The sequence below is a fragment of the Urtica dioica genome, chromosome 8 (assembly GCF_054948205.1).
Source record: "Urtica dioica subsp. dioica isolate 48M chromosome 8, U.dioica_male_clone48M_v1_H2, whole genome shotgun sequence".
Taxonomy (NCBI): Eukaryota; Viridiplantae; Streptophyta; class Magnoliopsida; order Rosales; family Urticaceae; genus Urtica; species Urtica dioica.
In genome coordinates, this window is record NC_142763.1 from 15,557,022 (window position 1) to 15,629,110 (window position 72,089).

The 72,089-nt window shown below is 38.1% G+C and overlaps 2 protein-coding genes and 1 pseudogene across 2 annotated transcripts; 2 read left to right on the forward strand and 1 right to left on the reverse strand.

Moving 5' to 3' along the window:
- Positions 1-7,099: 7,099 nt before the first annotated feature.
- On the forward strand, positions 7,100-9,836 carry LOC149388421 (protein DETOXIFICATION 14-like; annotated as a pseudogene).
- Positions 9,837-54,425: 44,589 nt separating this feature from the next.
- On the forward strand, positions 54,426-58,964 carry LOC149388422 (laccase-11-like). The gene is made up of 5 exons (XM_089624619.1): positions 54,426-54,496; positions 54,837-54,951; positions 57,300-57,434; positions 58,094-58,460; positions 58,873-58,964. The coding sequence occupies exons 1-5, from the start codon at positions 54,426-54,428 to the stop codon at positions 58,962-58,964; spliced, it is 780 nt and encodes a 259-aa protein (XP_089480745.1).
- Positions 58,965-65,699: 6,735 nt separating this feature from the next.
- LOC149388423 (putative ubiquitin-like-specific protease 2B) lies at positions 65,700-69,551 on the reverse strand. The gene is made up of 11 exons (XM_089621709.1): positions 69,496-69,551; positions 69,227-69,376; positions 69,055-69,141; positions 68,631-68,968; positions 68,107-68,307; positions 67,979-68,034; positions 67,803-67,896; positions 67,560-67,650; positions 67,186-67,305; positions 66,508-66,908; positions 65,700-65,960 (listed from the first exon to the last, which is right to left on the reverse strand). The coding sequence occupies exons 2-10, from the start codon at positions 69,356-69,358 to the stop codon at positions 66,696-66,698; spliced, it is 1,332 nt and encodes a 443-aa protein (XP_089477835.1). The 5' UTR covers positions 69,359-69,376; positions 69,496-69,551; the 3' UTR covers positions 65,700-65,960; positions 66,508-66,695.
- Between the last annotated feature and the right edge of the window lie 2,538 nt (positions 69,552-72,089).

Below are 72,089 nucleotides of genomic sequence, written 5' to 3' on the forward strand. Positions count from 1 at the left end.
ATCAACAAAAAATTGGCTACGTAAGCCACCTAAACTATAGGAATTGTAAATTAGCAAACCTTTGGTAAATAATTTGTAAATAGCCAACTTGCATACGTGGCAGCCAATTAACTACCTAAAATATATGTTTGGTTGTGTTAAATAAGGCTTCTATTAATTTGTTAATAAGTTTACTTGGCTATTTACAAGAAATTAACCAAAGGTGGGCTATATCTCAATCCACTATATCCGTGTGGCTATATAACTTAATAACCCATAAATCATAAATATCATTTACATTTACATGCATAAATTTGGCATTACAAATATTTGGAAGAGATAAATTACTTACAATTTGTTTATGACACTACAAGTTTTTTTTTTTTTTTTTTTTGAAGGAGACCCTACAAGCAAAGTTAATATAGTGAACCCATTGAACCTGCAGGCAAGGGAAAAACACACACCAAAATCACACAAAATCATAAACACCTGAGACATAAGAAAAAGCCACACCATGTACTAACACCCTGAGACATGGTTTAGCTTTGAACTTAACACTAATTAGAACTAACACTAATATTTCACACACACATGATCAAATCAGACTTACCTAACATAACACACAAAGAGACGTACCTAAACAAAAATACACACACACACACACACACACACACACACACACACACACACACACACACACACACACATCTCATAATTTAATCGTTTTGAATCTGACCACAACCATCTGAATGGTTACTAGCGTTGTCAATATCAATATCTTGAAATCAATATTAATATCTTGTCATAATTGTTAAGCCGTTTTTTGGATTTAACATTTGAGGACACGTGGCGTGCCGGGAATAGTCACGTGCCTAGTATTGGATCGGCCCAAAGCGTCCGGGAGCTTCAGAGGATCTTAGAATCGTAAAGAGGGAAACAATGCTTTGCCTTCTTCTTCTTCGGGAATGCGTTCTTCGTCTTTGATTCCTGACCTGGAGGTCGAGCTCGCCTGGAGGGTCGAGCTCGTCTGGAGGCTGAGCTCGCCTAGGGGGTCGAGCGCTCCTGGAGATCGCCCCTGCCTGGAGGGTGAGCTCGCCTGGGGGTTCGAGCTTGCCTGGAGATCGCCCCTGCCTGGATGTCGAGCTTGTCTGGGGGATCGAGCTCGCCTGGAGATCGCCCTGCCTGGAGGTCGAGCTCGCCTGGAGGTCGCCCTGCCTGTAGGTCGAGCTCGCCTGGAGGTCGCACTGCCTGGAGGGAGCTCGCCTGGGGGGTCGATCTCGCCTGGAGGTCGCCCCTACCTGGAGGTTGAGCTCGCCTGGAAGGTTGAGCTCGTCTGGAGGTTGAGCTCGCCTGGGGGGTCGAGCTCGGTTTGGAGGTCGACCCGGGCTGGAGGTCGAGCTCGCCTAGAGGATCGAGCTCGGTTTGGAGGTCGCCCCTGGCCGGAGGTCGAGCTCGCCTAGGGGGGTCGAGCTCGCCTGGGGTCGAGTTCGACTGGGGGGTCGAGCTCGGTTTGGAGGTCGACCCTGGCTGGAGGTCGAGCTCGCCTAAGGGGTCGAGCTCGCATGGGGGTCGAGCTCGGTTTGGAGGTCGACCCTGGCTGGAGGTCGAGCTCGCCTAGGGGGTCGAGTTCGCCTGGAGGTTGAGCTCGCCTGGGGGTCGAGCTCGGCTTGGAGGTTGAGCTCGCCTGGGGGGGTCGAGCGCTCCTGGAGATTGCCCCTGCCTGGAGGGTGAGCTCGCCTGGAGATCGCCCTGCCTGGAGGTCGAGCTCGCCTGGGGGGGCGTGACCGTTCTCTTCGTGAGCTGCCTACGTACCCGCTTTGCGAGATCAGGTCATGACGTAGTTCAGGGCCAGATGTGTTTGCTATTTGAGTGGATTCTTGGATTTTTGTTTTTCTTCCTCCCGCCGAGAGATGGTTCTCGATCTTTGTCTATGATCCGGGATAATTTTGAAGTTGGGAGAGTATCTGGCTGAGAGAATTCTGGGGTTGAGAGTCTCTGGGGTTGAGAGAATTTTTTGTTCAGAGTCCGTTCTCTTTTTTCTCTTTTTTTGATTTGTGTGAGTGAGCTATTTATAGGGAAAACATGTCGCTTGGCTTGTTGAAAATTCGCTTGTCGCTTGGCTTGTTGAAAATTCGCTTGTTGAAAATTCGCTTGTCGCTTGGCTTGTTGAAAATTCGCTTGTTTTTAGTCATGCATATTTTTGGCATTTGACTAAATTGTCCTTTTATATTGTAACGTCGTTTTTGCAATTGAGGCGTCGTTTTTGCAATTGAGGCGTCGTTTTTACCATAAGAAAAAGACGGCATAACAATAATAACATCAATTGCCTTATTCTAAAAAATGGTACAAGATGGGGTGCCTTTACTTCTTTTGCTTAATTTGCTGATTCATTATAATCTGATAAAAAAATAAAACTAAGAATCCAAATGAATAACCGTTATTAGACTTAACACAACAAACTCGTTCACACTTGTATTCTGACTACTATCAAATATTCTAACTTTTTTTATTACAAGATAACTTGCTTCTATAGTCTAACAAGTAATGAGTGTTGATGAATGCATAGAAACAGATCTGATAACCACATGGATGAATATTAGCAAGAAATTATTTGCTTTACTTCAACAATATCACTAAGCTCAAATAATCAGATCAACACCCTATATTTTCCCTAAAAAGTATGCAAGTCTAACTTCTACAACTTACCCGCTATGCTATGCTTTGGTCTACCGTTTCCATCTCTTTCCTGACCTGTTCAAAGAAAGAAAGAAAAGAATCAAGAGCAGAAAAATAGTTCAAAACACTACCAAGCTTGACTAAGCTCATTTGGACTTGTGATTTAAAGGAATGGGTTAAATATTTATTTTTTGTAATGAAACTGAAACAATCAGACCTAATATGAAATAATATTGGCAGTGGATATATCATACAAAGATTCTGAAAAATTCAACGATCATCACAAATCAAGCATCAATTCAGCACCAATAATCAAGAACCCTTTACCCACAAAAACCCCAAATTCATGAAACCTAACTCAAGAGAATCACAATCAAACCAAACAAAGGCACGCGAGAAACAAGAACGATGTGAATCATAAACATCGCCATCAAATTTATCCTCAAACCATTCAATTTCCGAAATCAAGCGGAATCAAAAGGAAGCCCTAATTCACGAATAGAAGAGGAGAAAATTACCTCAGAAACTCGTGAATAACTGGCGAGAATCCACTTACAGCTCATTTGCCGTACATCTTCTTATGAGATAAACAAACTTCTATGACTCTCTTCTAATTGTGATCCTGTTCTTTCTCTTTCTCTCAGTCTCTCTCCCTCTTTTCTTTCTCAACGTGTTTCAATCTCATGCCCAATCTCTGTCTCGCTGATTCTCTCTCGATCACGCTCAGCTCTCTCTCGATTATGTAGTTTTTTTCTTTTCTTTTCTTTACTTGTGTTAAGGGTCGATCAAAAGAGATGGAATTGTCAAGGAATTTCCTAAAGAAATCCTTTCATTCTCCAGCCTCCTAATTTTCACAACAATTTTTATTTTTTTATTTTTTAGAGAATAAACACTTTTAATAAAGAGAAGATATTGATGTACATCTAGCCAGACAGAAAACTTCCATAAAGATTTAAAAAAAAAAAAAACTATCATCAATATGATCGCCTAAATAAATAACCCCTTTGTCCTTTGGTAAACACTGGAAACAATAATGAAAAAGAAAAGCCAACTTAAAAAAAAAAACAAAAACCTCAGAAAGGTGTACCAATTTCACTCCTGGTCTCGGTAGGGCTATACAAAGCAGACCTGTTTCTGGGCCTATTCTCCTCCAACTGCTTGACCACCTCGTCCATGGCCGGCCTCACCGCCGGCACCGGAGCACAACAACCCATCGCGAGCTTCAGCGCCTGAATCAGCCCTTCCTCCATCGGGCTCCGAATCCCTTTGATCACCTCCGCGTCGAAAACCTCCATCGTCGTCTCCTCCAGAACCGCCACCTTCACCATCGCCGGAAGATCGATAAACTCTCCTCCTCCGCCGCCGCTCTTCCCGGGCTCAAAATTTATTACTTTAAATAATGTAAACCCAAGGGACTCGGATATCACAGGGGGAGATTTAACAATCCTGTTATGAGGATTTAAAGGTTCATAAACGAGATGAGATCAGAATGCGAATCGATACCTTGGGAACGGCTCCTGGGTGAATCTTGTTGATGGTATTGCAGAGAATGATTCCATTTCTTAAGCAAGAAAGGAATTTTCTCTTCAAAGGCTCGTTCGACAATCCCAACGTACCCACTAAGCTCTTGAGCCATTGCACCGCTTGAAATCGCCTCCAAGCTTAACATATTTGGTTATTTTCGTATTACGATCAAGAAAACAAAAAATAGGAATCGAATAATGTAAAAAAAATTGTGAAAGAAGAAATAAAGTCGAAAAATACAAACCTTGCTTCTTCAACTTTTCTTGAAGCCATTGTGAAATCATTTAGACCCTACATCTCAACTCACAAAAAATCACAATCAGACCCACTAAATTAGACAAGATAAATTCAAATCAACTGAGATGAATCAAACCACGTTCAATCAATTTCAGAAACCCAAAATCAGAGTTCAAAATCGAAACTCTAAATCCATGAAATTACCTGCAATTAACGTTCGCCGAAACCCAAACATTAACATGCGATGGAGCAGAATCGTACGGCGACGGAGAGGGGCGGAAAATATTGAATGGCCACAGAGAGGGACGGTGAAGAATCGTCCAGGAACACGGCGAACCGGGTCTGCGAGTTAGAGACAGAGTTAGGAAGAGTGAGAAAGAGAGATTCTATCAACCCAAACATCTCAGATTAAACCCTAGGTACCCTAGAACCAATTTTCTGGTAGTGGAAGAAGCAAACCGAGCCAGGAAAAGAGGTTCAAACCCTATTATCCTTTGAGAAATTTGAAGAAGAAGAAGAGGGAAATACTGAGTAGAGAGATGACTGAGATTTGGAGAGAGGGATTTACCAGTGAGCATGATCGGGGTGAGATATTTGTGATAGTGGCGGTGTTTTTCGCAGCGGTGGTTATCGCGGTGTCTCTCTCTTCGGTTCTCTTTTTTCTTTTTCTTTTTTCTTATTTTTCGTTGAATCTGATATGTTTAACATGAGTGATATAATGTTTCTAATACTTAGTCAATTTGGCTAAATAAAATAGTGGAGGGAAATTTCCAAAAGATAGTGGAGGGAAATTTCCCACCTTGTAAAAATTTTGGTAATTTTTTATGTATTGAGTATTACAACTCCTTCTCTACCTTTGATTGTAGTGTAAATGTGTCAAAATTTTGTGGAAAATTTCCCTCCATTTAAAAATGGTGAAATTTTGATCATTTTTAATTTTTTGAGTATTACCACTACTTTTTTATATTAGCTGTAGAGAAAAATAGATCATTATCTACAGCTTTATATTCGACTGGAGTCTAATATAGACCTAAAAAAAGGTGACCGTAGTCTGTATTCAAAGACTCCATTAAAAGGCTAAACTGGAGTTAAAAAAAAAACTGTAGTTGTATCCCATATTTCTGGTAGTCTTCTCTAATTATAATATTTTATATGTTTGATATAGTAGAAACTATAAAGAAATTAAAAGGAAGAAAAAATATACTAGTAGGTTTGAGATACCGTTAATGTGCCGGGACTCAGATTTTATTGAATAAAAATCTTATTGTATTCAAATTTTCTTGGACTTAAAAAATTTCTCTTTTTATTGTCATGATAACCAGTGGCGTGGAAAAACGCAGTTGTTGCACATTAACGTGATAAAATTCTACTAAACGGATTACAGTGTAGATGGATACAATATTGAATATTCCACTATTTTACTTCCAGTATAACGAATTTGAAAATAAAAATTGATACCTCTCATAAAGTCACTATTCCAAATTCATGATGTTGATGTTCTGACTCTAGAAAAAAAAAAGTAAATAAATAAATAAATTTTCAATTTGAAGCCAAGTCCTCAATAGTCGTGGCAAAAGAGTAGATCGGTACTAGAGAAGTCAGGAAGAATAAAAAAAGAAAATACCAAATTACAATAAAATAAGGTATTAAAGCTAAATTACAAAAAAAAAATAATAAATAGGGCTTTTTGGACTTTTTTGCCTTTGATATAATATATTAAAATACCAAAGAAATGAAAAAAATAAAAAAAATAAAAAAAGAGCACATAATGAATTTTTTTTTTTAAGTTGGGGTGACATGGGCCACCCCCATGACCCCATGTGGGTCTGCCCTTGCTAATATGCGTATATAATGAAAAAACGGTATCAAATAGTTAAATTTTAATGTAGTTTAATAATTAATTTGTGCTATAGCGACGTATATATGCCATCAGTTTTAAAATCCGATAATCAATTTGAACATGTTCAATTAGTTATGAAACAGAATAACCCGTTTTTAAAACATATTAACTGATTTTTTTTTTTAATTCTAATTTGAAACAAAGTTATATGAAAATGACTTTGTTTTGAACTGACACCGGTTATGAAACCGGATAATCAATTTTTGAATAACCAGTTTTAGACCTTCATAACCTCTTTTTAAATCAATTTTCAAACTGGATATCGATAATTAAAATTCGGTTAACCAAAAATTTGTATAACTTTGATTTGGATCAAGGGTCAAGCGGCTATATAGCCAAATAGAACTTAAGCTTTTGCAAAATAACCATAGTTTGTCAACTATAAGCAAACTAGCCAAAGTAAGATTAATCTAGGCTGGATTAAATTTAATCCTAACGAACTATAAAGACAGAATGTAAGCTTTATGAAAGATGGATTAAAATTAATCGAGGCAGGATTAAAAGTCGTAGTACTCTCAATTGGCTATTTTGCTATACCTAATGAAACTATGGCTATTTTGCAAAAGTCATAGTTTGAATTGGCTATTTCATACCATTTTTCCTTGGATCAATTGGATCCAGTTATTGGTCCAAAAATTTGAAAGCCGAAAAATTCAATTTCGATTTCTAAAACGGGCCTAAACCAAATTGAACCAAACCGGTTTTAGCCCTAAACAAAATCCTTCATTTAAGTGAAAAAAAAAAACTAAATTTTTGAAGATTATTTGACTTGGCAAGTATGGAATGGCTGGCGCGTTGGAGACTCTCTCCGGCCAAGCCTACGGTGCTAAGCAATCCAAAAAGGTCGGAGCCCAAACAAACACAGCGATCGTAGCCCTTGCGTTTACGTGCCTCCCTCTCTCTCATTTGGATTTCTATGGGAAAGATATTAGTTTTGATGGGACAAAATCCGTTGATATCCAAAGAAGCCGGGAGATTCGCTCTCTTTCTTGTCCCCGCGCTCTTTGCCTATGCAGCCCTTCAGCCCCTCGCGCGATACTTCCAATCGCAGAGCCTTATCGCTCCTTTGTTGGCGAGCTCGCTCGCCTCTATGTTGTGCCACGTGGCACTCTGTTGGACCCTCGTGTTTCGGTTCGGGCTAGGGCATCTTGGGGCGGCTGTGTCCATCGGTGTCTCTTATTGGCTCAACGTGATTTTGTTGTCTCTTTACATGCGATTCTCACCCTCGTGCGAGGCCACGCGGGCCCCACTTTCTTCCAAGGTGTTCTGTGGTTTCCGAGAGTTCTTGCGCTTCGCTGTTCCTTCCGCGGTGATGGCGTGGTAACATACATTTTACCTTTTAAGTTAAATTAGCTCGTATTAAGTTCACTATGCATTTATTTTCTTTTCTGATTTATATTTTGCAAGCCTTGAGTGGTGGTCATTTGAGCTTCTCATTTTACTCTCCGGCTTTCTTCCTAATCCCGAGCTTGAGTCTTCAGTCATGTCGATATGGTATGCCATCGATCTATATATTTATACGTACTACTACAATTTTGGGTTTGGACAACGGTTACAAACACGTGCATAAATAATTCTTTTTCCCAAGGCTATTTCAATTTTGCATGTTAAAGACCTATATATGTATGTATTTTAGGATGGAATACTCTGAGCATTAATGTAATTATTATGTTTGCATGCTTATATGGTTTGAATACGTTTCTCTGAGAGTATGTACGCCGTTGAAATTCTGATTGTATTCTCCATCCTAATATTTATTCTCCGTACACTTTTATTGGTCATTTTGGGAGTCACGAGTTTAATATCCTGTCAATAAGTAAACTATTATTAATTTCTTGATGAATAATTGATATCTTATATTCGTCTTTCAATTTTTTGAAAACAGTTTATCAACCATCACTACCCTTTACACAATACCCGAAGGGCTTAGCGCGGCTGCAAGGTAATAACGGTTAATTATTTGCGGCACACTCATCTTTATTCATTCTATCATGCAGCTCAATAAAAATTAAAAAAAAAAAAAAAAACTATAAGATATAAATTACCTTATATGTTTTGTTGGGTCTTTTATCTATTCGACGTGGGACGTCCTTAACAATTGTTGCTATAGCATGGAGAATTAAACACGTGACCTTGTAAAGTTTGTTGAGTTAATTGTTATTTCTGGTTCTAAGTGCAAGGTTTGGACACCAGTGATAGTAAATAAGGGTTAATTCTACATTATTTTTTTCTTCTTCAAATTAGACAGATCTAAGAGTGTTTAGTTACAAACATGTAACTAATAGTGACAAAATTGACACTTTTACTTGTTTGTTTGTAACTAAACACTCATAAATCTGTCTAATTTGAAGAAAAAAAGTAGTAATATAGAATAATCAACTTATTTACACTTATATGTGTATAATTTTAGGAGCGGTGATTATTAATATGATGCTGTCTCTTTGAGCTCACTTACTATGAGTCAAATTCAACAATTTACTTGTTTGTAACTAAACACTCATAAATCTGTCTAATTTGAAGAAAAAAAGTAGTAATATAGAATAATCAACTTATTTACACTTATATGTGTATAATTTTAGGAGCGGTGATTATTAATATGATGCTGTCTCTTTGAGCTCACTTACTATGAGTCAAATTCAACAATATATTAGACACCTCAAAAATCAATTGAAAATGAAAAGAGTAACTTGTGACCTTATAAATCTTGTTTGGCCTCTTCATATTTTTCTGACATGAGATTCTTAAAATGTTGAAACACTAGAGATTTATTTTACATATTGTTTATTTTGTTTTAAGAATAGAACGAGAGTGGCAAATGAATTAGGAGGCGGTAATCCCCGAGCAGCTCGGCTCGTCGTGCAGTCAGTCATGTCACTTGCGGTCTCAGAGGCTCTCCTCATGAGCTCGACTCTCTTTGTCGGCTGTAGCGTTTTGGGTCACCTTTTTAGTAATAACGCGGAAGTCGTGAAATACGTGACCTCAATGGCCGCTCTAATTTGCATTGGGGTCGTATTCGATAGCTTACATTGTGTCCTCTCGGGGATCGCCAGAGGATGTGGATGGCAAGATTTGGGAGCCTTTGTCAACCTTGGAGCCTACTATTTCGCCGGAATTCCCATTTCGGTCACACTCGGATTTTGGTTCGACTTCAGAGGAACGGGACTTTGGGTTGGGATTGTGCTTGGTTCATTTCTACAATCACTTCTTCTTTCTCTAGTCATAATTTTCACAAATTGGGAAAATAAGGTTAGTCTTTCGTGGCGTTTAAGATATAATCTATATTTCTTAAATGATTTATATCGTATAGACCGGTTGATCGTAATTGGAACATTCATGGACATTGGGTTGAACTTAGTATTTTAACATTCCATTCCAAAGTTTTATTATTAATAACTGTGGACTTTGATACGTGTAAGATATTGTAATGTTGCAGGCAACGATGGCGAGGAGGAGAATATTTCAAGGAAGATCTTTAGATGAAGATAACAGAGTGACCGATCACGTGGCTTTACTAACTTAAATTGAACAAGTACGAAAATATAGACCGAACAATTTGACGTTGTACGTTGAAACAATTTTGTTTTAAGTTTATGTACTACTTTTTTTTTTCCTTAATTATGCTCATCAAGTTAAAAAAGTTATTATCTAATTAAACAAATACCGTCTAAATCAATTTAATTCAAAGAATACTGCTTTCATATTGTTCAAACTTCGAAGATGGTTTATGGTTGGGAAACCATCGAGTGGTCTAATTTTACTAAAAACCGATAGTTTTTATATTTTCAGCGCTAGATGGTATACTTGGGTTTCTAAATTTAAAAACAATATTAGTCATTTTCCTATTTTAGTCGGTCATAATAAAATTAAAGATTAGAAAATAGAACAATTTAATGCCAGGGTTTATTATTTCCAATTGCATGCTTTAAAAGAGAAATTTCTATACACCGTTTTTATTTTATTTTTTTCCTGCACATAAATCACCCTAACCTAAGTTTCGATTGTAAAAATGAACCTCCTTATTTTGGTAGTCATTAAGTTCCAGAGTTTACTGCACGATTCATTAAAAACTACGGTAAACCTGTATCTCGCAAAGACAAAACAAAGAGTGGTGCTTTTATAATTTTAATAATAAGAATAAAGTGTATTGTTGCATCTCTATTACGAAGAATTCAGGAAAACTTTTCAACACAAATAAAGAAAATTTGGGAGCTAAATTGTTGGCCTACCTAGAAAAAGACAACATAGAGGTCAAACCTTTTTGTCAAAATGATCTGGTGTTATTCATGCCCTGCCTGGCTTTATTATTTAATTATTATTATCATCAATTTAATAACTTATGTATGATTTGGATTTTTCTTTCAAGTGGTCGATTTCTATTAGAAAAAGTTTATCCGTGAGTTGAATTTGAATGCATAACTTCACGAATATTCTATCAAGTTTTAGTTTTCGTTATGGAAGTACGACATTGCTTCTAAAGCTGTTTTTCTTTCACCGATATTATTAAGAATATTATTTTCACTGTATTACGAGTTTAATAAAGATCTAATAAGTTTGGTTTTTGCGAGATGACCTGATTGACGAGAAAACACGAGTGATGTCAGAGAAGAGATGTACCACCAGGTTTTGAGGAGAGTAGCAGAGGTTTTCCGGTGGTCCAAGGATGGGAGGTGAATGGACGTAGCTAGCTTATGTAGCCTATAGGGTTAAAGCATTAGGGTTAAAGCATTATAATAGTAGCAGAGCGTTGAGTGTGTCAGTGTGTATGCTCTTTATTTTGGAGAGTGTTACTCTCTCTCTATCTTTCGCTCCTCTTCTTAACTCGGTGAAAATGAAAAAAGAAATCAATAATCTCTCTCTATCTTTCGCTCCTCTTCTTAACTCGGTGAAAAAGAAAAAAGAAATCAATAATCTCTCTCTCTCTCTCTCTGATGGCTAACAAACCCCCGGAGGAATCAGCTTCTCCGGAGCCTCTGAAATACCAGGTAATAATATAATAATAAACGTAATATATACGTCGCTTAATATATTCATATTGATCGTAGATCGTCACCCATATATTTGCAGGTACGATCGACTATCAGCAGAGGTGACATAGTCGTGATGGTAAGGGAGGTGACAGAAGAGAGTAAGCACACAAAGTGTTTTCAAGCATAATAGTCTATGCTCGAAGCTTTGCGTGTTACAACAATAAACTCAAAATAGCAAGTCAGTTTTAACCACTCGTTTGAAGAGGCAAATGGTTATGGATTATTGATGTATAACCTATCAAATTGAAGCCCCGGAAGTTTAGTTTGCAATGGAGAGAGAATCAGATTGTTTGGACGTGTTTATAATAAGTTATGGCTATTTTAATAACCAGTGGTCACCATTAAACGTTGCAGTTTTTTGGTTGTTAATTATGTACTATTTTTATAAGTTTGTTACCATGTAAAAGTCTATAAATTGTGTTGTATTTGCTGAGAATAAAGCAAGAAACAAGAATACAAAGGAAAATATTTGTTTAAGATTTTTCTAGAGAGTTTCTTTAAAGTTTCCCAATCATTTACCTCTAAAAACACTCTTCTTATTTTCAAATTGGTATAGAGCCAATATGAGTTCCGGCAGTACATCGTTAGGACAAATGCCATTGCCACGATTAAACAAATTGAACTACGACAACTGGAGTATTCAAATGCGGGCTTTGCTAGGTGCTCAAGACGCATGGGAGATAGTCAAAGATGGCTATGAAGACTCGGATCCAACAAACTTGACGGCAAATCAGTTGAAGACGCTAAAAGAGACGCGCATGAAAGATAAAACCGCTCTATATCTATTGTTTCAGGCAGTAGATGAGTCGGGTTTTGAGAAAATTGCCGGTGCGACGACTTCAAAGGAAGCGTGGGACAAGTTGGAGACAGTTTTCAAAGGCGCAGACCGGGTTAAGCAAGTACGGCTTCAAACTCTTCGAGGCGAGCTGGAAGCAATGAAAATGAAAGAGTCGGAAGGAGTATCCGACTACATCACGCGTGTTCAAACCGTGGTGAACCAGCTTAAACGCAACGGTGAAACCCTCACAGATGGAAGGGTTGTTGAAAAGATTCTACGGTCATTGACCGAGAACTTTGAAAATGTAGTTTGTGCTATTGAAGAATCGAAGAATTTGGAAGAGCTAACAATCGATGAGCTAGCTGGATCTCTTGAAGCACATGAACAACGTAAGAAGAAGAAGAAAGAAGAGCAAATTGATGAGGCATTGCAAGCGAAAGCAACTATCAGGGAGGACAAGGCGATGTACGCGCAACATCAACGAGGAAGAGGACGCGGCCGTGGAGGTCGTGGTTTCAGTCGCGGCGGAGGTCGCGGGCATGGAAACAACTTTGAAGAAAAGGGCCAGTCTTTCCAACAAAATTGGCGCGGCCGAGGACGTGGTCGTGGTAGAGGTGGCTGGTCAAACCGTTCAAATGTCAAGTGCTACAACTGCGGAAAGCATGGGCACTATGCTAAAGACTGCTATTCCGAGAAAGTAGTGGAAGAAAATGCTAATCTACTCGCAGAAGAGAAGACGAAAGATGATGGTGTTCTATTGATGGCGTACAAAGACACCACTTCCAATAACGAAACAATGTGGTATCTCGATACAGGCGCTAGCAATCACATGTGTGGGAACAAACAATTTTTTGTTCACATTCAAAATATAGAGGATGGCCACGTGAAATTTGGAGACGACTCAAAGGTTCTTGTAAAGGGTCGAGGAAAAATATGCTTTTCTCAAGATGACGGAAAAGAAGGTTCAATTGAAGACGTCTATTATGTACCTGACCTGAAGAGCAACATTATCAGTATGGGCCAGCTCTTGGAGAAGGGTTATTCAATATTCATGAAAGACCGAATGCTGAATTTGAAGGATGAGAAGGGAAGACAGCTTGCACAAGTAGAGATGGCCAAGAATCGAATGTTCAAACTCAATTTGAGAAATGTTCGAGAGCGCTGTTTGCAGATCAATATGGAGGATAAAGTTTCATTATGGCACTTGCGGTTCGGACACTTGCATTACGGCGGCCTACAAGAGCTAGCAAAGAAGGACATGGTACACGATCTACCAGAAATGGACTACACAAACAAATTTTGTGAAGGGTGCGTACTCGGCAAACAAGCAAGGAGCTCTTTTCCAAAGAAGGCGGAATATCGCGCAAAGAATTCTCTTGAGTTGATACACACCGACATATGCGGCCCAATCACACCAAAGTCATTTAGTGAGAAAAGGTACTTTATCACTTTCATTGATGACTTCACAAGGAAGACATGGGTTTATTTTTTGAAAGAAAAATCGGAGGCATTTGAGGTGTTCAAGAAATTTAAGGCGCTAGTCGAGAAGATGACAGGCCTTTATATCAAGACCTTGCGGTCAGATAGAGGAGGAGAATACACTTCAACCGCATTCACAAGCTATTGCGAAGAAAGAGGGATCAAGAGATTCTTAACTGCTCCTTACTCTCCTCAACAAAACGGTGTAGCCGAAAGGAAAAATCGAACTATCCTCGACATGGTTCGATCGATGTTGAAGAGCAAAGAAATGCCAAAGGAGTTTTGGGCAGAAGCAGTACAATGTGCTGTTTATATTCAAAATCGATGTCCACATGCAAGATTGGACAATCAAACACCACAAGAGGCTTGGAGTGGACAAAGCCAACAATATCGCACTTAAGAGTATTTGGTAGTGTGGCCTACGCGCATATACCAAATCAGAGAAGAACTAAACTTGATGACAAGAGCAAGAAATACGTATTCATTGGGTATGACGAGAAGACGAAGGCTTTCAAGCTATTCGACCCAATTATGAAGAAGGTGATTGTAAGCCGAGATGTGCGGGTAAATGAAGAAAGTGCATGGGATTGGAGTGAGCAAAAGGAAGAGTCTCAAGATGAAGAAAAAGAAGATACATCTGCCGCTAAACCAATCTTTACTCCAACAACCACTACAGCATCTGATGATGAAGAAGAGCCGAGACAACCGAAGATGCGAAGTTTGCAAGATCTGTACGACTCGACGAGTGAAGCACACTTAGTGTGTCTTTTGGCGGATGCCGAGAATATAGTTTTCGAGGAGGCTGTGAGAGATAAAAAATGGAAGGCTGCTATGGATGAAGAGATAAGGGCAATAGAAAGAAATGAAACCTGGGAGTTAGCAGAGTTGCCAGAAGGATATCGACCCATAGGCGTAAAATGGGTGTACAAGAAAAAGATGAATGCCCAAGGCAAGATAGAAAAGTACAAAGCATGCTTAGTCGCTAAGGGGTATAGGCAAAAGGCGGGGATTGACTATGATGAAGTTTTTGCCCCGGTTGCAAGAATGGAGACAATTCGGCTTCTTATATCCCAAGCAGCCCAATTCAAGTGGCCGATATACCAAATGGATGTAAAATCAGCATTTTTAAATGGTGTTCTTGAAGAGGAAGTATATGTGGAGCAACCATCCGGATACATGAAAGTAGGGAATGAGAGCAAAGTGTTGAAGCTGAAAAAGGCGTTATATGGGCTGAAGCAAGCACCTCGAGCTTGGAATACACGGATCGACGCTTACTTCAAGAAGAATGGATTCAATCAATGTCCCTATGAGCACGCATTATATTCCAAGAAGGAAAATTGTAACTTATTGTTCGTAGCCCTCTATGTTGATGATCTTATTTTTATGGGGAACAATGACGAGTTGATAAGAGATTTCAAAGAAACTATGACTCGAGAATTTGAAATGACGGATTTGGGGCTGATGAAGTACTTTCTTGGTCTTGAGGTAAGACAAGGAAAGTCTGGAATTTTTGTTTCACAAGAAGCATATGCAAAAGCCATTCTGAAGAAGAATAAGATGGAGGAGTGCAATCCAGTAGCAACACCGATGGAACTCGGTGCAAAACTCTCTAAGTTTGAGGGAGGAGATCGTGTTGATGCAAGTGAATATCGAAGTACCGTTGGGAGTCTACGGTATCTCACATGCACAAGACCAGACATTGCATATAGTGTCGGTATTGTGAGCCGATTTATGGAGGAGCCAACATACTTGCATCTAAAGGCTATTAAGAGAATTCTCCGATATCTCCAAGGAACAACATCACTTGGGCTATTCTACTCAGAGACAAATGAATATAAGTTGGTGGGTTACTCTGATAGTGATTGGTGTGGAGATGTTGATGATCGGAAAAGCACATCAGGATATGTGTTTTATATGGGAGAAACAGCTTTCACATGGCTCTCGAAGAAACAGCCAATAGTGACCTTGTCAACTTGTGAGGCGGAGTATGTTGCAGCATCTTGGTGTGTATGCCATGCTATATGGCTGCGAAATCTATTGAGCAAGCTACAAGTCCAACAACAGGAAGCAACTGAAATAAGAGTCGACAACAAATCGGCAATTGAGTGGGCGAAGAATCCGGTTCACCATGAGAGGAGCAAGCATATCGATGTTCGTTTCCATTTTATTCGGGAACATGTGAAGGAAGGAAATGTGCAACTGAGACATGTTGCAAGTCGTGATCAAATTGCGGATATATTTACAAAGCCATTGCCAACAATGTTGTTCGAAAATTTGAAGACGATGCTTGGAATAAAGGATGGAAAAGATTTGAGTTTAAGGGAGGAATTTGTTACAACAATAAACTCAAAATAGCAAGTCAGTTTTAACCACTCGTTTGAAGAGGCAAATGGTTATGGATTATTGATGTATAACCTATCAAATTGAAGCCCCGGAAGTTTAGTTTGCAATGGAGAGAGAATCAGATTGTTTGGACGTGTTTATAATAAGTTATGGCTATTTTAATAACCAGTGGTCACCATTAAACGTTGCAGTTTTTTGGTTGTTAATTATGTACTATTTTTATAAGTTTGTTACCATGTAAAAGTCTATAAATTGTGTTGTATTTGCTGAGAATAAAGCAAGAAACAAGAATACAAAGGAAAATATTTGTTTAAGATTTTTCTAGAGAGTTTCTTTAAAGTTTCCCAATCATTTACCTCTAAAAACACTCTTCTTATTTTCATTGCGTGCTCACTCTCTATCTGTCACCCCTCCTCAGAAGCATCAGTTCCGTAGACTCATCGGAGGTATGCATTGGCTGCTCTTCCTGACCTTTTTAGTTCTACTTAGCATGGTACACTCGTTTGGTAAATTAGTACATTAGTTATTGAGTTTCATGCTATTTATTTATTTAATTATGTTTTAGTATAAATAAGTGTTCGGAGTGGGTAGGCTTATGAAAAGAGTTGTTTAATCTATTATTTTAGACTATTAGTTTTCTATTAGCTGGATAGTGGAGTCTAATCGGAGGGATTGGTTCACTTCTTGAATTGTGAACAGAGTTTATTTTCTAGTAGGTTTCGGTGTATTGGGCTCGGAATTGTGTATGGTTTTTCATATTGATTGATGATTCTATGAATTCATTCTTGAGTTTTGGGGTTTTTTTTTTATTATTATTTTTTTTTATCACGTATGATTAATAATTGGTAATAACAGTTACTACAATTATCAATTATGTGTTTCTGATTTTTTCTTTCTAAATCTCGTATAGTTAATAATTAATATTTATTTTTTAATTGAGCTGTATTTCAGCCTGAATCCAGGAAAGAGAGCATTCAAGGACTTTTACGTTTCAATTTTTTGTTATGTAGTATCATAAATTGCACGTGTTTGATTATTCTTTGTATAATACATGCATGTATGATTTCAATTATTTATGGGTAAGCTTTCATTTCTGAATATTTTAAATAAAAAAGTGTGTTATAAACTACTATAGCGTAAAAAAAAAACAAGTAATTCTAAAACCCATTTGTTAAACTACCATTAATCAATTTAAACAAACAAAAAACAAAACTATGATAAACTGTCATTAACACTTATCAACAATTATATGGAGAAAGAAAATTAATTAAATATTAATTAAGTTAAAAAACTGCCATGTAAATAATTTATTATTTTATTTATTTTTTAATTTAAAACCGGTCAAAAGGTATTTTTGACCCTTTCGATTAGTTCATAAGTTGAGTAACGAATTTTCAATTATCAATCGAACGTTGGCTGTTAAAATAAAATTTCAACGATTGAAGAAGGCTATTTAACTGCAGTGCTCAATAAAATTATTACAAAATTATACAATACAGATTGCAATTATGTTGGTAGTCCTAATTCATGATTTCATCATCATAATTTGAGTTTTTACCTACGTGCGTCAAAATTGGCCAAGCGCAAACGCACCTGCAAAATGAACGCTCTTATTAATTTTATCATCAAAATTAACATTTTTGAAGTAGTATTTGTGTCGTTCGCTCATTTTAAGTTTCCTCATTCAATTATTTTGTATACTCTTATCATTGTTATCACTTTAATTTTTTTTATACAGTACCATGTAATTGTATAATAAAATATGTAGACTGAAATTGTATAATTGTGTGATATATATACTAAAGAGTGTATATTGAATGTATTAACATCCTAAATATTTCAAAATAAAAAGAAAAACATTATAATGTTTTGAAAGAAGCCTATAAGCGTTAGTATTGTAATTTTTCCAACTTTTACACATTCTTGTTGAAAATGGGCCTTGTTGCTGGGTATTTTGGGCCGACTGCGTGTAACCTTATGCGGCCCATTGTGTTCGAGGAACTTTCCGTCATTTTCCCTTTTTTTTTTAATCGGACTCTCCGCGATGAGTCTATAAACATCGATTCTATAGCTTGCGAATAAAGATAGATATAGAGAGAGGGAGAGAGAGGAGACATAATGGATCTCAGTTCAGGAAACAACGCAGGTATTGGTTCTAATTTCGTATTTGATTTCCATGTTCTTCGTATGTAATTCGTGATGTTTGCTTACGAACAATCTTTGTATGTTGAAACTTGGATTGAAGGCAATAAAAGTTTGCGAATTGATTTATTGACTAAACGCGAACGATCAGCTACACGAAAGTTATTTTGTTTCGAACTATCTACTTTGTTCATATTTTCTTAGTATGTTAATGCATTGTCAATCACGATCCTTGACGGTTTTTTTTTTTTTTTTTTTTTTTTTTTTTTTTTTTTTGCAGCAGTTTTAAGAACCAAAAGAAGTATCCCATCAAGTCACTATTCGCTGCGGATTAAGTCGTACAGCCTTGTATCAAAGATGGAGAAATATGTCAGCAATATCTTTGAAGCTTCTGGCTATAAATGGTAGGTTTTTATTTTCAAACTTGGATGCACTTTGAAAAAAAAAAAAAAAAGGTTTTATCGTAGCATGTTATTATTTATTACTATTATTTTCTTCTTCAATTTGCCTGCTGGAATTTCTTATTTCATGGTTCGTCTTAGTTGTAGATTTCGATATATAACTAATTAGCAAAAGAAAAAAGAAAGTCCTAAACATAGTAACTTGGAAGTCAAGCAATAAAAAACTGAAATTAATATGTGATCTTCTCTCAAGTTGGTTCCTTGTAAAGGCTACATTTCACAGTTAGGCGAGTGCGTATTCGGGGTTGAAATCTTTGTTATCGAGTACAGAGGCAAAGTAGAGAGCGTTTCGATGCTCACGGGCAGAGAAATTGTTGGTTCCAAATATAAGATCGTTACCAAAGTAATGATAAAGAGTTAAAATGGGAATAAGGAGAACACTATATTGGGAGAAAAGTTCTTTCTCTTTGCTTAGAAGATAATATGTCAAATACAAGTTTTTTTTTTTAGTTTTAAATGAAATGCATACAACTATGGCTATTTATAGGAAATGAAATACTACATCAAAATCCTTGCTCATCAAGTATCCTTGCTCATCAAGTTTACTTGCTCATCAAGTTTGCTTGCTCTCCAAGTTTGTAAAGGCTTGCTCACCAAGTTGAGCTTATTAATCTCACATTCTCCCCCTTAAGCTTGACTTGGTTCGAGGTTCTTCACCCCGAGCAGCTCTCTCATCTCCGCAAACTTGACTCTCGCCAGAGCCTTAGTGAGTATGTCCGCACGTTGCTCTCTGGTGCTGACAAATTCCACGATGATCTCTCGCTTCTCCACACACTCGCGAATAAAGTGAAAGCGGGTGTCGATGTGCTTACTGCGTCCATGAAACACCGGGTTTTTCATTAGTGCGATTGCGGACTTGTTATCCACGTAGAGAGTCAATGGTTTTTGCTCGGCTCCAGTCACTTCACTCAATAAACTTCTCAGCCACAACGCTTGACACGCTGCTGCGGTCGCTTCCATGAACTCAGCCTCACACGAAGATAGAGCCACAGTTCGCCGCTTCTGAGATTGCCACTTGATCAGATTCCCGTTGAGATAGTATGCCATCCCTCCGGTACTTTTTCTGCCATCGACATCACCGGCTAGATCACTGTCAGTAAAACCGACCAGTTCTTCAGCTTCACTTCCTCTTCCATATTGGATCCCGTAGCTCGTCGTTCCCTTCACGTAACGAAGGATGTGCTTCACTGCCTGCTGGTGTAGACTAGTAGGTTTCTCCATGTGACGACTCATCATGCCCACTGCATATGAGATGTCAGGTCGGGTGTGGGTTAGGTACCTGAGGCACCCGATGACACGCCTATACTCTGTGGGATCCACTGGTGTTCCTTTTTCATCCTTCCCGAGCTGTAACTTTGCTTCCATCGGGTACTTGCTCGGGTTGCAATCCGCCATCTCGAACTGCTTCAAGATCTTCTTCGCATAGGCCGTCTGTCTCAACGTGATGCATTCCTTCTTTTGATCTACTTCGATGCCAAGGTAGTATGAAAGTAGTCCGAGGTCGATCATCTCGAACTCTTTCATCATTTGCTCCTTGAATCCGTTTATGCCTTCTGCACTGGATCCAGTCACGATCAGGTCGTCGACGTACACACCGATGATGAGGGCCTCCTCTCCGTTATTCCTCGTGTAGACTGCTTGCTCCTGAGAGCACTTCTTGAACCCAAGACTCTTCATACTCCTGTCGAGTCGAGTATTCCATGCACGTGGTGCTTGTTTCAATCCATACAGGGATTTTGACAACTTGTACACCTTGTGCTCTGCAGTCTGATCTACAAAGCCTTCTGGCTGATCAACGTAGACTTCTTCTTCCAATTCACCATTTAGAAATGCCGATTTGACGTCCAGGTGATGGATTTTCCAGCCTCGATGAGCTGCGAGGGCTAGGATCAGCCTGATTGTGTCAAGTCTGGCTACTGGAGCAAAAACTTCCTCGAAGTCAACTCCCTTCTTCTGCACGTATCCTTTTGCGACCAATCTGGCTTTGTGCTTGAGGACCTTGCCTTCTGAATCCTTCTTGAGCTTGTAGACCCACTTCAGACCAATGGACTTGTGACCTTTTGGAAGGTCGACTAGCTCTCATGTCTGATTCTTCTCAATGGACTCTAGCTCTCTCTCCATTGCTTCCTGCCATTCCTTCTCAGTGGCTGCTTCGCGATAGCTAGCTGGTTCCTCTTCACTAAGCAACGAGAGCTCATCAGGGCTCAACTCAAGCTCTCTTGCATCTCCATAGACATCGGATAGGGGACGGAACCCTCTTGGTCCATCCTTGATTGACGAGTCTCCCGAGATGGTTCTTCCTGAGCTAGAACTCTCTGGTATCGGGGTGCTCATCCTTGATCCTGGGTTGGGCGAGCCTGGTGGTGAGCTGGTTCCAAGGGAACTAGTTTCCGTTGAGCTGGACATTGTTGGTCCTTGGCTGGGACTTTCCCCCTCTTCCTGCTCGACCGCTTCTGCCTCTTCGAGGATGAACTCCACTGAGTTTTGTTTGGGCTCTCCCTTCTCGTCATGCCAGTCCCATTTCTTCTCCTCTTCGAACACGGCGTCTCTGCTCACATGCGCTTTGCCGCGTCGGGGGTCGTAAAACCTGTGTGCCTTGCTCCCTTCTTCGGCGCCAAGGTACACCATCGGAAGACTCCGATCATCGAGCTTCTTGAGGTGTGGTCCCACAGTCTTCACATGTGCGGTGCACCCAAACACCTTCAAATGCTCCAGATGAGGTTTCTTCCCTTTCCATGCTTGGTAAGGGGTACGCTCGCCTAGTGCCTTCGTCGGCAAGCGGTTGAGCAGATAGACCACGTGTCTAACTGCTTCTCCCCAGAACCTTGCCGGGACTTTCATGCTTTTCAGCAAACTCCTTGCTGTGTCCATCACAATGCGGTTTCTTCTCTCCACCACACCGTTCTGCTGAGGCGTGTACGGTGCAGTAAGGTGGCGTTCGACTCCCTCTTCATTACAGAATTCTCCGAACTGCTGGGACGTAAACTCTCCACCTCGATCGGTTCTCAAGGTCTTCAACCTGTGTCCTAACCTATTCTCCTCGAGTCTCTTGAACTTTTTAAAGACTTCAAAGGCTCCACTCTTCTCCTTGAGCGCATATACCCACATCCAACGGCTGTAATCATCAACAAGCAAAAAGAAGTACTTGTTGCCGGCTAGGGTGGCCGGGGTAATTAGACCACACAGGTCAGCGTGCACCAGTTGGAGGGGTTGCTCTGCTCGGAACTTGGCCTTGATCGAAAATGGCACTCTTGCCTGCTTCGCGACTATGCAGCATTCACACAGCTGGTTGGGGTGTTCGATCTTCGGTACCCCAAAGGCCATCTCCTTTTCTCCCATCATCTTGAGCGCGTAGAAGTTTACGTGTCCAAGTCGTGCGTGCCACAACCAAGCCGGGTCTGCTAGGGACGCCATTAAGCAGACAGGTTGGCCTGTCTCCAGGAGTATCTTGTACAACCTGTTTGGCGTTCTCTTCACCTTCATCAACAGGGCACCACTACTGTTCCACATCTTTAAGTACGAGCCGGCTAGCACCACTGTGTTTCCGGCCGACCTCCGTCATCTGACCAAGGCTGATGATGTTACTCTTCAGCTTCGGGATGTAGTACACCTGGGTCAGTAGGCGTTGGTCCCCGTTTTTTCCCTGAAACAAGATGGATCCTCTGCCTCTGATTTCGACGATTGATTCATCGCCAAACTTCACGTTCCCTGTGATCTTCTCATCGAGCTCTTTAAACTTAGCTCGGTCTCCCGTCATGTGGTTGCTCGCACCATTGTCTAAATACCAAACGTCGGTATAGACTTTCTCTTCTCCGTCTCTGAGGAGGTTCGCAATAACCTTGTCCTCGACAAGCATCACCGTCTCGGTGGCCGTCTTCTCTAGGCTGGGCCTCTTCTCGGCCATCATCAGCTCGGGTTCCAGGCTCGACTCTGCATCGGCTGGCTCCTCCAGGTCGGTCTTTTCTCTGACCGGTTCTCGCCCGAGCTTGGCGTCTCTCTTGCCTACGATGCTCGTCTCCTGTTCGTCCCTGCGCACTTCCAAGTTCACTATCTGCTCGGTGAACATGAGTGCGGGTTGCTCGTCTTCATGGAATCTCATCAGATTCGCTTCCTCGCCGTGGTTCCTGTTACGGCACTCTGATGCGTAGTGCCCGAGCTTCTGACAATTGTAGCACTTCATCGTGCTCTTGTCTCTTCGAGTCGTGGTGCCTTCCTGACGGGGTACGTACGCTGCTTCCGCGACCTCGCATGTCTCGACCTCGCCCTCGTCCTCGGCCTCTGCCACGTGGTCTGCCATCTCCGCTGTACCCGCCACGCCTCGACGAGCTGGAAGAAGACTCGACTCTATGGTTCTTCTTCTGCTTGGCCATCCATTCTTCATGCGTGAGCAGGAGGTGCTTTTCCTCTTCCTTGTCGCCATAGCCCCGAAGCCTCTCCTCGTGGACTTTTAGACGACCGACAACCTCCTCGACTGACATAGTCTTGAGGTCACCGAACTGCACGATCGACGTCACAATCTGCATGTACCTGTGAGGTGCCGCTCTCAGGAACTTCTTGACCACGCTGGTCTCGTCCACCTGCTCACCTAGCGAGCGAATACCTGTTACAATGGATGTAAGCTTCATGGCAAACTCGTCCACAGATTCACCGTCTCTCATACGGAGAACCTCGAACTCGCTCTTCAAGGTTTGAACCTTGGCTTCTTTGACGCGGTCTGCACCCATGTGCATCGTCCGCAACGTCTCCCACGCCTTTTTTGCGGAATCCTTCTCGGCGATCATGAGAAGGACATCTTCCGGAACTCCCTGATAGATGGCGGCGAGAGCCATTCTATCCTGGCGTACTTCGACAACTCCATCTTCTAAGGCCTCCCAAACGCCTTGCGCCTGTAGATTCACCCGCATCTTCAACGCCCACACTGAGTAGTTGCTCTTCGTGAGCATCGGATAGTTGAGCGTCACGTTTCCTTCCTTCCCGATATTCGTCGCCGTTGTGTCTCCTCCGGTGGATTTGCTAGGTGACTCCATGTACTTCGGCATCGGCTCTGATACCAAATGTTGGTTCCAAATATAAGATCGTTACCAAAGTAATGATAAAGAGTTAAAATGGGAATAAGGAGAACACTATATTGGGAGAAAAGTTCTTTCTCTTTGCTTAGAAGATAATATGTCAAATACAAGTTTTTTTTTTAGTTTTAAATGAAATGCATACAACTATGGCTATTTATAGGAAATGAAACATCAAGTATCCTTGCTCATCAAGTTTACTTGCTCATCAAGTTTACTTGCTCATCAAGTTTGCTTGCTCATCAAGTTTGCTTGCTCTCCAAGTTTGTAAAGGCTTGCTCACCAAGTTGAGCTTATTAATCTCACAGAAATAACCAACCGAATCTTCACTTGGGTGATCAAGGACTTCTCCAAGCTGGGGAACGAATCGCACAAGTCCGAAGTTTTCACTTCGGACAAAACGAATAAGTGGTGCGTGATTTGTCTTGTTTTTCTCTGGTGTTTGCGTTTTTTTTTTTTTTGTTGGTATAATTATTAGTGTTGTTGTGCCGGGTTTCTGTAGGGTGTTTACGATTCTTCCGACAGTCGTTCCGGAAGGAAGTATGAGAGTTATAAGATCAATGGTATTGGAGCTATCTCCGGTGACATTTGGTGAAATTCGCGGGTCGGTTTACGCAGAGTATAAGCTGAGAGTGCTCGATCAAATCAATGGCAAACACTTTGAGCGCACAGGTATGTCCACCCTTTTTTTTTGTTGCAATTGTTACCAAATTTGCCTACTAAGAGCATGTCCAATGTAGTGTTAAAAAAATCGAGCTAAATGTATAATTTGATGCACAATACCAAACAATCCAATTGAGTGCTATAATTTGTGTCTAAAATTGTAAAACAAAAGAAATGCATTTTACTATTGATCCCAAGGATTTAGACTAGCGGGCTTAGTTGGGTAAAATCAGATACTCACAGTTAAAAAAAAATAAGGAAAATTTCACACATATATCGTTTAAAGATGATAAGTCACTGAATACCTCAATTATTGAATATTCTATAAAAACCTCATTTTTTTTTAGTTTTCAGATGATTTAATAGTTATATGAAATTAGACGGTAAACAACCAAGAAAAAGTTAAAGGAAACGGTGAACAATAAAAAAAAAGGTCAAATATAACAGGAAAAGCTTTAAAAAATATCCTTGGAATAATAATGAGACATGAGATATTCTCGAAAAAAAAAAATTAACCCGGTAGTCGAGTAATTTCCTTAAAAAATAATAAGCATTTTTTTATATTTAAGGTGTTAGACCATTGCTAATCTCACCACTCTAATTATGTAGTAGAGGTCCCAATTTTATAAGGAAGTAGCATTTACAATAGAATTCTACATCGGAGCATACGCATAACTACATATTGTAAGAGATTGGGCGTTTAGCAATGTGAAACGTTTAAATTGGTTAATTAGCATTACATATTCTAATGGATCCTTTTTATATGCTGCAGAGAGCTCATGTTTTGAACCCCCGAACGAAAGTCCGTTCAGCCACTTCACTGAGCTTATGCCGTTGGAGGATCTTCACGACGAGTCAAATGGATTTATCGTGAACAATACCCTGATTTTCCAAGCGGAATTCCTTGCTGTCTCTAAAACCAAGATGTCTGGCCAAAAAAGAGAGAAAAGTGGAGGCGACAAACGAGAGCGAGTGAACGCCAGCTCTTAAAAAAAAAAAAATTATGTTCATGGGGTTTTTGTATATGGTGTCCATAATTGATGTGAATTCGTCGGAGTTCAAATTTGAGCGGACCGTCTATCGGAAGGTTGTGATATAGACGAAGCTTTCGTGCTCGAAACTTTCAAATTAGGATGGATCGAATGATGCCACGATGGGTTGCGGAATTCCCATCGATAAATCGGACGAACGCCACAAGAATTTTGAGCACAAATTCTTGATAAGTTCTAGACTAAGAGAATCCTCACTAAACACACAAACACACTTTTTTCATATATCTTCCAAGATGCCCATACTAGAGCTTACACACACATATATAGTCTAGATAATAACCTCTAGACACAAACCATACATATTCTAATTCAATGGTTATAAAACCAAATGAATGAAAAAAAAACATAACCACCAAGTAATGAAAATTAAAAGCTAGAGGTTACAAACAAGTAAATCCAAATTTGTTGATGAGTCCATTGGTCTTTCTTCACATTGATGCTTGAGATGTCCTCATCATTCCCTCCGGGTTGAGAAGGATTTGCCCTAAAATCAAATTGTCTTTTCCTTTAATTTTTTTTTAATTTTTTTTTTATTATTACCTCACTTTCTTGGCACATTTGTTGTTGGTCTTTGAAAATTTCTTTTGGAGAAAGTGGTGACAAAGTGATGTCGCGGTTGTTGTGGTGGAAAGTGTACTTGTTGGTGAAGCCGTTGTGAGATACCTTCCGGTCGAATTGCCATGGCCGTCCGAGTAGTAAATGTCCGGCCTTCATTGGAACCACGTCGCAAAGAATCTTGTCTTCATATATTCCGATTTTAAATGGAACGACAACTTGTTGAACAACTTTAACACCTCCATTAATGTTGAGCCAATGGAGCTTGTATGGTCGTGGGTGGTTGGTCATCGATAAATCAAGCTTGTCGACCAAGGTAGTACTAGCCACGTTGGTACAACTACCACCATCAATGATCAAACTACATACCTTGTCCTTGATGAAGCACCGTGTTTGGAAGATTGTTTTTCGTTGAGCGTCGTCATCTTCCTTAGCGAGCACACTTAAGGACCGACGATTCACAAGTGTGAGACTTTTTGGGATGTCATTGGCCGGATCTTCTTCGTTCTCTTCTTTTTCTTCCGTCGACTCTTCATCGGTGGCGTACTCTCCATTTTCCGTCAAGATCATGGTGCGCTTGTTTGGACATTGGCTAGCGATGTGTCCTCGACCTTGGCATTTGAAGCACCTTATGTCACTATTTCTTGACATGTTGATGCCGGTATTGTCTTGAACATCATGAGTGAGTGGCGTGGGCGATGGTGGATCCACTATTTTGGAGGAGCTTGATCCTTTATCTTCTCGTTGTTGGTAGGGCGTCTTCCAAGGAGTCTTTTCGGCGGTCTTGAAGGATCGATTGCTTCCTCCTCTTAATTGTTTCTCTATGATATTTGCCATGTGGACCATTTCTTCAAGCTCTACGTAGTGGTGGAGCTCTACTTCGTTGGCGATGTCGATATTGAGCCCGGCTAGAAATCGAGCCATTGTTTGTTCTCGGTCCTCCTCTATATGTCGGCGCGGCTCATCAACATTTCCATCTCTTGGTAGTATTCTTCCACACTTCGGCTTCCTTGGTTGAGTCGTTGAAGTTTGGTATAAATTCCTCGGTGGTAATGGCTTGGCACAAATCTTTTCCTCAAGATTGACTTCATTTGCTCCCATGTGTCGATGGTGGGTTCGCGATTTTGATGGTTGTATTAAACTGGTTTTCAATCATTTTTTTGAAGTAAACGAAAGTGTCAAAGACTTCAGATTTAGTTTTTAGTAGGTAAATCCATGTGTATTTTGAGTGAGCATCAATGAAGTTTACATAGTATCTGAAACCGCTCCGAGAAATGCCGGAGAGGGCCCCCACAAATCAGAATGAATCAAGGCAAAAGGCTCATTGTAAACAGTAGTAGATGAAGAAAAAGGTTGTTTGTGACTCTTTCCCAAGTGACAAGCTTGACAAAAATGGAAGGTACTTTTCATTTCTTTGAGCAAATTACAACTTTGAAGAATTTGTTGCACAACTTTACTTGCTGGGTGTCCAAGGCGTCGGTGCCAAATGTCCATTGAAGATTGGAATTGGCTTCGAAGTCGAACGCCTCTTTTGGAAGAGATGGACTAGAGACACTAGATAAACATAGACCAGTGTTTTTGATTGAAGGTAAAGGCTGGTTGAGACTAGTTCTAAGTGATTTGGTGTGTGGCGAAGCTTGAGGATCATGATGAGTGTTGAGATGGAAACGGTAGAGACCCCGATCAAGACTCCATCGCAGTAGCACCTCCCCCGTGGCCTGGTCCTTTACAAGACAAAAATTTGGGTGAAATTCAAAATAAACGTGATTGTCAAGAGCAAATTCTGAAACACTTAGGAGGTTTTTTGTGATATGAGGTACATGGAGCAGATTTGAGAGTAAAAAGGTGGGAGAATTTTTTGAGGAAACTATAAATGAGCCAACATGAGAGATACGCAAACCTGCACCATTTCCGACAAGAAGTTTGCTGCCACCATTGTACTCCGAGCCAAGGTTGAGGTTGCTGAGGTCATTCGTCACGTGGTTGGTGGCTCCAGAGTCTGGGAACCAGCTTGAGTTGTGGGTGGAGTCGTTTGAAGTAGAGATGTTGGTCGAGAAGGTAGAGGAGTTGTTGTTGTTGTTGTATCCACCATCGGGGCCTGCCTGACGTGATGACGCTGGTGACGAGCCGGAAAAGGATGAGTCAAACCTGTAGAAGCACCGTTGGACGGTGTGGCCCATTTTTCCACATAGTTGGCACTGGACATGGCTATTGTTGTTCCAGCCTCTGCCTCCACGCCCTCGTCCACGGTGATTGCCTCTGCCTGACGGTTGAGGGTTTCTTGGTGGTCCTTGCTGGAAGGAGGTCTTTCTTGGAGGCTGGTGAGGTGACTGGGAAGCGAACTGAGCAGATGGAGCCACTATATCTCCGGCAGGGTCGAGCCTCGTTTCAAAGCTCAGAAGGAGTGCTGCAACATCCTTCACAAGAAAGGGCTCCATCTTCGAGGTGATAGGAACAACCACTGGATCGTACTCATGTCCAAGCCCGGAGAGGATGTGGAGGATCTGGTCGTCTTTGCTGAGCTTGTGACCTGCGGAGGCAAGAACATCGGTGTACGCCTTCATCTTGGTGAGATATTCCCTCATGGTTAGACTCCCTTTCTTGAGAGTTTGGAGTTGGAGCTTGTACTGCATGATTCTGGCACGAGATTGGGAGGCAAACGATTTTTCTAGTGAATCCCAAATTTCACTGGCCGTTTCAAAGCCCACCATGTTGACAAGCACCGATTCTTACATGGAAGCCAACAGCCAAGAGGCAAGAAGTTGGTCCTGTCTGACCCAGGTGGTGTATTCACCATTGGGTTGGCCTTGAATGGCACGCCCGGTGACTGGATCTGATGCTTCAAAGAACTCCGTCGGTTTTGGTATTTTTCCAAACAGAAAGCCTTCAAGGCCATAGCCCCTGACATTGGAGAGAACTTGTTGCCTCCACACCAAATAGTTTGTGTCTGAGAGTCTAATGGTGAGGGATTGGTTGGAGGGATTTATGAAGTAGGATTGAGGTGTTTGTGGGATGAAGGTTTGACCTTCGGTCTGAGAGCTTTGCTCTAGGGGAGTGGGTAGGTCTGTCATTCCTGGTATTGCTCTGATACCATAAAGGAAAACTAGACATAGTATTTTTGAATAAAAGAAGCAACAAATATTATTGTATTCATTGATGATATTAAAGGTGATAGGTGCGTTAATCACGCGTAAAACTCCTATTTCCCGAACCAAAAACCGACGAGTCCTCAAGTATTTTAATGGTTTTAGTAGGTTTTTGAGTAGTTTCAGATTCAAAAGAGCAATAGAGCGTCTACAATCAATTTCGTGGAAAAAGGACGGGATTTGGAGACAAAACGGTCGAAATAGAGTCAAAAAGCACAAGCAAGGAAATTGGCGACAACCGCGCGCCGCGCACCCTCCCTCGCGCGCCGCGTGATGACAGACTTAGAGACCGCGTGACGCGCCTCGGCAATAGCGCGCCGCGCATCCTGGGAACGCAATCATGAAATCACACAGAGTCTTACGCGCGCAGCGCGCATAACCCGGATTTGGAGCCGCGCGCCGCGCAAGGACGACCGCGCGGCGCGCGCTCTTCGGGTTTTGACGGAGTTACTTTCCGTTTTTGATGTTTTTGAGCGAATTAAATCATTCCAAAGGCCCAATATGCTCCGAAAATCACCCTTTGACCTATATATTAGACACTAAGATCTGAAAACAAAATCTTCCTTTTTGTTTTAGTTTCTCTTTTATTGTTTTGGTTGTTCTTGAGAGCTTTTGAAAGAGGAAAACGGCGTTCTTCAACGGAATTGACAACCCGACGAGTTCTCCTTCTCCGAATTCAATCGTTCTTCTTTCTTCCCTTTCTTTTATTTATTTTATTGCTCTAAATTATTGTTGAACATCAATTTTATTTAATATGAATTCTGTGTTGGTTTCAATCTTTATTTTAGTGCTTTTAATTATTCTGTAATGTTTAGCGTTGATTATGAATTCCATTAGAGGCTAAGTTTCTTTTGGGGTTGCGATGTAGCCGGGATTGATAATGGTTGGGGGGCTCGTTAGGGTTAGATAATCATTGTTTGCTTCATTATTATGGATTGCTTGATATGAATTGTTCGTTATGCTTTCTAGTGCTTGATCACCATTAGAACTGTTATCTAGGATTGTTTAGCTACTCGAGAGAGAGAGTAAATAATCGTGCTTTTGTTCATGTCATCATAGTTGATCCTAGGTTAGAAAATCTAGGCAATTTATGTAATCGTTTGAACTCTTGTTTCATTGCGTGTGATTGTTTTAATAGGATTAGATGCCGAGAGGATAATAATCCGTCAATTTCATAGGTTTGCTAGAACACTCGAGAGAGGCTAGTGAATAAGTTTGATAGAGTGAGATTAGCATCCATAGGAGTAGATTTTGTTGTTCGAGCCCGAAACCCCCGTCCTAGTTAGTTCCGGTGAAATCGTGACCCCTACCATCTCTTCTTGCAAAACTCGTATTTAACTCTCTACTTTAGTTTTATTATTGCTTTTGTTACAACCATCTTCTTAATCTTACTTGGAATTAATTAGCATCAAGTTTCAGAAAATCACTAGAGTAACTAGTCTCTGTGGGATCGATATCCGTTACTTACGTAACACTATTACTTGTTCGATACGTCCGCTTGCGTGCTAGTTATCAAAATATCGCAACAAGTTTTTGGCGCCGTTGCCGGGGACTAGTCTACAATAGCGATCGGATTTGCTTGCTCTTGCTATTTAATTTCTTAATTTTTGTTTTCTAACTTTTTGTGTCATTTTCTTGCTTTTGAAGGTGTATGCGAAAAAGACAGGTCATCAGCTCTCGTTCCAATCAACCCTGAGATCGAGATCGGCGTGATCCATATGGTGCAACAATCCCAATTTTCGGGATCACCGGCCGAAGACCCGCAAGACCATCTCACCAACTTCGTCGAGATCAGCAACACGTTCAAGCTCCACAACGTGTCCGACGAAGCCATCCGCCTCCGCCTCTTCCCATTTTCACTACGGGACCGAGCCAAGATGTGGCTCAACTCCCTCCCGCCGGGTTCCATCACCTCGTGGGCCGACCTGCGCGTCAAATTCATCTCAAAGTTCTTCCCGTTCGAGAAGATGCACAAGAGACGCAACGAGATCCATTCGTTCTCCCAGTTCGAGGGTGAGTCTTTATTTGAAGCTTGGGGACGCTTCAAGGAGCTGCAGCGGAAGTGTCCTAACCATGGCATCCAAGGGTGGATGATGGTGCAAATCTTCTACGGCGGCCTTTCTCCTTCATCGCGCACCCTCGTCAACACCGCCGCAGGGGGATCCTTCTTCCAAAAGACCGAGGAAGAAGCTCATGCCATCCTCGAGGAGCTCGCGTACAACAACGACCACTGTCCTTCCGAGCGAAGAATTCAGAAGCGCGAGCCGGTCACGCCCGAGATGGAATTGATAAAAGCTCTCGCAGCACAGGTGGCCGACCTCACCAAAACGCTCCATGAGCAGAAAGCTACAGTTCATGCTATCCAAACCCCCGCCCCCGAGTCGTGCTTCTGGTGTGCTGGCCCTCATTCTAGCGATGAGTGCGCGCAAGGGAACAAGGGCCAACAAGCAAGCTTCATCAACAATCGGCCGCCCTACAATCAAGGCCCAATGAGCACTTATCAGAATGGCGGATGGCGCGGTCCCCAGAATAACATGCCGATGCAACCCGCACCGCAAGCTCGGCCTCGACCGCATCAGAATCAGCCCCGACCACCGCCATATCAAGCCCCACCATTGCGAGCTTACAAGAATGAGACCAATCTGGAGGAGCTCGTAGCTAATTTGGCCACGTCGACGACTGCCTTCGTGAATACCACCACCGATTTCATGAACGAAACGAAGACGGCACTCTCGAACCAATCGGCTCAGATCCGAAATCTCGAGACGCGGGTGGGGCAACTCGCAACCGCCATCCACACACGACCCCAAGGCACACTTCCAAGCACCTCCGAAGTGAATCCAAGGGAGCACTGCAATGCCATTTCTCATCAACACGTTGCAGCCACCGAGAGCCCAAAGAAAGAAGAAGAAGAGGCTGCCCCGATCACCAGAGCTCCTAAGCCGCACCCGCCGGTCCATACATATGAGCCGCCACTTCCGTTCCCGCAAAGGCTCACGGTGGCACTTTCCGCCGAGTGTAGTGCGCTTCTAAAACAAGAGCTCCCGCCAAAATTAGAAGATCCGGGCAAGTTTACATTTCCGTGCACCATTGGAGACATCTTCATCGAGAACGCGTTGTGCGATCTTGGTTCGGGCATCAACCTCATGCCGTCGGCCGTCTTCAACAAACTTGGGGTGGGTGAACTAAAGCCCACGCGCACCACTCTCCAACTGGCAGATCGGACCGTAAGGTACCCGCGCGGCTTCGTGGAAGACCTCCTCGTTAAAGTCGGAAAATTCACTTTTCCGGCCGATTTCTACGTCATCGACATGGACGAGGATCGCGATATCCCCATTCTCTTCGGAAGGGCTTTCTTGGCCACTTGCGGTGTTTGCATAGACGTGCAAAAAGGTGAGCTAAAGACGCGCGTGAAGAACGAGGAGGAGACGTTCGGGATCTGTAAAACCCGAAAGCGCAAGAAGGAAAAAGAAGAGATCTACGTCATCGAGACGTACGAAGTCGCCACTCCACCATCCACACCTCCGCCACGGGCTCTTAAAGAAGAATCAACAAAAACTGCGAGCAAGGGTGCAAAGCCGAAGTCTCCATTCAAGCCATGGCGAGGACGTTGGCCGAGGCCATTCAAAGAGGTATGGATGAAGAAAGAGCGCGTAGAAGAAGATCCACCGCCTCCCGAGCGCGGCGGCGACGAGTAGGGGAGTTCTACCACCCCCGCGAGGTAAGTTCTCTGTCTCCCGTGTTTTTATGGATCTACATTGAGGGCAATGTAGAGATTAAGTTTGGGAGGGTGAACTACTTTGTGGGGGATTTCTGTTAGATTAGGTTGTTTTTTTATTTAATTTTGATTTTCTTAATTTTGTTTGGTGATTGCTTATAAGTGATAGTATTAAAGTGTTTTCTCTCGTTACTTGCCAATGATACCATGTATTTTCAAAGAAATCCGAGTTCGAGTCAATTTTAAAAAATTTTGTGCTTCATTGTGATTGACTAGTGGTTTGAGTAACGCAATTTCGGTTGATTTTTCCCACTTATGCACACACGTCGTCCCGGGGTTTGAGTAGTCCTTAGAGGTTCGATCACATCTTTAAATGTCTTTTAGCTCACGAACACTAAGAACCGCTCTAGCCCTCATCGAGGCGAAATGACATGTCACGAACCTAGGAAAAATGACATAGGCCTTCATTTGGACCGATCAGAGCCAAAAAGCCAACCCGTAATACTTCCTTGAGCACCCTTGCAGAAAAAGCCGAACGATTAATCATTTCTCGTTACTTAGTCAGAAAAAGCCAAGCCCATATTTGTTGAAATCCCACAAAGAACCCCGTTAACTTAGCGACTCTTGAGTGAATTCTTTCGATTTTGTGACATGTTTTTCGACTAGTCTCTACGTGTTTTATAGTTCATTAGACCCACGCCGGTGATTGTTCGTGTTTATTTTTATTGTTTTGTATCAAAAAGAAAAAAAAAGGAAAAAAAATGAGAAAAAAAAAGAGAAAAAGAAAATACTACAAAAAAAAGAGTGTTTAATTTATGCATTTTATTATTATTTGTATTAGTTCCTGGCGTGGTAATCTCTGACATTAGTTTTAGAGACTAGACGTTGCATAGTCAAAGTTTGGGGGGGAAAACATTGGGAAGTAAAGGCTTAGGAAAGAAAACGTTCGCGAAAGGTGAAATATTATACCATGAACGTGGGAATGGGGGAGTGAGTAATATCATGTGAAAGTTGGTGAGTTTGGTGAGATTGAGTCGCTAGGTTGACGTTTTAGCCATATTTTGACCATATCCTACCGTTGACCCTAGCCTAACACTACAAGCCGACAAAGCCCTATTGATTTCTTTGGTAAGTGTCTTGCATTAGTGGAGAGTGAGCGGCGAAAAGCATTATGGTGTTCGATTCACATTCATCTCATTATTATTTGAGCACTTGACATTAGAAGACGTGAACGAACATATTGAGTTGATCTCTCACTCTTTCGGGACATATTTCACACACGGGAGATTTTGATCGGGAATGTGTTGAAAAAGGCCATTTAGTCAATCTAATTACTTTTGGGTTTCATGTGATGATTGACTTGGATTCGGAAATTTTTGTAGGTTGAGGCATGTAACTAACACTTGATATTGTTGCTAACTTTGTAATCACCATTCGTTTTTTAGTGTAACTTCTTTGGTGTGTTTATTTTATTGTTTAGTCTTTTGTGTTGCTTGAGGACAAGCAACGGTTTAAGTTTGGGGGGATTTGATAGGTGCGTTAATCACGCGTAAAACTCCTATTTCCCGAACCAAAAACCGACGAGTCCTCAAGTATTTTAATGGTTTTAGTAGGTTTTTGAGTAGTTTCAGGTTCATAAGAGCAATAGAGCGTCTACAATCAATTTCGTGGAAAAAGGACGGGATTTGGAGACAAAACGGTCGAAATAGAGTCAAAAAGCACAAGCAAGGAAATTGGCGACAACCGCGCGCCGCGCACCCTCCCTCGTGCGCCGCGCGATGACAGACTTAGAGACCGCGTGCCGCGCCTCGGCAATAGCGCGCCGCGCATCCTGAGAACGCAATCATGAAATCACACAGAGTCTTACGCGCGCAGCGCGCATAACCCGGATTTGGAGCCGCGCGCCGCGCGCTCTTCGGGTTTTGACGGAGTTACTTTCCGTTTTTGATGTTTTTGAGCAATTAAATCATTCCAAAGGCCCAATATGCTCTGAAAATCACCCTTTGACCTATATATTAGACTCTAAGCTCTGAAAACAAAATCTTCGTTTTTGTTTTAGTTTCTCTTTTATTGTTTTGGTTGTTCTTGAGAGCTTTTGAAAGAGGAAAACGGCGTTCTTCAACGGAATTGACAACCCGACGAGTTCTCCTTCTCCGAATTCAATCGTGTTGGAATCGATCTAGGGTTTAAGAAAATAATTAACGCTTCGGGAAGCGGCGGAATTTTAAAAATTTTCTTTTACAAGTAAAAACGGTTTTTACTAACCTAGACAAGTGCAAGTACATGTAATTAAAAACTAATATGAGCTAAGAAGTTTACTAACCTTTCTTGAAGCTTGATCTTTGAGAAGCTCTTAGAAAGTTGCAACGCTCGTCTCCCCTCGCAGCACATCTCTCTTCCTTTCCTCGGCACCTCGAGCAACCACGAAAGTTTCTATCACTAAATCACTCGAAATAAAGGAATTAGTGAGTGGGCACTTTTAAACACTACGACTTAAGAACGAGTCTTGAAGTCGCAGAGCTAAACACTAGGTCGAGTGAGGACCTAGGTGCCAAAACAAGAAAAATCGAAAATAAACTAGAGAGAGAGAGAGAGAAGAGGGGCGGCAACCACAAGTTCTAGAGAGAGAAGCTCTCAATCTCTAACTTAGATGGAATGAATGAAAAGTGTGGAATGAGGCTCCTATTTATAGGAGAGGTCTCACCTTCAATAAGGTAGTTTCCTCTTCTATAGAATATCACATATTCATGAGCCAATTTCCCTTTTCCTTCATAGAGGTGCACGTCCAAGACAAAACAAGTAGTCATTGGATTTGTTTCCTCTTTTGTTTGCTTCTCTCTTGACCATATTTGGGCGCCCACATGCTTCCTCTTAGGGGAAATTTGTTTCCTCTTTTTCTTTTGGCAAGTATCATGATACATTTATGCACAAAATATTCTCTCTTCCTATGGGTATAATGGGCGCCTACTTTTCATCTAGAAGGAGCTTCTAGAAGCTTCTTCATTTGTTCATGACAACATGAGAAAGGCCCATTAAGAATTTTCAATAAAATTCTTATGAAATGAAATTAATCCACAAGGCCCAATGATCAAGTCATGGCCGAGTGATGCATGTCATCAAATGACCTTGTCAAAAAATTTATTGACATTCATTTCATCATATGTCTCAAAAGACAAAACTACCCTTTTGACAATTTTCGTTCTTGTTTTGACTTAGCTTCCAGTTTAACTATTCCTATCGATGTGATTCGTGACAGTGACCTCATGGACCCAAATGAACAAAGCTTGAACTAAACACTTGGACTCAAAAGTTCACAAACCTTTTCCAAGTTTAGCTTAATGCCAACTGACTCCACTAAAGAGTTGACACTGAAAATCTCTCGGTTCAAATGAATTTATTTTCTACTCAAGAATTCACGTAATTATAATGAGCGGATCCACTGAATATTATCTATGTTTACCCTTCATGAATGTCATCAGCTAGTCGGGATTTACTAAATTACCATTTTACCCTTCTAGCTGTTATTTCCTCAACTCCTTTGTCGCTTGTGAATAAGTTAGAAACAATGTATATGACGAGGAGCTAACAAGTCACATTGTTTCATCCAAAAGAGTCAGGACTCAATTTGGACACTGGCCTGTTCATTTATTCACACTCCAAGGAACAAAGCATGATGTGACATACATTGCATTTCAGCAATCTTGTACATGAATTCCATATCTATGAGAACTTCACAAAGTTACTCATGACATACTCACAACTTAGTACTTCACCAATAGGCCCTGTTCGGAATCACATAGTGAGTCCGAACTCTGACTTTCTCAAATGAGAATACTAAGGTGTGAAATGGCATGTCTCATTTCAGGATTAAGGTAAGCATGATGCAATTCGTACATAGTGACTTCGAGACATAAGAGGTTAAATGGTTTGTTCGTATCTTGTCTCTAGAAGTGCACTGGTCAATTCAGTACCTTCGGAAGATACCTAGAAGAACTATAGAGTCCCCAACGCTCAATGCCTCATAACCAGACATCATAGATTCTTCTAACAATCATACTGAGGTCAATAGTCCTTTGACCCTAAGATTGCGAATATATCGTTTTAAGCAAACTACGAAGAGTTTGTTCATGCAAATCTACATTTGTCTCTTCGTAAGTTGTTAAGTTTGTTTATGGACTAAAAGACTAAGGTTTTATCATAAAGCTTCAAACAAAGAAAGAATGAATGAACGTTTCAACTTTATTAATGAATGAATAGGCAATTACAAGCAAGAGTCGTCATGAGACTTTATTACATCAAATGTACAAAATAAAGATTACAACTCTTCTTGTGGGCACCATTGACAACAAATCGTTCTTCTTTCTTCCCTTTCTTTTATTTATTTTATTGCTCTAAATTATTGTTGAACATCAATTTTATTTAATATGAATTCTGTGTTGGTTTCAATATTTATTTTAGTGCTTTTAATTATTCTGTAATGTTTAGCGTTGATTATGAATTCCATTAGAGGCTAAGTTTCTTTTGGGGTTGCGATGTAGCCGGGATTGATAATGGTTGGGGGGCTCGTTAGGGTTAGATAATCATTGTTTGCTTCATTATTATGGATTGCTTGATATGAATTGTTCGTTATGCTTTCTAGTGCTTGATCACCATTAGAACTGTTATCTAGGATTGTTTAGCTACTCGAGAGAGAGTAAATAATCGTGGTTTTGTTCATGTCATCATAGTTGATCCTAGGTTAGAAAATCTAGGCAATTTATGTAATCGTTTGAACTCTTGTTTCATTGCGTGTGATTGTTTTAATAGGATTAGATGCCGAGAGGATAATAATCCGTCAATTGCATAGGTTTGCTAGAACACTCGAGAGAGGCTAGTGAATAAGTTTGATAGAGTGAGATTAGCATCCATAGGAGTAGATTTTGTTGTTCGAGCCCGAAACCCCCGTCCTAGTTAGTTCCGGTGAAATCGTGACCCCTACCTTCTCTTCTTGCAAAACTCGTATTTAACTCTCTACTTTAGTTTTATTATTGCTTTTGTTACAACCATCTTCTTAATCTTACTTGGAATTAATTAGCATAAAGTTTCAGAAAATCGCTAGAGTAACTAGTCTCTGTGGGATCGATATCCGTTACTTACGTAACACTATTACTTGTTCGATACATCCGCTTGCGTGCTAGTTATCAAAATATCGCAACAAAAGGCACGCAGGCCTACAAGCTTTATACAGAGAGTGATGTATGAAGGGATAAGAATGCAAGCTGTCAAGACAGCCTGGCAGGGATATTTCCGTTGTGATACCAATCCTTGTCAAGTCTCAGTCACCAATAGGAGAGCTACTGTTTGTACGAGAAGAGGAGAGGCTGACACGTGTGGAGTGGTCCAAGCCAAGCTGAGCGGGAAAAGCTTACTTTGGAGAAAGAGGAGCGGGAGAATGGATAAGGATTAAAACGACAGTGTCAAGTTTGATCTTTTGGTTTCACTGTCGTTTTATATCACTTAATACAAGTTTTGACAATTTTGACAATTTTCGTTCTTGTTTTGACTTAGCTTCCAGTTTAACTATTCCTATCGATGTGATTCATGACAGTGACCTCATGGACCCTAATGAACAAAGCTTGAGCTAAAAACTTGGACTCAAAAGTTCACAAACCTTTTCCAAGTTTAGCTTAATGCCAACTGACTCCACTAAAGAGCTGACACTGAAAATCTCTCGGTTCAAATGAATTTATTTTCTACTCAAGAATTCACGTAATTATAATGAGCGGATCCACTGAATATTATCTATGTTTACCCTTCATGAATGTCATCAGCTAGTCGGGATTTACTAAATTACCATTTTACCCTTCTAGCTGTTATTTCCTCAACTCTTTTGTCGCTTGTGAATAAGTTAGAAACAATGTATATGACGAGGAGCTAACAAGTCACATTGTTTCATCCAAAAGAGTCAGGACTCAATTTGGACACTGGCCTGTTCATTTATTCACACTCCAAGGAACAAAGCATGATGTGACATACATTGCATTTCAGCAATCTTGTACATGAATTCCATATCTATGAGAACTTCACAAAGTTACTCATGACATACTCACAACTTAGTACTTCACCAATAGGCCCTGTTCGGAATCACATAGTGAGTCCGAACTCTGACTTCGAGACATAAGAGGTTAAATGGTTTGTTCTTATCTTGTCTCTAGAAGTGCACTGGTCAATTCAGTACCTTCGGAAGATACCTAGAAGAACTATAGAGTCCCCAACTCTCAATGCCTCATAACCAGACATCATAGATTCTTCTAACAATCATACTGAGGTCAATAGTCCTTTGACCCTAAGATTGCGAATATATCGTTTTAAGCAAACTACGAAGAGTTTGTTCATGCAAATCTACATTTGTCTCTTCGTAAGTTGTTAAGTTTGTTTATGGACTAAAAGACTAAGGTTTTATCATAAAGCTTCAAACAAAGAAAGAATGAATGAACGTTTCAACTTTATTAATGAATGAATAGGCAATTACAAGCAAGAGTCTTCATGAGACTTTATTACATCAAATGTACAAAATAAAGATTACAACTCTTCTTGTGGGCACCATTGACAACAAACTCCCACTTGACTCAAAGAAGATGTGTGTAGTCTTTCATGCCTAATCCCTCACGATGTTGGTCGAAGACCTTGTTCGCTAGGGCCTTGGTGAATGGATCTGCGAGGTTGTCCACCGTTGAGATCTTCTTCACTTCCACGTCTCCGCGCTGCACGATCTCTCGAATCAAATGGTATTTCCGCTCAATATGCTTAGAGCGCTTATGGCTTCTAGGTTCCTTTGAGTTAGCGACAGCCCCACTATTATCACAATAAAGGGTCATGGGCTCGTCGACGTTTGGAACAACTTCCAAATACTTAAGGAATTTTCTAAGCCATACAGCCTCTTTGGATGCTTCACAAGCAGCCACATATTCTGCTTCCATTGTGGAGTCAGCAATGCAAGATTGCTTAATACTTCTCCACACAACAGCTCCACCATTAAGGATGAACACAGATCCCGAAGTGGATTTCCTGGAATCCTTATCCGCTTGAAAATCGGAGTCGGTATATCCCGTCATAGTCAGGTCAGTACCTGAGTATGTAAGCATCAAGTTCCTAGTTCTTCGAAGATACTTAAGAACATGCTTAACAGCAATCCAGTGCTCGGGTCCAGGGTTGGATTGGAAACGACTAACTACGCCAACGGCGAAACAGATGTCAGGTCTAGTGCAAAGCATAGCATACATGAGGCTTCCTACGGCAGAGGCGTAAGGGATTTTCCTCATGTCTTCAATCTCTTGTGCAGTCTTGGGAGACTGGTCCTTAGAGAGTGAAACTCCATGCCTAAAGGGTGTTTGACCATTCTTGGAGTCTTGCATCGAGAAGCGATCCATCACCTTATCAATATAAGATGCTTGAGAGAGCGACATGGTCCGGTTTTTCCTATCTCGAAAGATTTGGATCCCCAGAATGTACGCGGCTTCTCCTAGATCCTTCATATCGAATTGCTTTGCCAGCCAGACCTTAACCTCAGATAACTTACCCACGTCATTACCAATGAGTAGTATATCATCGACATAGCACCAAAAACACAACTTTGCCTTCGTGTATTAACTTGTAAACACAAGGCTCATCTATTGACTGTTCAAAGCCAAAGCTCTTTACAGTTTCATCGAATCTAATATTCCATGACCTAGATGCTTGCTTTAATCCATAAATGGACTTAAGCAACTCACAAACCTTGGTCTCTTGACCTTCTTCCACGAAACCGTCTGGTTGAGCCATGTAAATGCGCTCGTCAAGATTGCCATTCAGAAAGGCTGTCTTGACATCCATTTGCCAGATCTCATAGTCGAGAGCTGCAGCTATGGATAGGAGTATGCGGATGGATTTAAGCATCGCGACTGGCGAGAAGGTTTCTTCATAGTCAATCCCTTCTTGTTGGGTATAACCCTTTGCCACAAGTCGTGCTTTGAACGTCTCGACGTTCCCATCAGGACCCTTTTTCTTCTTGTATATCCACTTACACCCTACGGGTTTAATCCTTTCAAGAAGGTCTACAAGTTTCCAGACTTTGTTGACATACATCGAGTGCATTTCAACTTTCATGGCGTCAAGCCAAAGGTTTGATTCAGAACAAGCCATCGCTTGGCTATAGGAAACAGGATCATCCATGTCAGAGACGGCTACAAGAGAGTCTCCATAAGACATGTACCTGTCAGGCTTTTGAGTAGCCCTCCCACTACGTCGAAGTACTACTTGACGAGATTCTGATGAGTTAGGTTGTGTTTCAGTTGGGGTAAGAACAGTTCTTACAAATGAGGTAGAAGCTTCCTCACCCAACTTTTCTTCAAGCACAATTTTGCTTCTAGGTTTCGCATCCTTCATAAAGTCCTCCTCGAGGAAACGAGCATTCGTGCTAACGAAAGTCTTATCATCCTCGGGACTATAGAAAGTAAAACCTTTGGTTTCCTTTGGATATCCCACAAACAGGCACAATTCTGACCTACTAGCCAACTTGCTAGTCTTTTGCCTCAGCACGTGTGCAGGGCAACCCCAAATTCGGATGCGGCCAAGATTCACTTTACGGCCAGTCCATCGTTCATAAGGAGTACCAGGAACCGTTTTGGACGGAACTTGGTTCAGAATGTAGGTGGCTGTTTCGAGGGCATATCCCCAAAAGGAAAGCGGGAGTGATGAGTAACTCATCATTGATCTAACCATCTCCATAAGAGTTTGGTTTCTTCTCTCTGACACTCCGTTTTGTTGAGGTGTGCCAGGTGCGGAGCGATACCTTCTTCTTTAAGAAAGTCATCGAACTCTCCAGACATATACTCACCACCTCGATCAGATCAAAGGGTTTTGATCACTTTGCCAGTTTGCTTTTCCACTAAAGCCCTAAAGACCTTAAATACGTTAAAGGTCTCGGATTTGTGTTTGAGCAAATAGACAAACCCATATCGTGAGTAATCATCGGTAAAGGTAACGAAGTATTCGTATCCCCCACGTGCCTGTTGGCTGAGCGGACCACATACATCAGAATATATCAGTTCCAGCAACTCAGTGGCTCTTCGACCCTTATCGGAGAAAGGTCGCTTAGTCATTTTTCCTTCTATGCAGGATTCACAAGTAGGTAGTGAACCTATTGCAGAGGCTTGGAGTGGACCATCCCTCACAAGTCTCTTAATCCTATCTAGACTGATATGACTAAGTCTCAAGTGCCAGAGGTATGTTGATTTTGTTAGATCGGAGGATTCAGAAAGTTTGATCCTCTTTGGCTAATTAGATCATTATCTATTTCGGTGTCTAAAAGAGAAGGTTTAGTGGGATAGATGTAGAAACGAGCATTCTTCATACATGCATCAGTGACAAAAGAATTATCAGGAAACGAAATACGAATTCCATTCTTAATGAACTTTAAACAATAATCTTGCTCACGAAGACGAGCAACGGATATTAAGTTCTTCCCAAAGGTAGGAACAAAATAAACATTATTCAAGTTTAAAGTGCGGTCTTCAAAAGACAGCGTCATGGATCCCACAGCCTTCGCGGACACCAGGCTCCCATCACCCCATTTGAAACAAAACTCGCCTTCCTCTAAGCTTTTGGTTTTCTTGAAACCATTCAAGGAACAACAAATATGGTTAGTAGCAGCGGAGTCAAGAATCCACGTCGATACATTATCAGCTACTAAGCATGCTTCGGTAACTAGTACAATACTATGTTCCTTTGCTTTGAGATTGGCAGGACAGTTCCTTTTATCGGCCTTGTGAGGTCTCTTCTTAGTTCCAGAGGCGGAGGCTCTTTGCTCAGTAGCATGTGCCTCTCCTTGATTCCTCTTTCTCTTAGTGAGACCTACAGCAGTGTGAAGTTCCTCCATAAGCTTGGTAACAGTGTACTCTAGCTTGTTAATGGAGTAGTTCATCTTGGAGGTATCAAGAGATGCGGGGAGAGTTTCTAAGATCACATCTATGACATTCTTCCCATCAATCTCAGATCCTAGGATTTCCATTTTACTCAGATGACTAATGATCAATATCATAAAGTCTCCAACAGGAGTCCTAGCCTTCATGCGACAGTTCATAAATTATCGGACTGCTTTTTACCTTGCTTGACGCCTTTGCCCTCCAAACATCTCATGGAGATTGGTGAGCATGTCGGTGGCAGTTTCGTAATCACGATGTTGTTGTTGCAACACATTGTTCATCGATGCCAGAAAGTAGCACCTCGCAATCTCATCGGATCGAAGCCAGGCCGCTAAGGCGTCATTGTCCTCTTGAGTCGAATCATCATTCGTCAGAGGAGGACACGGGGTGGTGAGTACCCACTTGTGCTTGGTAAGGATTATGTCGAGGTTATGTTTCGAATCTACGTAGTTTTCGTTTTCGAGTTTGTTCGAGGAAAGGATGAACGAGAGAAGGTTGAGAGACATGTTGCTTATTTAAGTTGAAACAAGTTTATGATTAGTCTTTGGTTTAGGATTTAAGTTTTATTAAGACTTTTATAAAATCCAAAGGTGTTATAAACCAAACGATAATTTACTCCCTCAAGAGAAGGCCGCAAAAAATCTCCTTTTATAAGTAAATGACACATCATTAATGCTAAGCCAAGATGTCAATACATCAATTTTGACTAGCCACCTTGTAAATTGGTTTGATCACTCACATCCTTTCGCAGGGCCTCGAGGGAGGATTACTAGGGATTGAGTCTAAGTGTGTAACCAACCACTTAGTCCAAAAGGTCAACTTAGAAAAACAACCCCCCAAGGGGAGGCCTTGTCATCATCGTCTCACTCTCGGACGTAGCTCATTGAGCAATGATCAGAGCAAAGCGCCCTTGAGTACTCTCATTTAAGAGAGGGCCACGAGGGTGACTCTTAGTCCGGCGACACTTGCACTTTTCATTAGTGTTGGGGATCGTGGGTTACAAACAACAAGTATAACCCTCCCACTTAGTTTTTGGAGTTGGTTCATCGACTCTTATAAGTTCGGAAACAGATTTCCTAGTTAAAGAGCGACAGAGCGGACAGCTAGAAGAGAATCCTAGATCGACATGTTCAGAGCAGTATTAGTGCATAAAGGCACAAGGTACATACTCGATCTTTTCCTATTTTCTATTTCGGGAAAGTGCGTGAGGGAAGTGTGAACTTCAACTCACTCGAACACTTGAAAGTTTGAGATTACACATCTTTTTATTTTTCGGCTTGTCTACAAGGAGACCTCCCACTCAAATTTTCAAGAGCATATAGATTTTGAACATATGTGATATAGATATAGTTTTGAAAACATTTTGAAAACTTATTTGATTTGGATGACAAAATATTTTCAAGTATGAAAGTGAAAACGGTTTTTCAAAATTCAAACTAGTTTTGTAAAAATTCAATTTCAATTAAACTTTCAAAAATCAAAACATTTTAATCTTATACATCATGTTTATAATCATATGAAAAACATTTTTGCTCCAGAAAATTTTCTCATTAGACTTCTATAACTCATGGTAGTGGGGTTTGAAAATCCGGATTTCTAAAAAACTGGAATTTCAGCACAGCCGCGCACATTGGAGTAAAATCGCAATATCTGGCGGCTCCGATGTCCTTTTGAGCCGAAACCGATGGCATTGGACAGAGGACAGACAGAGCTTTAATTTGATTCAAGAATAATTAAATTTCGATTTCTAAGCAGAGAGTTATGCCACTTTTAATGCGGGTTTACTCCAGCTCGAAGAAAAAGAAATAATTAAAGCTTGGTCCTTTTTAGGTGCGAAAAAGAATCGAGTGTAACGGAACGTTTTATGAAGGTTGTTAAAGCTTTTATTTGTGTTTTATTAGCAAGGTAATAACAAGGAATAAAAGAAATAACAACAAGCATAAAACGATTCAAGTAAAAATAAGAAACTAGTAAGACAAGAAAACTAGTCACAAAATTTTACTCGAAATTTCTCAAACCTTTAAAACACGTTTTTCAATATAAAAAATTAAAAAAATTTAGAACTGATTCTAGTGTGTTTTAAAAACATCCCAAAATCATAGAAAAACAACATGGTTTTTAATTTAAAGACATGAGCAATAAATTAAAAAAAATCTAAGATAACAATTCTAACTTGTCACAAAATTAGCAAACTTTCGAAAACGATTTTCAAGCTCATATTTTTAAATACATGTACATGCTAATCTTTGACCATAGCTCTGATACCATTTGTTGGAATCGATCTAGGGTTTAAGAAAATAATTAACGCTTCGGGAAGCGGCGAAATTTTAAAAATTTTCTTTTACAAGTAAAAACGGTTTTTACTAACCTAGACAAGTGCAAGTACATGTAATTAAAAACTAATATGAGCTAAGAAGTTTACTAACCTTTCTTGAAGCTTGATCTTTGAGAAGCTCTTAGAAAGTTGCAACGCTCGTCTCCCCTCGCAGCACGTCTCTCTTCCTTTCCTCGGCACCTCGAGAAACCACGAAAGTTTCTATCACTAAATCACTCGAAATAAAGGAATTAGTGAGTGGGCACTTTTAAACACTACGACTTAAGAACGAGTCTTGAAGTCGCAGAGCTAAACACTAGGTCGAGTGAGGACCTAGGTGCCAAAACAAGAAAAATCGAAAATAAACTAGAGAGAGAGAGAGAAGAGAGGCGGCAACCACAAGTTCTAGAGAGAGAAGCTCTCAATCTCTAACTTAGATGGAATGAATGAAAAGTGTGGAATGAGGCTCCTATTTATAGGAGAGGTCTCACCTTCAATAAGGTAGTTTCCTCTTCTATAGAATATCACATATTCATGAGCCAATTTCCCTTTTCCTTCATAGAGGTGCACGTCCAAGACAAAACAAGTAGTCATTGGATTTGTTTCCTCTTTTGTTTGCTTCTCTCTTGACCATATTTGGGCGCCCACATGCTTCCTCTTAGGGGAAATTTGTTTCCTCTTTTTCTTTTGGCAAGTATCATGATACATTTATGCACAAAATATTCTCTCTTCCTATGGGTATAATGGGCGCCTACTTTTCATCTAGAAGGAGCTTCTAGAAGCTTCTTCATTTGTTCATGACAACATGAGAAAGGCCCATTAAGAATTTTCAATAAAATTCTTATGAAATGAAATTAATCCACAAGGCCCAATGATCAAGTCATGGCCGAGTGATGCATGTCATCAAATGACCTTGTCAAAAAATTTATTGACATTCATTTCATCATATGTCTCAAAAGACAAAACTACCCTTTTGACAATTTTCGTTCTTGTTTTGACTTAGCTTCCAGTTTAACTATTCCTATCGATGTGATTCGTGACAGTGACCTCATGGACCCAAATGAACAAAGCTTGAACTAAACACTTGGACTCAAAAGTTCACAAACCTTTTCCAAGTTTAGCTTAATGCCAACTGACTCCACTAAAGAGTTGACACTGAAAATCTCTCGGTTCAAATGAATTTATTTTCTACTCAAGAATTCACGTAATTATAATGAGCGGATCCACTGAATATTATCTATGTTTACCCTTCATGAATGTCATCAGCTAGTCGGGATTTACTAAATTACCATTTTACCCTTCTAGCTGTTATTTCCTCAACTCCTTTGTCGCTTGTGAATAAGTTAGAAACAATGTATATGACGAGGAGCTAACAAGTCACATTGTTTCATCCAAAAGAGTCAGGACTCAATTTGGACACTGGCCTGTTCATTTATTCACACTCCAAGGAACAAAGCATGATGTGACATACATTGCATTTCAGCAATCTTGTACATGAATTCCATATCTATGAGAACTTCACAAAGTTACTCATGACATACTCACAACTTAGTACTTCACCAATAGGCCCTGTTCGGAATCACATAGTGAGTCCGAACTCTGACTTTCTCAAATGAGAATACTAAGGTGTGAAATGGCATGTCTCATTTCAGGATTAAGGTAAGCATGATGCAATTCGTACATAGTGACTTCGAGACATAAGAGGTTAAATGGTTTGTTCGTATCTTGTCTCTAGAAGTGCACTGGTCAATTCAGTACCTTCGGAAGATACCTAGAAGAACTATAGAGTCCCCAACGCTCAATGCCTCATAACCAGACATCATAGATTCTTCTAACAATCATACTGAGGTCAATAGTCCTTTGACCCTAAGATTGCGAATATATCGTTTTAAGCAAACTACGAAGAGTTTGTTCATGCAAATCTACATTTGTCTCTTCGTAAGTTGTTAAGTTTGTTTATGGACTAAAAGACTAAGGTTTTATCATAAAGCTTCAAACAAAGAAAGAATGAATGAACGTTTCAACTTTATTAATGAATGAATAGGCAATTACAAGCAAGAGTCGTCATGAGACTTTATTACATCAAATGTACAAAATAAAGATTACAACTCTTCTTGTGGGCACCATTGACAACAAATCGTTCTTCTTTCTTCCCTTTCTTTTATTTATTTTATTGCTCTAAATTATTGTTGAACATCAATTTTATTTAATATGAATTCTGTGTTGGTTTCAATATTTATTTTAGTGCTTTTAATTATTCTGTAATGTTTAGCGTTGATTATGAATTCCATTAGAGGCTAAGTTTCTTTTGGGGTTGCGATGTAGCCGGGATTGATAATGGTTGGGGGGCTCGTTAGGGTTAGATAATCATTGTTTGCTTCATTATTATGGATTGCTTGATATGAATTGTTCGTTATGCTTTCTAGTGCTTGATCACCATTAGAACTGTTATCTAGGATTGTTTAGCTACTCGAGAGAGAGTAAATAATCGTGGTTTTGTTCATGTCATCATAGTTGATCCTAGGTTAGAAAATCTAGGCAATTTATGTAATCGTTTGAACTCTTGTTTCATTGCGTGTGATTGTTTTAATAGGATTAGATGCCGAGAGGATAATAATCCGTCAATTGCATAGGTTTGCTAGAACACTCGAGAGAGGCTAGTGAATAAGTTTGATAGAGTGAGATTAGCATCCATAGGAGTAGATTTTGTTGTTCGAGCCCGAAACCCCCGTCCTAGTTAGTTCCGGTGAAATCGTGACCCCTACCTTCTCTTCTTGCAAAACTCGTATTTAACTCTCTACTTTAGTTTTATTATTGCTTTTGTTACAACCATCTTCTTAATCTTACTTGGAATTAATTAGCATAAAGTTTCAGAAAATCGCTAGAGTAACTAGTCTCTGTGGGATCGATATCCGTTACTTACGTAACACTATTACTTGTTCGATACATCCGCTTGCGTGCTAGTTATCAAAATATCGCAACAAAAGGCACGCAGGCCTACAAGCTTTATACAGAGAGTGATGTATGAAGGGATAAGAATGCAAGCTGTCAAGACAGCCTGGCAGGGATATTTCCGTTGTGATACCAATCCTTGTCAAGTCTCAGTCACCAATAGGAGAGCTACTGTTTGTACGAGAAGAGGAGAGGCTGACACGTGTGGAGTGGTCCAAGCCAAGCTGAGCGGGAAAAGCTTACTTTGGAGAAAGAGGAGCGGGAGAATGGATAAGGATTAAAACGACAGTGTCAAGTTTGATCTTTTGGTTTCACTGTCGTTTTATATCACTTAATACAAGGTTAGACTGATCTAGAGATTTTTTTCAATTAATTGAGTAACTAAGCCACTAAAATTTGGAGATTTACTATATAGCCAATTTTTATTTTTTTTTTTTGTAAATTTTAAGTATATAGTCATTATGGTGATGTGTAATTAATTGGACGTTTATAGCATTTCATTTATGTCATTGGAGTCTGATAGTTATTTACAATTATTAATGAATATTTACAACTATTAATGTTTTTTTGGATTTGTTAATTAAATTTTGTGGCTATTAACTTAAAAATTACCAAATGTTACCTACATGGAAAAACATGAGTTTTCATATAGCTATATATCTTGAGAGCCATTTTTTGGGGTAATTGGCACAATAGTCCAATAGTCCACTCTCCATTTAAAAAGTAGTCAAAATTTCATTTTAGTAACAAAATAGTCCACCTAATCCGTAGTAAATTAATAACTAAAGAGTAAATTAAATTAACTAAAAAGAGTAAACTTTACTCTTTAGTTAATTAATTATATATTGCGGGTCTGATGAGTTATATTCTTAATAAAATGAAATTTTGGCTAGAATTAAAAAAAAAAAAAAAAAACTAGAGAATTGACTAATTGCAACAAATTCATAATTTTTTTTTTTATCACTTATACTTAAGTATGCTTGATGCATAAAATGAAGAAAAAATTAAAGTTAATTAAATTTTAAATCATATTTGAGTAGTTAAGAGTCGTAACAAAATTTTAAATTTTGGAGCATTAAGATTCAAAATCATGCTGTAATTTGAAAATACTTATATAGAATGCTTTAATATTTTCTTTAAAATTATCTAATTAAAGTTTGGGATTTTAAAAATTAACACTGCATTTTAGCTAATGTAGCTGTTCAAAGAAATTTATCATTTTCATACAATGTAGAACATCTAAATTTACATCAGTTTTCTTTTAATTATTTTCCCAATTTTTTAGTGGAGGCGCGTGTCCCACTAACGCCCAAGTAAATCCGTCCCTTCTTGCCGCAAAATTATCAATAAACTTTTCTTGCTTTTCTTGGTATGCCTTATAAACGTGAAGTTATTTGTATAAACCCTAAATTGATTTGAGGGTACTAAGAAGGTTAATTTATTTGCTCTAGTTAAATGTGTATCATGATTGATGTTATATTATATGTGTTTTGTTCCAAGCATATACTGGGATTTATCAAGTTCTGAACCTAATTAATTTTAGCAAATCAGTGGGTGAATATAATTCTGAATGAACTACTAGATTATAAATAAAATAGAAAACCATTGAGCTAAGAAAAAAATGGGAAAAGATAGTTCAATTGTTGGAAATTAATTAGGATGGGATGCTCTATAAGTTCTCTATCTAAGTAAATCTTCCATGGATTTACTTTGCCAAAAGTATAAGCATATTTTTTTTCTGCGCCTAAAAGAAATTGATCATTTTAAAATAATAAAATCGTCTTTTTTTGCGGTCCTAAATAATTTAACTATCGATTTCCAAAGATGTATATTATTGGCTATCGTAGGGTCCTAAATAGTACGAGTTGCATATTATAAAGGGTAAACTAGCAACGTAGCCATTTTGAAACATGGTTTTTGAAATCTAGCCAACGTTTGGTAAATTTTGCAATCTAGCCATTTACTGAAATTTACGGATATAAAATACCTAATTTACCATTTTTCTTATACTTACTTGATCAAAACACTAGCCCACGTTTGACCGGTTTGAATTGTATACAGCCAATTAATTTCATATTTTTTCGCAATTTAATTGAATATTTAGCTAATTTAATAGGAGATTCGGTGATATAATTAAAAGAGAAAATTTAATGCAATAAATGCACAAAAAATTTACCATAAGTAACAGAAATTAACAAATCAGCGGAGATTAACAAAAATTTACAAACATTTACACTGTATTTGCTTACACGGCTATAATTTCAGCAATTTAATTTCAGTTTTTTGAATTCATAATATGAGATTCGGTGATGTAATTAAAAGGGAAAGAAAATATTTATTTGATTGAATAAGTCAAACAAGATAATGAATACACGTAATTATGATAAAATCTCGTTCAAAATTAGAAAATAAATTTGGAAAACAAAAATACCGTATTAAATGCGTATTAAAGGAAAGGAAAGAAATCGGCTCCACCTGCACATATGTAAATTTACCATAATTAACAGAAATTAACAAAGCAACGGAGATTAACAAAAATTTACGAACATTTACACTGTATTTTCTTACACGACTATAATGTTAATTAAAGAAAAAAACGCTCAATAACAAACTTTGCTAAGTATAGAATTTTTTTTAAAATTCGAAATATAAACCGAATATAACAAATTTGGCTACAAAACCAAGTTTCAAAACGTGGGCTAGTATTTTTGAAACCAAATCAAGGCTAATATAGTAAATACCATCTTACATAAATATGACACGTCATCAAATTTGGCTAGATTCGAAAATTAAATGAAACGTTGGCTAGATTACAATTGTAATGTTTTATGTGGCTTAGATCGACTAATTTTTCTATTATAAAATTCTGACATATGATTTCTCTGATCCTCTAATTGAAATTTTTTTTTAAAGGATAAAACGATCCATCTGTTCCTGAATAGCTTCTTTCAAAAGGACTTATGCTTCCTCAGTAAATGTCTTGGTAGAGGATATGATTTCTTGGAATTTAGGTTTATTCATTTTTAAGTAAATACGTAAATCAACGATAAATTTTCTTACATGTGCAACTTCTAATGAATCAAGATAACCATTCGTTCCGGTATAAATTGTATATATATACAAGTCCTAATTTTATTTTCAATTAGAGGATCAGAGAAATCATATGTCAGAATTTTATAATATGCAACTCGTACTATTTAGGACCCTACGATAGCCAATAATATACATCTTTGGCAATCGATAGTTAAATTATTTAGGACCGCAAAAAAAGACGATTTTATTATTTTAAAATGATCAATTTCTTTTAGGCGCAGAAAAAAAAATATGCTTATACTTTTGGCAAAGTAAATCCATGGAAGATTTACTTAGATAGAGAACTTATAGAGCATCCCATCCTAATTAATTTCCAACAATTGAACTATCTTATAGGCAAAGTAATTCTGACATATGATTTCTCTGATCCTCTAATTGAAAATAAAATTAGGACTTGTACTTGTACAGTTGTACTTAAATATATATATATATATATATATATATATATATATATATATATATATTAGAAATATTGGTTTAGGATATTGTCTAAGTGCATGAATTAAAAAACACTAAGTTTGATGTTACCTCACATTTGAAAATCAAATTTAATGTGGAACACTTTAAGAAAATCAAACTTTTTGGTGAGTAAAACATGTAAAATACCCTTGTTAAAAACCTTCGAAACAACTAAAAAGATAAAGACAAAAATTTTGAAATCACTAAAAAAAATATAGACAAAATTTTTTAAGATATAAAAATGAAGGCAAAAATTTGCAAATATTATTTTAATACTAGTGATTTTTCTAAGTGTTTTTTTTTTTTTTTGGTCTTGATCTTCTTCATCGTTTTGAAGTTTTTGTTTTCATTTTTTTAGTGATTTCAAACATTTTACCTTTTATTTTTCTAGTGATTTTGAAAATTTTAAAATGTTATTTTTAGTGTTTTTTTTAAGTGTTCAACTTGAAGCTTGATTATTAAATGTGAGGTAATAGAGTTTAGTTTCTCAAGTTTTCTAAATGAAATTTTTAGCAAAGCTAAATGATTTTTTTTTAAGATGGGTTGGTGTAAAGTTATTGGATGTAAAATAATAATAAAAATATTTTAAAATTGACATTTGAGGTAATATACGCCACTAAATTGATATGTTCTTCATTTTGTATGCCCAATTAAGGTTGTGCATAAACCCTAAAATTGATTTATATGCTCTAGTTAATTAAGTACACTATGAATCCATGATTAATGTTCATTTAGAATATGTGATCTGTCCCAAACATGTTATAAGTAAATCTTCGGGGATATATTTTGACAAAAGTAAAGGCAATTTTCTGCCTAAAAGAAATTAGTCCTTTCAAAATAATAATCTTCGTCTTTTTTTTTTTTTTTTTTGCTGGAAACATTCGTCTTTATTTGGCTGCCATCTTTCCACTAACTGGTACCAATATATTGCAGTCCTGAATTTGGATTGTCGGAAAAATTACTAAAATACCGATTACCAATGGTTGGAGATGGTTATATTTTTCCAAAAAATTAAAGAATTCTAAAAATTTTCAAATGAAAAATATTTGTCGATAAGAATTGACATAATTTATAATCTATTATTAACTTAATAAAATTTAACAACCTATGAAGCTGATTACCAAATTACACAAAATCGTAATTCATTGGTTTTTTTTTTTAGAAATCTCTTTTAACGGAAATCAGAAAAGTATAAAGTCTTAATTAATTATATAATATTGACAATCATAATGAAAATTATATTTACAAACAATACATTGTAATAAATACAGTACCAAACTTCATAATTTAAGATAAAATTCAAACCACAAATCAAATTTGTCCGAACAGCAAAATTTCCATTGGCTGCCAAATTATTCTAAAATAAATGAAAGGTTTACAAAATCCCCTCCTGTGATTGAAAATATAATTATAACCTCTATTTTTTTTTATTCATACGTTTACATATATTGTATATTTAATTATATGAAATATTTAATCTCAAATTACAAATAAATTATTTAAACTTTAAAAACAATGAATGTTATTTTAAGTGATTGAACTCATATCTACATACAAAAAATTGGAAAATTGACAACAATAATATCAATTGTTTGTCACTTGCCAAAAATCAATTAAAACTCAAATATTGACATATTTAATATTAAATATGTCACGAAATCAACCATGTTGATGATAAAATGTGTCACAGAATCAATCAATTCGTGATAAATATATCAATATTTGAGTTTTAGTTGATTTTTGATAAATAACAAACAATTTGTATTATTGATGTCGATTTTCCTAAAAAATAGTGTCGTCCAAATTATTTTTGGGGATAACTTCTACCTTTTTTTTTCAATGGGACGACTTCTACTTAAAAATATGTGAATAGTCTGACGTGAGCTTTAAATTATTTGTACGTGCATATTTTATTATTAATTTCCTAACCAAACTCAATTATATGAGAGAGAAATGAGATGTCCTTTACCTTAATATATATACATGTCCTATATACATGTCCTTTATCTTATAAAATACGAAAAGATCCCAAATAATCTAGAACTTTTTTGCATAAGGATAAAAATAATTTAAATACTAAATAGTTTGAATTTGATAGAACTATTTAGCCTAAAATTAATATAGGTGAAATTTGTTGTAACTAGTCAAGTTTGTCATTTTTATTTGGGGAATAGCCCAAGTTTCATTTTATTAAGTAATTAGCCCATATTTTCGGCTTAGATCATAACATCCTTGGTAAATTCGTGAATATGTTAATTTAATTAACCTACTGGAGCGAGTTAGGTTAATTAATTAACTTATTGGTTGAATATTAGTTTAGGTTCTGATTTTTTTGTAAGTAAAGTTAATTTACTAAATGATTGAATTTCGGAATTAGGTTAATTAATTGAATGCTTTGAATATCAATTGACTTAAGTTATGATTTTTGTAATTTTTTTTTAATTTCAAATCCTTCACAGATCAGTTAATTAATTAACCTAACTCACTCCAGTAGGTTAATTAAATTAACCAATTCGCGAATTTACAAAGTGCCTCTCCTCAATCCCCTCCATCGGCGCCGATTTCCTCTCCGCCGCCGATTCCTCTCCCCCCGCCGATTTCCGAGTCAATCTGAACTGTCGATTCTCCGCGAGTTAGGGATCAGCAATTAACTGTTTCTTCTTCTTCTCCACCTCCGATCTCTCACCACTCTCTCTCCTCACCAGTCCGGCCAATCCTCGCTGTACCTTCCCTGCGCCGCCAAGCAGCAGATCGCCTTCCCTTCTTCGTCTTGTTCCTCGGCACAGTGGTCGAGCTGGTTCGTTCCAGTGAGGTCGAGCATCGCCGCCGTCGGAGCTCGATGAAATCGACGCCATCTATGGCGGATCTTGACGGCGTCTATGACGGATCTCGCCGGCGACGTTAGAGATCAACAACGAAGATGGACGATGATTGGCGACGACGCGGCGGCGTGAAATGGATCGGCGGCGATCGGCGGCATGAAGTGGATCGGTGACATGAAATGGACGAAGACGAGAACGAGTTTAAGTTTAGGTTTTGGGAAAATTGAGTTTTGCTCTTATATATGAGGGTAATTTAGGTAGTGAAAGCTATTCACTTAATTTATTCAAACTTGGGTTATTCTCCTAATATTGGTAGGTTGATTGACGATTGAGCTAGTATTCTCACTCTCCCTTAATATAATGTGGCTAGTTGTTTATAATTAACAGGTAGTTATTATCAACTCGGCTGGTCCCCACGAGAGGGTGTTGGTTTTAATTTATATTTTTACAATAGTGATTTTTTTTCTAGACAATGCCAAATATAATAGCAAGAGAAAAAAAAATTAAAGTGTGAATTGGAGTGAGCATTATTCAGGGGTGGAAGAAGGAAAGGCTGATCATTATTCGAAAGAAAATGGGAATCAAACTAGGTTGGAAACTCGTTCTTCATCTCTGCTAATTCTGGTAAAGCTCAACCAAATACTCATTTAATACTTTTTCCATTTACTTATTCTCTTTCAAAGTCTCTGAGAGGTAGGTATATAGTTTGATAAATAAATTTTAGCAATATACTTTAAGACGTATATAAGAGATATGGTTTATGATGTTTTAGTTAGTTTCACAAGTGTTGTTTAATATCTAGTGATCTGGATTTTGCTTATTCAATCACAAAAGTTTTCACCTTTGTTCTTGTACTGTGATTTTTTTCTCAATTTTTTTTTTCTACTGATGTTTGTTCTTTTACATGGTAATAATGATATTGTATTTTTTTTTTCAGTTTATTTCTCAACATGTTCAATCCGGAAATAGTCTTGAAGACCACAAAAACATAATATATAGAGATCATCATTCCAAACCACAAAACCATTCCACAAACCCCATGGGTCACATGGAGTCCAACATAATGGTCTTCTTCACCTTAAAAGACCTGAAACTAGGGCAAACCATCCCGGTCTACTTCCCCAAGAAAGACCTCAAAAACGGAAATAATTTTTTCATAATATAAGATAAAGATTTATCTACTGATAAATAATAATTTTTCAGAAACTACGAATTGAGACGTAACAATACGTCTAGGTGGCGATATTATTATTATAATTTGATTAACTAATTAATATATTAGGGGTTTTCCCGAAAAAAAGAAAGTGCCCATTTTTAAATACAAGAGCCTGCGTACACGCTAACTTTTGATTAACAAATGTAACTGAACTTCCCTTGTCTTATTAAATGGCTAGTTAGCCTTTTTTACCCCCTTAACTATACCCTTTTATAAAGGAATATACCAGTGTTTTTACCCCGTTTTGAAAAATACAAATAATACAATTTAGTATAAAAAAAAATTACTACATGATTTCAATATGTTTGCATGCACATCTTATAATATCAAATTTACTTCTCAATAATGGCTGTTGAAATGTGGCGTTAATGAAATTGTAATCTCTTTGTTTGATTGAGGAGATGGATATCAAACCATTGACTCGTCCTTCACACAATTGTTTGTATTAATCATATGCATATAATTTATAATATTTCTGACGAGTGGTATTTATTAACCTTTGAAAGTTCTAAATATATTCCAAATTCAACAATTAGAACTCTTCCCTATGATTTTTATTAAAAATATTATTCATTCCTTACTATATGGGATCATCATCGGATTTTACAGCACAATATAATATATGTATTTAATATTTCGGTCTGTCTTTACACTTAATAAGTTTGTTGGCTATATTTAACTAATCAGGAAAATTAATCAATGAGTTGTGTAGAATATTTCTGTAATCTGGATCTCTTGTTTTACTTTGTATCCCTTTTAATTTACTCATAGTAATATTTGAAGCTATTTAACCTTTGTTTGCTTGTTTATTTGTTTTTTATATGTTTAAAATTTTCCGGTTTTCTACGCAATTTAATGATAACCATTTTGTTCACAAAAAAAAAAACGCTAACCGTTTAAATTATACCTAACATTCACTTATTATTTCAAAAGGTATTCATTTCAGTAACTGTTGAGAAACGGAATTTTGAACAGAGAGAGAGAGAGAGAAATGAATTGAATAGAACTTCGTAGCTTATTCTCATTCACCTTTGATGGTACATTGACTGATATAAACTAACAACTTTTGTAACCAAGTTAATACAAACCCCATGGGTCACATGGAGGCCAACATATGATGGAAAATGCAAGGGAAAGTGTATAACTAAAATGAGAATTTCATTTTCTTTCGAAAATCAAATGGAAAATGAGAATCTCTCCACATTTGTCTATGAGGGGATCACATTTATCTAGGGTAAAAATGTAAAACTTTTTAAAAATGGGCAAAAAATGTAAATAAAAAAATTTAAGGGGGGCTAATTAAAAAAATCATGGTAAAAATGAAAATTTTCTAAAAAATGGGTCAAAAGTGTAAATTTTATAGGATAAAAATGTAAAAAAATTTAAAAATGGGCAAAAAATGTAAATAAAAAAATTTAGGGGGGCTGTAATTAAAAAAATTCATGGTAAAAATGAAATTTTTTTAAAAAAATGGGTCAAAAGTGTAAATATTTTAGGGTAAAAAATATAAAAAAAATTTTAAAATGGGCAAAAAATATAAATAAAAAAAATTTGAGGGGGAGGGGGCTAGAGCCCACCCTGGACTTGAGTTAGCTCCGTCCCTAGTCTCATCGTTACTTTCCCGTCAATTTTCTCTCATATTTTCTATGACTTTCAAACACAATTAGAATTTTGACTTTTTCTATTATTTTCTCTTACATTTTCATTTTCTCTATTATTTTCACTTTCTCTCTTATTTTCCGGGTTCCAAACGGAGCCTAAAAGACCTGAAACTAGGGCAAACCATCCCGGTCTACTGATAAACCCTTGCCCTAGCTGCCTCAACGGGACGAAACTCACTGCCTCTATAAACAATATAAGTTTCGTGATGCCTCAAACCGGGCTTCTTCAGGTATAAAATAGACGAAAGAATTTTTTTTCCTATTATTATTGAACTATAGATCGAGAGAAATTGCGTATAACAAAATACAAAATCGTTGAATTTATTTTATGGAATCTAGATCGTCTGTCCCTTTTCGTATATCCAATAAAAATAAGTCACATCCCAATTTCTTTTAATTATTATTCTAAATCTAATAACAATAATAAAAAGGTGACGGCGTTATAATTTTTTATTTAAGAGTCATGTAGCGAGACATGAAAAAAAAGATAGATGATTCGGATTCATTCTTATGTAGATGAAAATACGAAGAAGTACTTTTTTATCGTCTCCCAAAATTTGATTGATTTATTTAATAAAAAAATTGGCTACGTAAGCCACCTAAACTATAGGAATTGTAAATTAGCCAACCTTTGGTAAATAATTTGTAAATAGCCAACTTGCATACGTGGCAGCGTATTAACTACCTAAAATATATGTTTGGTGGTGTTAAATAAGGCTTTTATTAATTTGTTAATAAGTTTACTTGGCTACTTACAAGAAATTAACCAAAGGTGGGCTATATCTCAATCCACTATATCCGTGTGGCTATATAACTTAATAACGGCCCTTATTTAATTGTATATAACTTTCAACTATCTTATTATACGATATATTGTTAAATTGTTCAGGCTCGCTACTTTGGAATCAAAGGGGTTTTCGCGACCGATTTCCCCGATCGCCCACCAGCCGCTTTCAACTACACGGGCGCCCCATTGACCGCGAATCTCGCGACCAAAGCCGGGACGAAGGTCAACAAACTTGCTTTCAATTCGAGCATCGAGTTGGTTTTACAAGACACTAATCTTCTAACTGTGGAATCACACCCTTTCCATCTCCATGGATATAACTTTTTTGTGGTTGGAAGCGGAGTCGGTAACTTTAACTCTAGTAAAGACCCGCTTAAGTTCAACTTAGTTGATCCTCCTGAAAGAAACACCGTTGGAGTTCCCACCGGTGGACGTTGGACCGCCATCAGATTTAGGGCTGACAACCCAGGTAACATTTATTTTTCATTGTCATTAATTAAACCACGATTAATCATGCAAACAAACAATTTTTTTTCACTTATTGATTTCACATTCCAAATACAACGTACTCTTATACATGCCAAATAATATTTTAAGAATAAAAAAGTCAATTATCTTTGAACTTTGCTGATTAGAATTAGATAACCTAAATTAATATATTTATTAATATATAAACAATATAGTATATTTTAATCTGTTGATGAATGATTAGCCAAAGTTGACTTTAGCTAACAATAATAGCAGCCGCAAAAATACTTTTCTCCTTTCACTCACTCACCTATGGAACCCTTTATTTTTATTTTTATTTTTATTTTTGTCAAAACGGAGAGGAGAAAAATATTTATATATCTGTGGCAATAATTTATGGTAATTATTTGCAGGAGTGTGGTTTATGCACTGTCATTTGGAGGTTCACACGGGTTGGGGTTTGAAAACAGCATTTGTAGTGGAAACTGCACTACTACAAAACTAGGATTCTACAACGCTTAAAAACAGTTGTAGAATGTTTCTACAACGCTTATTAAGCGTTGTAGAATCCTGCGTTGTAGAAGCTTCTACAACGCTTAAAAATCCGTTGTAAAATCCAACAGCTTTCTACAACGCTTAATGATCCGTTGTAGAAACTAAGCTTCTACAACGGATATTTAAGCGTTGTAGAAGCTTCTACAACGGTTTGAATCCATTGTGTAATTTTTAAATGTTTTCAAACATCTCGCCGCGGCGAAGTATATTTTTCGCCGCGGCGAGAAATTCTACAACGGATATTCAATCCGTTGTAGAATCATGTCGCCGCGGCGGAAATAATACGTCGCCGCGGCGACTTGTGTGCCGCGGCGAAGTACGTTCCACGCCGCGGTGACATGATTCTACAACGGATTGAAAATCCATTGTAGAATGTTTTCGCCGCGGCTATAATTATACTTCGCCGCGGCGAGGTTCACGCCGCGGCGACTTAGGTTCTGCGCCGCGGCGAGAGTATTCTACAACGGATTTTTATCCGTTGTAGAAGTTTTCTGAATATTTTTTTAAAAACCCGCCGCGGCGACGTTTTAGTTTCGCCGCGGCGAGGTGTATATCGCCGCGGCGAAACTAAAACATCGCTGCGGCGAGTTTTTGATGCATGAATAATGTGCTCTCGGTATCTTTTTTGCCGCGGCGACTCTTATTTTTCGCCGCGGCGAACGTTATACGCCGCGGCGAAGACTTTATTTTGAACCTGAAATCATTTTTTACACGTACTAAACCCGGTTTAAAAAATATGGCACCTGAAAATAACCTTCAATCCAAAAAATAATATATACATCTCCAAAACATTCAAAAGAAATATTTACATCTAAAACCAATCCAAAATTGAATATAAAAACTAACTAATCATCACAATTAATAAATGTTTGTACATAAGTTACCCATTCTTCCCTAACTCTCTCTAAATCCTCTTTTGTATAGTTTTTCTTACTTTCTAATTTTTCTACACCTCCTAGGACTATATCGCTCGCGCATATACGAAATAACAAAATACCCGCATTCCGTGTTTCCGGTTTGTCTCGGAGCGTTCCAAGCCTTGATGTACGTTGACTGTCCGTTATTATTGGTTTTTTGGTGCTCGAGCTTGAAATCCACAAAAACCCTATAACACGAAAATCATAAGAGAAAAAACCTCTACAATGATTTATAATAAAAATAGTTTAAAAAATCAAAATATTACTTTTTTATCAATCGAGTTAAATCGATTGGAATTTTATTTCTTAACGGGTCGAAGAACATAGCACTATCTCTCCAAGGGTCGAGGACAACGAGCATCCAATGCGCACCTTTATTGTACGGCATCATAGCTAGTTCACCAAATTTGCATTTTCGTACTATGTTTCCAACGTCCTTGACTCGTTTTGACAAATAAGCGTCCTCGTCGTTGTTTTCGATGTACGAACTTAAGCCCGGATTTATAAAACAATAGTCTCGACTCTTCTTCGCCTTTTCTAGCCTCGAGCGTAGATAGCTATGACAAACAAGTATTTGATTGATCAAAACACTAAATATTGAATATTTATATTAAAAACGCATATAAAGAAAACACTAACTCCATATAGACCGTTATGCTCCCCGTGTCAATTTCCAAGTATTGTAAAAAGTCGGAAACATCTTCAAATGACACCGGAATCGGGATAGCCGCGAGACTTGGACTAACATTGACCATAATCACATCCCCTTCCGGTAACATTACTTTGTTGGCATGTTGAGCGAGCAATCGAAACTTTGGATTAATCACCTTGTACGGAATCTTCTTAGTATCATCGATGCTAGGTTCACTCTTTAAACCGAGCTTTGAGAGTTGTTTGACAACCGGACCGCGACTCTCTATTCCCGTGTCCACTTCGATCAATCTCTTCGGCCACGAGACAAATCCTCCTATTGCATCTTCAATGGTTTGAGCTTCTTCGGTGGGAACCTTCCAATCTTGCAAATCCTTTTTACGATTCTCCACCCCTGAGATTAGTCTGTTTGTGAGATATACAGCATCCAAATCGCTGAACGGAGAATTCGGAAGGTAGCCTAGATCTTGTTTTTTATATAAGTTTTGAATGGCTGTGTCGCGTTCTTTCTTCAATAATATATGACATCTATTCTCCACGCTAAGGGCTGCAACATACTTATTCCGGTGATCCTTGTCTAGGGTTTCTCTTATAACAGTCTTAATCAATATCTGCTCTTCTACTTGTTTCAGTGATTTCAGTGTCGCCCGAGTCTCAAAAATTTTAGAGTTGACGTCCTGGACACTTGTTTGCCAATCCTCAATCTGAATTTTCATAGATTTCATTTTCTCTTGATCACGAGAAATGATTTCACGAAGCTGTATGTGAAAGGAAAGAAGACACTGAATTAGGCGAGAGAGAGAAGAAATCACGTCAAGCATGTTAGAACCTACGGACAAAATATCTGAATATCAGAGTAAAGGAAGAAAAAAAAAACCTGAAATTCTGTATCTTTCAATGTTTGAAGATTCTCCAATTTAAGGCGACAGACCTTCATCTCTTGATTTAAATCCTTGATACGTTTCCTCATTTCGTCCAACGCCTTTGCAAATCTAAATAATAAGCAAAGGTCACATATTTGAAATGTATGAAAACCAATGTGATCCGAATCCAGTTAGCTAAATGCATAAAACAAACAGAAATGCTCTAGAATTACATACTTAAGAAATGACAAATATATCGGCAGAGTAAAATCATATACCTTGTGATGGAGAAGATATCATCGAATTTTTTTTTTACAATACGTGGGTCTTCAAAAGGCCAATTGGCTTCGTCTTGACGCACGAATATCACATTATCGAGAATTGCTTTGGAGACGCCCATCAGAGCAACAGTCTCTGTATCCATATCGGCCCAACAAGAAAAAGTATGGTCAAGTCTCTGCGGAGGCAATAAAACACTCATCATCAAGAGTACTGAGAAACAAAACTTTTGACTAGGCATAAAGTCCTACAAGTCCAGTTTGGAGATCCATGGTTTTAAGAATTCTCTGCTGGTTGTTCCTCGAAGCTTTTGGAATCAATATAAGAGACCTTATAGAGATTGCCTCCATTGTTGGGGTTCTGATTCGTAGCTTAATTGTCCCATTTACAGATGAGCAGTAGCCCTGACACACACACAAACAAACATTTAGTGTACACACAATCAAGTGAAGAGATCCAACTTATATAAACATGTTTATTCACACACACAATTAATGTGAGACTATCCCACTTTAATATTTCCCTTCAGGCACAGCGTGATCAGGCCGAGTAACAATCTCACTCACGCTTCGCGTTGGCCGGGCCAAATTCAAATTGTGTGAATGGGCAAGACTTTAATATCATGTTGAATTTCATCTTAAAACCAATTGATGCAGAAGTCAAATCGATATATAAACATATGTTTATTGACACACACAATCAATATGAAACTATCCCACTTTAATATTGACAACTAAGATCTCAAATTCAACAAATTATCATGTGTCCAAATTAACCAAAATAAACAAATTACAAGTTACGAAAATAGAAATCTCTTATTCAACAATAATATATGTCAAGTTGACTAAAATAAACAAATGACGGGCTACGAAAAAGGAAATATTATATTCAACAAAATTATGTGTCAAATTAAGCAAAATAAACAAATGACAAGTTACGAAAAAAAAAAAAAAGAGATTCCGGATTCAACAATAATAGATATCAAATTGACCAAAATAAATAAATGACAAATTATGGAAAAAAAATTCAAGGACAACGAACAAATATTCGAAGACCAAATTTTAGAAATCGAAATAATTAAGGATTAAAAAATCGAAATCCATACTAAGAAAACAAACCCAAATGTGTTATAGCACAAACTTATAAATTTATTATAATTATTAACGATCATTACCTAAAATAACACCCAGAGATTTATTAAAAATTGACAAAAACAATTTATCCCAATCTTTCTTATTGCTGATTGTAAGGTCCATGAACATAAAATGTTATCTTCAGCCTTTGTAGATCGTGAGAGATGATATGGGAAGAGTTGTGGGTAACGATTGCGAGTGAAGAAATTTGTGGTCGTTTTTATGGATAATTGCACCAGAATATGGGACACCATTTTTTCAATACTCAACTTTGAGCCAGTAGGATAAATAATTTCTTCATGATATTGTGCAAGGAATTTGCTAGATGGTAACAACATGTACTCAGAGTTGAGAGAGAGAGAGAGAGAGAGAGAGAGAGAGAGAGAGAGAGAGAGACCTTATGGATGAAACTATTAGCTGACCTCGCAGGAAGCACTCCTGCACAGGAAAACTTCATGCATTCCATTATCGCCTGAAGATCGACGCCAACACAAACACATAACCGCCAACAAAAAAATCGATGAGGTTCGAGATAGAATAATAGTGAAAACATGCAATATATAGGTATATAAGAGAGAGAGAGAGAGAGAGAGAGAGAGAGAAAAAGTACAGTTTTTCCGGTGCCAATGTCACCGACGATGAGAGTGAGGGGCTTGAAGAAAGTGATAACAATCCCTTTCTCGGGATTGATGCTTCGAATCCCTTCGATGAACATCGAATCGACAGTAGTCATTTTGCTGGCTCTCTCTTGGGTGACAGACGTGGGAAGAAGAAGAGTTTGGGTTCTCAGAAGATTTCTCAAGTTTTCTATTTTGTTTTCTTATTACACAAAAAAAGAAAGGAAACGAGCGTGTCTCATACGGCACAAATTATTTACATTGAAGTTAAAATAAAAAATAAAAACAATATCACTAAATAGATTAATATTTAGTATTTACTAGCCCATTCTATACAACTTATTGGGCATCTAGTCTAAGTTTTATTTTATTAAGAAAATAGCCCGGCAAGTAAGTTAATTAAATTAACTTAACTATTTAATTAATTTACTTTACCCTGGAAATACCCTTTTTTCAAGAACGGTAACTTAAGGTATTCATCTTTGCACATCGGCTACCGATCGACGCGTTTAGTAAGATCAGCCAAACGAGAGTTAATATACTTGAATTCTTGCTCAGTAACGTAAACATTATGGTGAAGTTCAAGAAAGATCTGTCAGGAAAAATCACCTGAAAAGTGCGGAATATGATTTTCCCTAACCTTCTCAATATATTGACATGAATGTTAATAACAATTTAATGACCGACGAGCCGACCAGCTCAAGACCGACGAGCTCGAGACCAACAAGCTCAAGGATGACGACGACGAGCTCGAGGTTGGTTCTTCCTCTTATTTAAATTTAGTGAATGTTTAATTTATTATATACTATTATTGACTGCCTATTTTGAATCAATATACTTTTTTATATGTAATTTTTTCTATAATAGCGATTATTTTAACTTAATTCGTCTTAATTTATTATATACCATTATTGTTTGAAATTTAAATATAGTTCACCAGTTTAAATACTTTCTATTAATGATACATTTATATATATAAATGATTATATTTGTATTTATATTTCAATTTTATAATTTGGTGTGTTTGAAAAAGAATTCTGCCCAAGCTCTCCGTGGTAGGACTTCTCCGAGGACTTATCCGAGGATTATACATTTATATTTTGATTTACATTGCAATCTAAATTGTTGAAATGCCATTATTGACACGAATGTCAATTTATTATATTGACACGAATGTCAATTTATTATATTGACACGAATGTCAATTTATTATATTGACATGAATGACAATTTAATGACATATTTGTCAATATATTATATTGACATGAATGTCAATAACAATTTAATGACATATTTGTCAATAAATTGACATTCATATCAATTTATTGACATGAATGTCAATTTATTGACATATGAAGGCAATGAAGCATACCAGCGTGTTCGTAAGTGGACAAGAAAAGTAGACCTTTTCAGAAAGGATTACATATTCATTCCAGTAAATTACAGGTAAGACTGGTTTCAGTGTTGTATTGCCTGAATTTTTTTACTATGCGATTAACCGATGCAACATGGTTACAGTTTTCACTGGAGTTTGCTTGTCATTTGCCATCCCGGTGAAGTGCCAAATTCAGTAGGTAAGAATAAATATTGATACACTGTTATCTTTTTTCTTGAATAATAGTTATCTCTCGGTCATTTTATGTTTCATTATCATAGATGAAGAATCTGAAAGTGTATGTGGTCCCCGGTGGAAACCTTGCCAAGGTCCAACGTGCTGTCTGTATGATCTCCAACTCAACCAGTGTTGCAGAGGTCTTCTCTTCCATTGACCACTAGTTTGACTTCATGTACGCCAAGCGAGCCTTTGTGCACTAGCAGGTTGGTGAGGGATTATTTTAACTTTAAAATATAAACTGACAGTTGAGATCTATTGAGAATTTATTGACAATAAAATATATCCTTTTAAACTATCAATAAAATACATCCTTGTAAATATATAGACAATATATTGAGAATTTATAATATTTGAGATTTTATTGACAAATATGTCAATAAATTGACATTCATGTCATTAAATTGTTATTCATGTCAATATATTGACATTCATTCATGTTCATGTCAAGAGATTGACATGAATGTCAAGAGATTGACATGAATGTCAATCTCTTGACATGAATGTCAATCTCTTGACATGAATGTCAATAAATTGACATGAATGTCAATAAACAGAATGGTCCTCTTCGTCTTGATGGTTGTCATAGCAGCGTTCACATCCTTGGGGACCATGTCACCTCTGTACATCAGACAGCAAGCCATGTACATCAGCGTTCACATCCTTGGGGACCATGTCGCACTTTGCCATCATGGTAGGCCTGTTGATTCTATACCTTTCGTAAAATAGTGAAACCTTGACCTGTGTGAGTAATAGACATGGCTGAGTTGGTTGGCGGAGCGTTGCTTTCTTCTTTTCTTCAAGTCTTGTTTGAGAGGTTGGCTCCAAAAGACATCCCCAAGCTGTTCTATTACTCACACAGGTCAAGGTTTCACTATTTTACGAAAGGTATAGAATCAAAGTAAGACAATACTTCCGTAAAAAAAAAAGGTAAGATCGTAATTATAGACTGATTAATTTTAGTCCAAAGTTGTCTTTAATTAGCAAACTACCATAACAATAAAAATAAAATAAATAAATAAAAAAATTATAGAACTATATAAAATATAAAGAACAAAAAGAAACAGATCGACGTTGATAATAGATCAAGGTTTCTATATACAAAGTTGTCTTTAATTAGCAAACTACCAACCAACTCAGCCATGTCTAACTGATAATAGATCAAGGTTTCTCTATTGTCAAAGTAAGACAGTATTTATAGAGTAACTAGTTCCAGAGTTGCCTTTTTAACAAACTAGCATAGCAATAAATATAGAATCAACAAGACAGTATTCTATTTAAAAAAAAAAAAAAAGTAAGACAGTATTCATTGAGTAAGTTTTTATTTATTACGAAGCTGCCTTCTTTAACAAATTAACGTAGCAATAAAAAAAATTATGTAACTACATTCAATATTTACCAAAAAAAAAAAAAAAACTCACCAGAGAGACGAAGTTGCTACGCAGAAGACGAATAGTTGAAAATCTCCACAAAACTATGGCAATTGAAATTTGAATGAGTGTTGGTAATTCGCGCCAGTATATGAGCTCGAAGAAGGTCCTAGTTCAGATAAATTCGATGAAACCAAGCCCGATTTTCCAAAGCACAAATCACCTCTGGGCTCAGACAACTATTCTCTGACTTCATGACTGTTTATCCGTTCAAGAACTACTACTTCAGTTTCTTGATCACATGTCTCGCTGGGTGCCGGAGAAGGATCTCGATCAATGCTATCAGCTTTTGGCATATTTCGAGAGCGATTTTCAACGATCTTGTATATTAACTTCTTGATTTTTTGTCTTTTGAGAGAAGCCTCCTTAGGCAGGAACCAGTTTCTGCTTAACTGGAAATACGTGAACTGGTAAGTTATTCTACGAATGTCATTCGCATAGAGAGTATGTTATAATTGAAAAGCAGTAATGTAAAAACCAAAAAAAAAAAAAATTAATATTATTCAGTTATAGTGTGAATGGTAAAAGTTTATAAACAACGTTCTACAAAGTATGATTAAAAGAGAAGTACTGCAGGGTACTGATTCCCACTCTTAAAATCCTAACCGGGGAACTACTGAAAAATAAATAACTATATGAAAATGTAAATTGGAATATATGAAAACTTACAAAATTGGATGACTTTGTGACATTGAAGGGGCAGAAGTTAAGAGGGGCTTCTTCCAGAAAGCGCTCCACATAATGGAGCAAGAATACACCACAGTCAAAGAAATTCTCCTGCTGTGGTAACTAATGAAGATGAAAAACAATGAAACTGTAAATAAGAAATGCCTTCTTCATAAACAGTGAGTAATGATGGTTGGAAAAGATGATAACTTCTAAACACTCCTCTTGGTAATTAGTTAAAAACATTCTGAAAACACTATGAGATGCTTTGAGAATGTCGTAGAATATTAAAAAAGGCAATGACTTGGAAAAGTTATTAAACATTATTTTGGTGTGATTAAGCCAATCTCCTTGGTGGTACTTAGAGGTATATATACCTCGAGCGAGATAAATTTCATGAGAAGGAACTTTAATGAAGCATCATTTGCAGCATCATTATGCCTTTCTTTCCATTCTTCACATAGATAACTACATTACAGACACAATGAGAAAAATTGGTCACAATTAGCATCTAATGCTATAATAACAGCTTCTAACTTGAGAACTAAATAGTTAGTTTAAGCAAAAATATAAAACATAGTATCCTTTAGCTTAGTTATCAGGCAAATGTCAAAAGCTACCTCTGGATGAGATTCTTAAGGCCATTGTGACTTCCTCGGATAGAATCCATGTGCAATATGCACGGTACCTTGGATACACTTTCAGATTCTTCATCTATGATAATGAAACATAAAATGACCGAGAGATAACTATTATTCAAGAAAAAAGATAACAGTGTATCACTATTTATTCTTACCTACTGAATTTGGCACTTCACCGGGATGGCAAATGACAAGCAAACTCCAGTGAAAACTGTAACCATGTTGCATCGGTTAATCGCATAGTAAAAAAATTCAGGCAATACAACACTGAAACCAGTCTTACCTGTAATTTACTGGAATGAATATGTAATCCTTTCTGAAAAGGTCTACTTTTCTTGTCCACTTACGAACACGCTGATATGCTTCATTGCCTTCATAAGCTTCAGATCGATCTTGGTCTAAATCCGCAAGCTTCCGAAAGAAAAAACTATTGAAGAAATGAAACTTGTGCTTTTCGTCTGACTGAAAGTTTCTGGCCAAAAATCTACAAGAAGAGCTCGTAATCAGGCTTCCTAGGAAATTTCCCAAAAATTTATAATTTCTTCCAACCATTCCAGATTAGGTATAATTTTATAAGTTCAGCTTATTACAGAAATGCCAATAATTTGATAAATTTTATAAGTATCCATGAGTTCAGCTTATTTAGTCTATGCCCATAATTTCAAGTCCCACACGTTTATAATATTATTAAAGAAATGCTCTAAGCTACAAAATTAGCAACTCTAGTTTCCTTCTGTGAATTAATAACTAGAACTGGATACTTGAAATAACTAAGAGCAGTCATATTATAAACAAATTTAAACTTACTTGATATAAAAATCAATTATGGTATCGTTGATAAATCTTTCAGGTTCCAGGAGTTCCATGTCTTCTTTGTGGATGATAACAGCATCAGGATCTCCTTCTGGATAGATAACGTCTTGAAAGGGCTTATCTTTTGCGACTTCTTTTTTATCTTCTTCTGTTTTCTTCTTTTCTTCTTCTGTTTTCTTCTGCCCACTTACAGAAACAAAATTCATGCCGACATCTTCTCGAAGACCTGTTTGAAATTCAAAATCATTGAATGTGGACAGTACGAACTCTCGAAGGGAAACAAAGTCATTTCGGATTTTGATATTGCAAGTTTCGACTGCCTTCACCCGATCCTGAAAGTATTTACGTGCAAATAAAATTAACTCATAACTCCTGAGATAGTTGTTACGAAATACAGTATTTTTGTGTGATGATTCACCTTTATTTTTTGCAATTCCGATGTCTTGATGTTCTTGACTACTCTCGACGGCTTTGCGACTTCAGATCCGATTGGATTGAAAACCAACTGCAGATTTACAACTGCATCAACCTCATTTTCTTATATGTCCAGAACATCATCAAAATTTAATATAAGCGAAAGTTGAAGTTACGTTGGTGCTGTTGAAGGGTATTTTGTTGACTGTGACCACAGAGATTTTAGAATTAGCTTCCCACCGAAGCATCAACGGGGTTGCTGTGTTTGAAATTTTTGTGCATAATTTCAACTCGCTGAATATGGGCATACACTCATATGCCCAAATCTGAAGCGCCACAATGAAGGCACCAATGTTAATCTTCGTGGGTTTCATCCTATTGTAAGACTTCCGCTTCATCACATAGCAATGGATCCGTTCCTTTAGGAAATCCCAAACAACATTACCCCACGGATGGTTGTTAAACTCGTCGGGGTTATCGACCATTTTAATGAACGCCATGTTCGTGATTGATTTTTTTGGGCTATCAGCGAGAAGGACGTCGTACAAGAAATGGAGGAGTAAACACTTCACCCTCTTCTCCACTGGCCACTTCTTTCTTTTCAAGACCAAAGAGGTTATATGTCCCCTGTTTTTCTCTTTCACAGGCAGGATATATTTCTTGTAAAGCCCATCCTTCTCTTCAGGGCCGTCATAGTTGAACTCTTTGTAGTTTTCTGCAATGCGCAAACCCACGATGTCAGCCAAGTGTTGTCTTGTAAAGGGTCGTGGTTGGCCTCCAAGCTCAAAAAAAAGTATGTCGGAAGAGTCTTTGCCATAGCGACCACACCTAACCATGATACTATGGATGATATTCGAGGACCGGGTGACTTTCGGCATTCGTAGAAAATGTCCGAAGCATGTAGCTTCGAAAAGCTTTTTTTCTTCGGGGGTCATATCCGTTGATTTCTCGAACTTGTCGAGATTCCCAAAGAAGCTGAACAAATCACTGATCATCTCATCTGATAGATCTCGAGACCAAGCCTACATAAAAATAAAACCAGCAATTCAAATATTCAAAACTGTCATTAACTGTAAACATGTCAATAATATTTGAAGATTTTATAAAATGGATCTCATGAAATGCCAAACAGGTCAATATACTTTTATTAAAAAGAATCTATCGTCATGTTTCTCTAAACAACATTCACAAAACAACCAGAGACTACCTTTCTAAAACAGTTCATACAAAACATAATTCAGCACGTTTCAACCAGAATACCACAAATAATCTATCAAGCAAAAAGCGACGCAAATTACATGATTATCGGAGCTTGACGATGGTTCTTCTTCACGTTTAGCTCGTTTTCTTTCCCTCTTTGGAGCCGACGACTTCGTCTTCTCCATTATCGGCTTTTCCTGGAGTTAGGATTTCTTGACCACCGGCGGTGTTCTCTTGTTTTTCCTAATCGGCATTTTCGTACCCAGGATTTCACAAAAAGGGGACCGGAAATTATTATTAACCAACACAAGTACATCGACAGTCAATCCTCTGTCCACGTTTTTTTTTTTTTTTTTGGGGTGATTTGGGCGAATTGCGCGGGAGATATGTCCATTGAGAGAGAGAGAGAGAGGTACGCTGAAGGCTGAGTTTGGGCTAAATTTATTTTAGAATTTGGGCTTGGAGGAGAAAATAACAAAACCTATTTTCCAATTTAAAATCATTTGTTAATTGTGATTTTTCTTATTTTAGGACTAAAAAAATGATTTTTTCCTACTTTGTGTTTTTTTTTTTTAAGTCTAAAATAGGACCTCGTCAGCAGAGATAAATTTATTTTTTCATCTTTTTACCCTCACTTTCAGCAGAGATAAAATAAATCGCTCTATTCCGGAAGTCTTGTTTTGGTCAATTCCTGCACTTGTCTGTAATCACCAAGTCTTCCATGATTGCAAGTCATTTGGTCTTAAGATCAAGGTATTTTGAAAGTGCTAATATGTCAAATGACTCACTGGTAATTGAGATCGGAGGACGACCAAGGAGGCACTCGGACATGACGGCGTATTCATGTCAATAAATTGACAAAGATGTCAATATATTGACAAATATGTAACAAAATGGAGCAACCTATATTTCACATTCAAACTGGTGACACTCACTTAAAGCCCTTGGTCTGCATTGTTTGAAGGTACACGGATAAACATCTTCACGATTTCGTGGGCTGCAATTTTTTAAGGTAGTTTCGAGAAATCAACATCCACAAGAACTCCAACAGCTCTGAGATTTATTTTATTGACATCCTTTTAAATATATTGACATGTTAATGCCACCAGTTTGAATGTGAAATATGGTTTGCTCCATTTTATTGACATATTTGTCAATATATTGACATGAATGTCAATATATTGACATGAATGTCAATATATTGACTTGAATGTCACTATATTGACATGAATGTCAATAAATTCTCAAATCTCGTCAAGTATTGGGCTCGATCTCGTAATATGAATGTCAATCCACCCATATTGACCACCCATATTTGGCCGAGTAAAGATGACCGGGTGATCTTGGCCGAGTGAAGATGGCCGGATGGTCTTCTTTTTTGGCCGGTCGGGTGGTCATTTTATTTGGCCGACCAGGTGGTCATTTTTGTGGTTTTGTCTTGAAGATTTGTCAAGAAGTCTAGCTTGAAAACATTCTTTGAGAGTCTTTTGAAAGACATTTCATGAGAGTTGACTCGGAGCTTGGCGCGTGAATTTGCTTGTAGGCTTGGGCCTTGTGTATGGGCTTGATGTTTCGTTTTTTTGCTCTCGGTGTGTTATTTACACCATGTGAAAATAACGACATAACAACAACCTAGCATAGCAATGAATACTAAATTATAGAACTATAAAAAAAAATATATAAAAACAAAAACTTACGGGAAGACAATGGGTTCTGTATAGAATAGATAGATATATATACACAGTGGTTGAAAATATTGGCAAGTCAAAGTCAAAGTGAGTATTAAACAATGCGAGGACGTTAATACGAATACTTAAAAAACATAAAATAAATGTTAGA

Bases quoted from the DNA above. Each gene is read 5' to 3' on its own strand.
- LOC149388422 (XM_089624619.1), top strand. From the start codon at position 54,426: ATGGACGATGATTGGCGACGACGCGGCGGCGTGAAATGGATCGGCGGC. The intron at 54,497-54,836 runs GTGACATGAAAT...AAAAAATTAAAG, and splicing joins CGGCGGCATGAAGTGGATCG to TGTGAATTGGAGTGAGCATT. The intron at 57,435-58,093 runs GTATAAAATAGA...TAAATTGTTCAG, and splicing joins CTCAAACCGGGCTTCTTCAG to GCTCGCTACTTTGGAATCAA.
- LOC149388423 (XM_089621709.1), bottom strand. From the start codon at position 69,358: ATGCCCATATTCAGCGAGTTGAAATTATGCACAAAAATTTCAAACACA. The intron at 69,142-69,226 runs GTAACTTCAACT...GTAAATCTGCAG, and splicing joins TACCCTTCAACAGCACCAAC to TTGGTTTTCAATCCAATCGG. The intron at 66,909-67,185 runs GTAAGTTTTCAT...ACGTATTTCCAG, and splicing joins TCACAAAGTCATCCAATTTT to TTAAGCAGAAACTGGTTCCT.